This window comes from Mustela putorius, unplaced genomic scaffold (assembly GCF_011764305.1).
Source record: "Mustela putorius furo isolate JIRA1106 unplaced genomic scaffold, ASM1176430v1.1 tig00003853_pilon_pilon_pilon, whole genome shotgun sequence".
NCBI classification, from domain to species: domain Eukaryota; kingdom Metazoa; phylum Chordata; class Mammalia; order Carnivora; family Mustelidae; genus Mustela; species Mustela putorius.
The window spans coordinates 36150071-36218743 of record NW_025422005.1 but is presented as its reverse complement, the minus strand read 5'-3'; the positions used below and the strand labels follow the sequence as shown (position 1 = coordinate 36218743).

The following is a 68673-nucleotide window of genomic DNA, read 5'->3' as shown; positions in this document are numbered from 1 at the left end:
GGCGGGGGGTGCGGAAGGTGATTTTTGAGGACTGAGATCTCCTCACAGCCATCTGTTGGAGGCAACAGAAACCCAAGCTATAGGAATTATAGGAGTGAGTCCCTGAATCCCCACCCCTGAAGAGGGAAGCTGCAAAATCTTGATGCCTTCCTTACACTAGGGGAGGGGGGCCCACTCTGCTCCCACTGCAGCCCATCAGCTTTCCCCAGGAAGCATAGAGGAAAAACGGTGATGTTAGCAGCTCAGACTCAGATATAACTTCCTTTCTCTCCAAGAATGGCCCAGCCCAGCATGCTCACCAGTCTGGCTGCCTACCTGATGTCCTGCATCCTGGAGAAGCTTGGAGGTGAGCCTCATGGCCCTGGCCATGCTAGGAGTTGGCTGAGTGAAGCCATCGGATTCACAGTAACCAATTCGAAGGAGCTGGTTACTGGAGTACACCTGTGGGCAAGAGGGGCTGGGTGGGGCTCTCAGAGGAGAGTGGGTCTCTTCAAGAGCCAGACCAGGACCTTGGGCCACAGCTGTGGCCTACACCTTGGGCCCGGGGGAATCTACAGAAACTCCCCAAGACCCCCTTGGAGCCTCTCTATATACTTTCCATGCTCTGGGTCCTCTGGAGAAACCCCTGGAAGGACTAATGGATAGGCAAATGATTGGGTGGATGACGTGGATAGGTAGATAGATATAGATTCATGAATGAGTAGGTGGCCATATGTATGACATGATGAATGGGTAGGTGGGCAGAGGGTTGAATGGATAGATGGGTGGGTGGAAGAATGGATGGTTGGAATTGAGTTGGGGTGGGGGGACAGGTAAGGAAGTAAGTAGATGAATAGACACAAAGACCTTTAAGCTAAAAAACAGCCAGGAGAGGATGGAGATGGAGAAATTAGTAGAGGCAAATAATGGATGACAGAAAATGATCACAGGTTGATTGTATTTGGACATGTGTAGAGATCAGATGAGTAGCATCAACAGAATGGTAGACAGAGACTCTCCCTATGGAGAGGGTTCTAGAGCAGATAGGGCTGGATTCAAAGCCCAACTCTGCCAGTTTCCAGCTTTGTGATCATAGGCAAGTCACTTCATTTCCCCTCAGTTTCCTTCCCTGTAAATGAGAAGCACAATGCTCATTCTATAGAGCGAGTATTAGGATGAACTACCAAGAGCCTGAACATAGTAGATTCCAATAATTGTCACTGAATAAACTAATGCATAAATGAAGCCTGCCAAAGCTGGCAGGGCCTGGAGCAATCTTCCGGTCCAACCTCTTTACCACACCACTGGGGAGCCTGGGGCCTAGGAAGAGATGGGACTTGGCCAAGGTTACCTAGAGGACCGGAAGCCCAGCTTAACCAGATACCAGACATGCTGAGTATCATGTCTGTGTCATGTCTGGAGCCCATCTCTGGGGGGCAGTGTTAGCTACAGTGCCAAGCAGCTGAGAGGCCAAAGCAGCTGGTGTCCAGCAGGGAGGGGAGGTGAATATGACTGATCATGTGGGCTTCTAGGTCATTGTACCTTGGGCTGGGGGAGAGAATCTTCACAGAAGATAGTCAGATGGTAGACAGGTCAATGAGGAAGGAAAGGAGGGGAGAGGTGGGAGCCCTCCAGACCCAGCTTACCTCCTCCCTGAAGGGCATAAAAGGCACGGTGGGGTCCAGCCGGTGCATGTCTTCACTTAGCAGTGCTCGCAAACACAGCGCCAGGCTCTCCACATCCCGGGCCATGGGGCCAGCCACGGTAGTCACTGAACAGAAACAAGGCAGATTCCTCTCATCCTTTCTGCTCCCGGGGATCCCCATTGCCTGGCATCAGAGGGTGGGGCCTGGGGCCATGATCAGGTCACAGGGTCCTGGGGCCGGGGACAGGGAGAGTCGGCACACTGCGAAAGCAGCTCAGGTGCCTGACAGGAGAATCTCAGCTGGGGCAGAGCGTCAAGAGACAAGTAGGAAAGATTAAAGCTGGGTTGTAAGAAGCACTTCTCACGGAGGGGTTTGGGGGGTGGGGGGGCGCTTGGGAAACATGCTGTTCCTTCAGATTTTTTTATCACCAGTGGGGCAAGTCTGGGTGAGATAGGGCTGAGTGAAATGTCCTTGGGAGAGAGGAAGGCTTACGGGGTTGTCTCTGGGTGGGTGTGGCCACAGGCACAGCGGGTTGCTTACCAGATTTCTCGCCCTTGACAGCACCTGCAACTCCGGAGTAGCTGCAAAACCCCACCCCCACCCAGAGCCCAGCTCAGCGCTTGAAGGAAGGAACAGGCCAGCCAAGCACTCCCCCAGGCCCCAGCACCAGCAAGAGGAGTTGCTTCAACCTTGCTGTGACCCCTAGTACCCACAGCATCAAGTCTAGCCTCTATGATGGCCTTCAAGGCTCTGCAGTATCAACTCCTTCCACAGCATCCTCTTCTAGCCCTTCCACACACACATACTGCTCCCGGCAAAGAACGCTGCTCGCAGGTTACAGCCTTCTAGACTCTACACCATCTCTGCAAACCCATCCTTCAAAGCCACCTTCAGATTCTGCCTCTTCCAGGAAGCCTTCCCTTCCCTTGCCCCGCCTCTGAAAGTATAAGGTCTAGGCTTTTAAGAAATCTCTGTTGGAGAAAAGATCAGCATCATCCTGTGAATTTCCACAAGCTTTGACCCTCTCCTAGAGCCCCATCACTTTCTGACTCAGCCATTTGCATGTCTAATAGCACAACAGGGGCAGGGACCGGGTCTGAGACTGTTCTGTGTCTCCAGCACACGGGCTACCACAGTGCAGGTATTTGGGGAGGAGGACCTGAAAGATGGGTGGATGAAGGATCAGAGGCGGATACGGATGGACAGATAGATGGCTCGATGAACAGATGGATGGGGAGATGGATGAGTGAATGAACTAATGAATGGAAGGAGGAATGTATATGAATTTGCCAAGGGCTGGGATGTTTGTCCTTTTTTTTTTAATCGATATATCCCCAGTTCCTAGTACGGTACTAGTCACAGAGTAAACACTCAATAAATATCTGTTAGATAAATTAAATGGTGGATAAATAGTGAAATTAACTGATGGCTAGAGACTGGGATGATGACTGCAAAAATGGATGAATGGACAAAGGATGGATAGATGGAAAAATGGATAGACCAATGAGCGACTAAGGGAACAGGTAGGTCAATGGGTAGATGTAAAGATGAATGAAATCATGAACAAATAATTTAATGAGCGTATGGAAAGCCTTTTCTCCTGCCACCTATACCAGACATGGTGTGCTGATCTGGGACTGAAGCAGGAGCTATTTGAAGCCCACCTACATTTAGCCGCTTCCCCGAGTACTGAGGTGAGTGGATAAGAGTTGATGTACCAGGCAGGCCTCTGTTCCCCTAGGCTGGGCTGAGTCTCCCCCTCCCCCCAGCACCAGCACCAAGTACCTGAGGCGGTATCCGGTGGTCCTCAAGCCACAGACACCACAAAAGCTGGCTGGTACGCGGATGCTGCCCCCACTGTCGGTCCCCATGCCCAGGATGGAACCCCGTTGTGCCAGCATGACTCCCTCACCCCCTGAGGAGCCCCCAGGTGTCTTCTTCAAGTTCAGAGGGTGCAGGGTCTGTCCGTAGATGGGGTTGCTGCAATACAAGCTGACAGAAGCAGAAGAAAAAGAGCTGGGAGGTGAAAGTCTCCCCGAAGAGACTGACCCCCTCAGGAGTCAACCCCAGGCCCACTTTGGCTCCCCAGCTCCTCCCCAGGGCTGAGCCCTCCCAGTCTCCCTTACGGCTGAGGTGAGGGCCCAACTGCAGCAGGGAACACCAAGAGGGGACACCAACCACAGCTCCTAACTTAAGGACAGGAGCCCCCAGCCCTGCTGTCAGAATTGGCAACAGGTTCCTCACAAAAGTAGGTACACTAAATGCCAAGGGAGAGGAGAGAAAAGCTGGGATAAACACAGAGATGAAACTCTTCAGAATCTCAGAGCCTGAGGGCCTGTAGAGACTATGAAGTCCACCCACACATTACAAGATGAGGAGGCCAAGGCTCAGAGGGCAGAAAAGACATGCCCAAGAACCTCGATCCTCACAGCATGCGTGACTGGTCCGCACCTCACCCCTCCACCCTGAGCCCGGACTTTAAGTTGCTGTCAGTCCTGGGCCCGGCCCCAAACCCAGCCCCGCCTACCCACTTCAGAGACCTGAACAGCGTCTGTGGGATGTTGGTCTTAACAAAGGGAATAGCTCCCTGAGCCTTGAGCACTTCCACAATGACCCCATCCTTGGCTGCTGGCTTCTCCAGGAACTGGGCCAGGCCGCACGTAGAGTCATGGCCCTGCAAGGAAGTGACATTAAGGCCAGGCCCTAGGGATCAGAATGCAACTTCCCAGGGAACAGGCTCTCCTCACTCTGCTCCCATTCCACACATCGTCATGGCCTCTGAGATGTGTGGACACTGCGCCCTTAGGAGGATTCATGAGCGGCGGGAGAACGTGGTGGGCCAGAGCCAGACGCCTGGGTTCAGATCCCAGCTGGCCACTTTCTAATTGTGGACCTTCAATTACGGAACTCACCCAATGTCCCACACTCAGATGCTCATGGGCTCAGTGACGTAGGGTCACACACACATACATGGACACGTGTGAACATACACCTCATAGCCTACCTTGTAGTCATAGGTGTCCTTCAGGCTGATGGGGACCCCATAGAGGAGGCCCCTCTCAGTCTTCTGGAGCTTCTTCAATGCCTGCAGTTGCTCCTCACACTCGCCCAGGAAATCCGTGAGGCAGTTTGCCTCCTTATGTACCTTCAGTGCCTGAGCGACATTGAGGGAGACCAGACATGGGGCACTCAGTCACCCACCATCCTGACCCAGAGCAGAATAGAAATGGTGGGTGACTGTGGCATGTGCTCCCTCCCATGTCAGCCATAGTGCTGCAATGTTATATCCGTATCCCACCTCCTGTGAGGAGGACAATGGGTGAGAACCCCCACCCCCCTCCAGAGCCAACCGCCACCTCCTCTAAGTAGCTACAGAGGACACTCTCCAGACTGAGCTCGTCATTCTGCAGCTTCTGGGCCAGCCTCTCCAGGGGCAGTTCCAGGATGGCTTTGGGGTCCAGGGAGGGCTCCTGTGGAGAGGAAGGGCAGAGGTCAATGACTGATTCACTCCAGTTCACTCGCACATGCTCAACATCACATCCCCACACAGTTGCTCACCCATCCATGTGCCCAGCCCGTGCCCCTGGACTCGCCCTTAGCATGAAGAACATTTCCAGAACGGGCTCCAGATTGGCATGAGAGTCCCACAGGGCAGATGTTCCCTCTGTGTCTGCCTCCCCAGTGCCCAGACCGAGGCCTGGCACAGAGGAAGGCCTGCTCCCTCGTGTTGCTACCCAGAAGGGGCACAATGGCAGTGGGAGTGACTCTAGCTGCACGTTTGGAACCCAGGGGTTATGGAAGTGGGCTTCATCTCTGTATGGTTTGCCTTCGGGGGGGCACCTTTCCTTCCTATCCAGCCTTCTCACTCCTGGTGATCTGACTTGGGTATGGGATGATCCAGCCTGAGGGGCAGGAGAGCCGGGACCCAGCCTTGACTACACTCTCTGCTGGTCAGCGGGTTCCCTTCCCTCCCGTGGCCAGCGTTCCTCCAAAGAACAAAGGACTAGAAGCCAATCAGGAGTTACCCAGCTGCTCTGAGCCCATTTCTTCAGGGTATGAGGTGAGGCCTGACACCAGCCCCTCAGGACTCTTGTCAGAGGCAAGCGGTGGCATGACAAGGGCCTAGCACACAGCAAGCACTCAGGAAGGTAAAGTTGTCTTCCTTTGTCCTGCCGCGCCCCAGCTGAGACTCTGATGCCTGCAAGCCGGAGTGGGGGGCTGGATGGGAAGACAGCACGATGGTCCTTCCTTGGTCTGGAGAGTGAGGTGCCAGACAAGGTGAAATTTTCCTGGGAGATTTGGGACTCCCAGTCTCCTTGGTTGTTAAATCTCCTGGACTCTTCTTAAATCCCCATCTTGCAGTCCTCGGTAGCATCTGACTCTCAGACACTTTCCTGCTGCAAACTCTCTGTGCCCTCAACTCTCCTGGCTTCCTTCTCTCCCGGGCGGCTCCTTCTCAACCTCTCCTCTCTTTTATTCTATAAATAAATGTTGCTGCTCCTCAGAACTTGGTCTCCTTTCTGCCTACTGCCCGCCCTCCCTGGGTGACCTCAGCCACCAGATGTGTCCCAAGGATACCCAGATTTCCCTGTGTCTACAGCCCAGGCCTATTTCCTGCCATGCCTCAGACCCATTTACTGACCCACATATCCACAGATACCCCAGGACTGACTGTTTGTCAAACCCGTTCTTCTTCATGAAATTCCCAATCGATGATACTCACATCACCACAGCAATAATCCTCAGAATCATCCTGGATCACTTCCTCACGTCTGAGCTCCGAAGACAGTCATGATAGCTTATCTCAATCATACGGAACATGTGTTCTAACCCTTACTGAGTTGCAGGCTATATTCCAAGCATTTTACGTATATGAACTCATGGCACTCCTTACTCCCTACCTGAGGAGGTAGGGCGTATTGCTTTCTCTTTTTTTACGGTAGGAAAAGACACTGTGGCCCAGAAAGCTCTTTGCCCAAAGACACTTGGCTCATTAAGTGGCAGAGCCTGGATCTACATGCGGTACTCTGGCCCCAGTGACCATTCTCTTACCCACATGTGTCACTGTTAGGTGGTTCTGCCTCCTTCATATCTCCCATCTCTGACTCTCCAGACTCCTTCTTGCCTAGAACCTTCTCTTGTCTCTCAGTGTTCTCAGCAGCCTCCACACTGGCCTCCCTGCCTCTGGTATCTACCGCTCCAGCCCAACCTCTTCACTACAGCCTAGGTGATCCTATTCAGATAAAACCCATAGGTCCCAAGTGCCCTCAGAATAAAGTTGCAAAACCATTGTCCTCAGAGTGGTTTTCAGGGCTTTCGCCGTAAACATGTAAAGTGCATTTGCGTAGAGATACACCAAGATACACGTTTACCAAGTACGTCCTGTGGGGCCAGGAGCTTTGTTAAGCAAATCTGCCTGCACATTAAATCCTCATGAAAACCTTTGGATAGGAGCTTTTATTATCATTTTCTCCACTTCACCGATAAGGGCAACTGGGACGCAGAGAGGCTAACTCTCTAGCCCGAAGTCATAAAAATGGAGAGACTTAAACCTAAGTTGTCTCTCCCCTCACCACTACTCTCAAATGGCTCTTGGGGAGGGAGGCCTTTTCCGATGAAGCACTTCCTGGGTGCCCAGCACTGTTCTAGGCCCTTTCCCTGCTGGGTGCTGGGAGGCCCATTTCACCAGCCTTCTCTCTCTCTGCCCCATTCCCATATTCTGCTGTTCTAGCCATACTTCCCAGTCCCTTGACTTGTTGTGCCATTTTGCCACCTTAGTGCCCGAGCAAGGAACTCCCCTCCTGTACGCCACAAGGACTTTCAGAAGGGCCCAGACATGGATCCTTCTAGAATACGGTGGGCATTTGGCTAGAAGGCACCACAATGGTTGTGTTGTGGCTAAAATGAAATCCTTCTGAGTCACTTACCAAAAAGCCACTCCCACAAGCGCCCCACCACCCCCAGCGGCCCTAGCCCCTGCCATGGGACTCTGCCCTCTCTTCACAGTCCAGCAGGTAAAAGATTAATGCTCTGCCCAGCAGGGACACTCTAGGCACAGCCCCTGATTTGCTCAAGGACTGTGAAGAGCCATTCTGTGCTCATCCCTCACCCTGCTCACCCAGCCCTAAGGAGCCCCAGCAAGCCCCACCAGGGACCATCCCAGCACATGCTGACCCACAGGTGCCCACCAAGCCTGCATGTCAGCCCCTGATTCCTACATGTCTACCTGGAGAGATGACATCCCTGTGGGCAAGTGTCCACTGTTCAGCTGGACCCCTGAGGCTACCACTCCGCTGCAGTTGTCTTCACATGGCTGCTTGTAAAAATGGAAGCCTCTCAGGGAGCTGGGGAGTGGTGGGGAGAACGGGCAGAGGGAGCTACTGGGGGCCACTGGAGGTGGCCGCTGGGACCACTCCTCTGCCAACACGGCCGGCACTCCAGGGACTTGGCGGGATGGATGGGGCTTCCGAGGGCCTGGCAATACATTCACCCACCCAGCTGAGTGTCCCTTGCACCTAATAGAACAAATTCATGGAAACTCACTAAACAGCTGCCCAGCAAGAACAACATTCGTTCTGTTATTACTGAAGTCAGACCTCTGGCATAGATAGTACTTGCTGTGTACACCACCGTAAACATTAGGAACTCACATGAGTACTATAGTTCTAATCATCACACCCAATTGTAGAGATAAGGATGTTAAGGCATGGAGGAGTTTGTTTGTTTTTTTTTGTTTGTTTGTTTTTAAGTAGAGGAGTCAGGGGTCCCTGAGTGGCACAGTCGTTTGGACGACTGACTTGATTTCGGCTCATGCGGTGATCTCAAGGTCATGAGATCCAGTGTCAGGCTCTGTGCTCAGCACGGAGTCTCCTTGTGACCCTCTCCCCTCTCCCCTCTCCCTCTGCCTCTTGCCCCCTGTGTGCACTCTCTCTCTCTTTCTCTCAAATAAATCAATCCTTAAAATAAATAAAATAATATGTACAGATCGGAGTTAGGATTCAAACACAGTCCCGCCTCCTCTCAACTACCACACTCCTATTTGTCCTGTTACACAATTTCTCAGGAGGCTCATAAGACTGAGAGAGCTGTAATTTTTTTTTTAAAGATTTATTTATTTATGGGGCGCCTGAGTGGCTCAGTTGTTAAACGTCTGCCTTCCACTCAGGTCATGATCCCAGGGTCCTGGAATGGAGTTCCACATCAGGCTCCCTGCTCGGCAGGAGGTCTGCTTCTCCCTCTCCCACTCCCCCTGCTTGTGTTCCCTCTCTCACTGTGTCTCTCTCTGTCAAATAAATAAATAAAATCTTTAAAAATATATTTATTTATTTGAGACAGAGAGAGAGCAAGGGGAAGGGGCAGAGGGAGAAACCGTCTCAGGCAGACTCTGGGTTGAGTGCAGAGCCCGACACGGGGCTCAATCTCACAAACCCTGAGGTTTCATGACCTGAACCCAAACCAAGAGTTGGAGACTTAATCAACTGAGTCACCCAGTTGCCCCGAGATTGCTGTAATTTATTTTGACATTCTAAAGATTTTATTTATTTGACAGAGATAGAGAGAGAGCAGGGGCGGCGGCAGACAGAGGCAGAGGGAGAAACAGAGAAGAGGCAGACTCCCCCTTGAGCAGGGAGCCCGATGATGTGGGACTCAATCCCATGATCCCTGAGATCATGACCTGAGCTGAAGGCTCAACCGACTGAGCCACCCAGGCTCCCCTTATGACGACATTCTAAAAACAATGTTTATGACTTAGTTGACAATAGAGATGTTTGATTATATAGAATCTCGGCATTAGAATGGCTGGAGGATTGTGAGTACAATTGCTACATGTTTGGCAGAAGTCAAGAAAGGACTCAATACCAAGAAGTGCCCTCCCCCTCTTGCCACGTCCCACGGCTCTATGGGCCCATCTGGCCTTTTCCACACTCACGGGTGCTGCCTCCTATGATGGTTTAAAAGTCAAAGAAAATATATCTTAGAGTTTTAGTTAATTGATGTACTACCAGTATTTTCAAAGCAATTGTGAAATATGTTTAATATTGTCGAAACTTCCAACGGTCAGGAGGCTAATGTCCCCCTGAGGTGACCAGAGCTTCCTAGTTAGCAGCCTGCTGCCATGAGTGGCTTGTCCATTTACCCCAGTGGACTACGAGTATTATTTTCTACATGCTCTACAGAAACACTGCCTTATCTCAGGCTTTTCTCTCTACGGTATTGCCTTTCCTCTTCCTTCCTCCTTTTGGAAAACTCCTGCACATCCTGTAAGGCTCAGCTCCAACACTACCTCTCCGTGAAGACTTCCCCACCCCACCCTCTGCAGATGGCCCAAAGCCCTTCCTCCCGGGTCCTATAGCTCCACAAGCATTTGGCCTTCACCACACTCAGCTGAGCTGCCTCCCGTCGCAGTTTGCATAGCTCTGTTCCCACCATGATACGATACATTCAGACCAGAAGCATCTTTAAGGCAGGTCAAAGTCAGGTGTCAGATTCATTTTGATTACGAATCTGTCCCCAGGGTCCACCAAAAGGCAAGACCCAGAGGAAACCTCCGTCAGATTTTGCTAAGCTGAACTGAACTGGATTTGTTTGAATCCTGCCAGGGTTTGGCCTATGTCTCAGCCTCCTACCTCCCTGGGAGGTAAAGCTGGACACCTGAGGCCTTGAGGGTATCCTTGGCAGGGGGAAGGTGCCCGTGAGGACCTGTGTAGCTTTGTTGGGGAAAGAGTAAGGTACTGAAAGCCAAGAGGTCTGTAGCCTTGGGGGGAAGCTGGAGGCACCAGGGGTGACCTCCCCCCAAAACCCTTCCACTCCTCCAGCCAACCAGACCCACACACCCGCACCAGGTACTCAGCCCAAGAGCTCTACATACTAGCCACCCACACATACACTAAGCATGCCCAGACCAACACAGAAGCAGATGTCCTCACACATCAGACACCCAACCACACAGGTACATGCTCAACCAAAATTCAGACCCAAACCTCAGACCCAAACCAGCCACCCATAGCTAGATGTACACATTCCCATCAGTAACACATTCCCACCCAGGCACACGTACCACAAGCCCATAACCAAACACAGGCAGCACGCACCCAGGCACACCACTCAACCAGCACACCATCAAAGCCAGCAGGAGACACCCACAAGCAGGTTCTGGTGTGTGCGGTAAGGGAACCCAAATCTGCCACAGTGCACGCACACGTACATGCATGTTCACATGCACACGTGCATATGAACACACACACACAGGAGTCTTCTCCATCACACTGATTCACCACAGCAACCCCATTAGCCCAGACTTCTTGCTCACCAACCAGGGAGGGGCAGCTGCTCTCGGGGGGCAGATTGATTTATCCAACTAATTAGCCCCAATTAATATTAATACACATTCTCAGGAACTGCAGCAGCTCGGGCAGAGAAGCTGCCCCTTGGGGCCATCAATCACCATCCAGGGGACGGCAGAGGACACTCAGGAACTCCAGAGCATGGGGATAGCTCCTCAGGCACTGTCCCCAACCCCCACTCCCAGGGCTCCCAGGGAGTCCACCACCATCAGCCACAGTTGGGGACCCTAAGATGCCATGAGCTCACCCCTCATAGGGTAGTTGGGGAGCCCAGGAAGGGGCTGTCACGTCTTCCAGACCTCACAGTGGACCCCAAGCACAAGGAAAGGTGGGCTGCCTCTCCTTCCCACCTTACTCTCTGCTACTCGAGGCAGGTTCTGCGGCGACACCCATGGCTCAGTCCCTTCACCTTCAAGTCCCAGCCCAGCCACGGTGATTGTTCCAGTGCCTTGAAATATCCCTACCTAAGCTGTCAAAAGTCCCTTTTAAGACACAGAGCTTCCTGGAAGGACCGTATCTCCAGTGACCGCCCTGTGCTTTGCATCTATGAGCTGTTCTCCAACATTTGCAGAACCCGGGGGCAGGGGGATGGGACGGAGAACGTGTAGTCCAGGGTTCCTGTGTCAGTGGGGTGTGGAGGTACTCAGGGGCTGGAAAGAGACCTGAAGGAAGACCATCTGCCTCCAACTGCTTCCATCAGTTTATCTTATTTCAACAAAAAGCTCACCCACCACATTACTGACTCACGTGCGGGGCTGGGAGGACAAAGAAAATGCACGGCCCCCAAACCCAACGGGTTCCAAGTACACAGATGGAGGAGGAACTGACAGTACCACAAAGAGCCAGCATGGGGAGAGCTGGGGATGGGGGACTGCCCCCCTCCTGCCCCAGGCTCCTTGTCTTCTGGAGGGGACGGGACAATAGTCCTGAGGTGGGATCCTCCCCAGCCCTCCTCTTGAGATGGAGGGCTGGGGAGCCTCCGGGATAGGTGTCCACTCACTTGCTGCCGGAGACGCTGGGCCAGAGCCTCCATCTGCTGCAGGGCCACTGCCCTACGCTTCTGCGCCCTGGAGATCTTGTTCCGTGCGGGAGCACGCAGCCAGCAGAGCCGGGTGGCCCCCAGCAGGGCCAACAGGAGGAGCATCATCAGCCAAGCTATGACAGGCATTATGGAACCTGTGCGGGTAGAGCCCCCTGCTTCCTTGAGAGCCCTGCTGGCTCGTCCACCGGCAGCTATATGCTCCAGCACCCTCCCACTGTGGGCTCATCAAGGGGCAAAAGCCACACATGACCCTGCACGCAGCAGAATCCAAGCTCCTCCCACCTAGTGCTTAGCCCTAGGTGGAATTCCTGGAGCCAAAAGCCATTGGACCTCAGGCCACGCAGAGGAAGAGGCTCAGGCAGAGACAAGCATGGAGAGGAGCCCAAGCTTGCAGCTGGGGAGGTGACCAGGCTCTGATCAGACCTCCCCACACCCTTCTCCCCGATCCCACCCTCAAACACCCCACTAGCTCCCCTGATCTGACCCACAGCAGTTCTTAATGGAGCTGTCCCTGGGGTTTCCCGTTCCTTCCAGAGTAATTGCCCACCCCCTGAACACAGTTCACAGGCTGTATTGAGGTGGACTGAATAGGTTCACTCTGGAGGGCATCTGGTGTCCAGGCAGAGAAGCAAGCAGAGACCCCTGGGAGGCTCTGAAGGCATCAGCCTCTGGGGAGATGATGCCAGGAAGTGAGAATCGAGGTGGGCAGGCAGAGTCCTAACCCCGGCCTCTGTTACCCTCGCTAGGCTCTCATTCCTGACTGTAACACAAGGCCACATCCATGATCTTGGGAGTCCAGACTCCCCAGCCGACTGGTTCTCCCTTCCAGACTCATTTCCCATCGTCTCCTTGTTCCAGGAGCTCCTGGTAGGTTGGGCGGGGGGCAGTGGAGAGAAATATAGGGCTGTGGAGGTAAGGGGGCACCAGTGGTTTCCCAGAGGAGGAGCAGAAATAATGGGAAGTTATAGGGCTGCAGAGCAGGAGGGACTCGTTTGGGAGCCCTCTGGCTCTTGCTGGATCTTCTGGCCCAGCCAGGAGGGGAGAGAGGAGTGGCTGCCCGGGAGAGTGATGGCCCCACCCTTAAGACTGTGAAGTTAGAAGCAGAATTGGTGGGAAGGAGGTGTTTGTGGTTGGTAATATTGAGTCCGAGCTCTGGAGGGTTGCCCAGGGCCAGGGTGGCATTTGGCCTATTAGTCACCTGGGTAACCCCAGGTAATGAACGGGTCTCAGGGACTAGCCCCTGACATTGGCAAACTCCCCAGGTCCTTCTTCCTCCTTTCAGACTATTTCCCTCCCCCGTACCAAGGCCTCCCTCGATGAACCCTGGCTCTCCCTGATGGCTCAGCTCTCCTAGGCCATCCGGCACCCACACCCTTGACAGCACCTTAATCGTGATCCCTCCTCAAGTTGCACCCCTCCATTAGCACATCACCCCATTTTATTTCTTCATCGCACTTATTAGCTGAAATCACCTTGTTTACTTATTCCTTACCTCCCTCTCTAGAAATTAAGTTCGATAAGCAAGGACATTGTCAGCCCTTTTCAAAAATGCCTGGCACAGAGCAGGTGCTTGGTAGGACTCCTTAAATGGAGGAACGATGGGCAGACTGAGTTCTTCATTCCCACCTTTTCTTCTGTGTGTTTCTGCTGCCTTCTTCCTAACATGCTTAAGTCTCTCTCATTAATTAAAAAAAAAAAAGAAAAAAAGAAGAGGGAGCACCTGGGCAGCTCAATTAGTTAAGTATCGAAGGGCTTGATTTCAGCTCAGCTCATGATCTCAGGATGGTGATCTCAGGATTGTGAGATTAAATCCCATGTCTGGCTCTGCACTGGGCCTGGAGTCAGACTGGGATTCTCTCTCTCCCTCTCCTCCCCCAATCCCCCCATTCAATCTCTCAAAAAAAATAAAAACAAAACCACAAGTCTTCACTAGGTACCTAGTGAGTACCAGGCACTGTGGTGAGTGCTGGACACACAAGAGCAAACCCCACACACCCCGACCCCAAATGGCCTCCCCTACCGAAGGCACCCAGGGTCAGCGCTCCCAAACCAGGGGGTGGGAAACTTGGGGAGGCAGCAGCCCAGGAGGGCTGGCAGACTCAGGACGTGGTATTGCGGGAGTCTGTTAGAGGTGTGGCAGGTCAGATTGCTCCAGTGGGTGGCCTGGAATGACACACCCCAGGGTCTTTCCTTGGCCCCGATCCGATCAATACATTTATTAGTGAGTTAGATGAAGTTAAAGGGGTCTAGTGCTCAGACTTATGGATGCATGAGCTGAGAGGCAGAGCAGGAGTGGCCCACAGAGCCAGGATCCCAAAGGTTCTCAATAGGCTGAAGCCCTGGGATGATCCCAGAAGATGTGGCTCAACAGGGACAAAGAGAAGCTATTTTCACAGTGTCCTAAATTCCAATGATCACAACCCCAGGGAGAGGAAGGGAGGATAGACAGGGACATGACAGAACCTCCTAGAGAAACACACTAGCAGAGCGGCACCATGAATGGAACTTGCTTCTGTGGAATGGAACAGTATTTGTGGTCCCGAGCCCAGAACCTGGTTAACCTGGGATGTTGAGGGTGTGTTCTTGGGATGACTTGCAAAAGAGAAAAGCAGATACTAAAGTTTGGCTTCGTGGCTTCAAATCTCCATGCAAGTCTTTGGCCTTGAACAAATTAGCAACCGTTTTTGAACTTGTTTCCCCACCTATAAAATGGAAGTAATAAGGCCCATTTTTTCCCCCATGGGATAATGGGCTAGCAACTCCAGAGGCTAACAGACGTTGGACTTTATTATGAAGACATGGCCCCAGGTCTGGAGTATGGACAGAAACACAAAGAAGCCCTTTTCACACAGCCTGCCGGAGGGCAGACTACCTTCTCCTTGGATAAGTGGGAGGTCTGTAGGTGCAGATGTGAGGAAGAGCAAGTACAGTGAGCAAAAGCAAACTGTGTGGGGGTGGGAGCTGTGCACACTGTCCCAAGCACCCCCAAGGGCCACACTAGGATGTGGGCACTCAGGAAGGGGTGGAGACCAGAGTGCTCAGCCGCCTGGTTGGGAAAGGCATGGCCTCAGGGTCAGAACCAGGAGTCTGACAGAACACAAATGATCCTAAAGGTTTCAGGCATGATCAGAATGGCTTTTAGAAAGGTCACCCAACTCCGATTGAAAGGACAGTTGGAGAAGAGCAGTCTGGAGTGGAGTGTTCCAAGTAGTGGGGCACCAGTGTGACACAAAGGCTCTGGAGCAGGGACCACCAGCTGGCGAAAATCCAGAAACGGAAAGGTGCTCATGTGGCTGGAGTACAAGGAATAAGAGGAAGAGACACGCTAGAGGAGGCTGGAGAGGTAAGCTAGGGCCATGACCCACAGAGCCTTGCAAGATACAGGAGGAGACTGGACTTTATTCTGGGTGGGATGGGAAACCATTAGGTCTTGAGACAAGTGACTCTATCTGATTTACACTTTCAAAGCATCCCTCTGGCAACTGCACAGGAAATGGGCTAGGGAACAGGTGTGGAGGGAGGCAGAGAAGCCCAGTTAGGTTACTGTGTTGTCCAGGGGACAGTCACGTGGCGTGGACTAGAATGCTAGCATAGCAATGGAAACAGGACTCAGTGGCTGCTTCCTGGCCACAGCAACCACCTCCCCCACCCCTTGGCAGCATTTGTCCCTTTGTATAACCTTTCCCCAAGCCCTGATCTCCCAGGGAGCAGATGCGTTCGTGTTAATGGCTAACCATCCCCATAAGTCCCCGAGCCTCTCAAGGTTGGGAGTCAGTCTTGGTAGAGCTCCAGCACCCACTGAGCCCAGGGTTAGGTGAGGCCACACTGGGGCTCAAAGGGTGAAGCAGTGAAGCAGTGAAGGGAAGAGCACAGGCACCCCCATCTTACAGCCTTGTGTCTAAGAGCACAAGGATACTGGAGCACCTGGGTGGTTCAGTCAGTTAAGCAGCTGACCCTTGATTTCAGCTCATGTCATGATATCAAGGTCTTGAGATCCGGCCCTCTGCACCACCCTCCACCCCACCCCTGTGGTTGGGCTCCCTGCCTGGTGGGGAGCCTACCTGAGGATTCTCTCTCTCTCCCTCTGCCCAACACCCCCCCCCCACCCCACTCATGCATGTGTACTCTCTACAATAAGTAATCTTTTTAAGATTTTATTTCTTTATGGGGTGGGAGGAAGCATGAGTGGGAGGGAAGGGACAGAGGGAGAGGGAGAAGCAGACTCCTTGCTGAGCAAGGAGCCAGACTCTGGGATCATGACCTGAGCCAAAGGCAGATGTTTAACTGACTGAGCCACTCAGCTGCTCCCATCACCAATAAATAAATCTTTTTAAAACTAAAAAAAAAAAAAGCACAAGGATATCAAAAAGAGAGAAATGGGGCAGGAGTAAGAGGCTTGGTGGAGGGGAGGTGGGTACAGATGATTCTAGGGAATGATATGAGGCAAAATGACACAGTAGTTACAAGGAATCTGGGCAGGGCCCAACAACCTGGCCATCCCGATCTAGGTGCCCGTGTAAGTTAGGCCCTCTGATCAGCCCTTGCGTCTACCCTGAAACCGGTCCTACTGAGGCAGGGACACCACTGTCAGACAGTGCAGTGGCCACTGGGCACATAACCTGGTAGAAAAAGCCCCTCTGAAGGAGTAGGAAAGTCAGGAAGGAGAAGGAAGCCTTGGGAAAGCAAGGTGCCCTGAAAAGAATCTGAAAAGAGCCAGATAGAACCGGGCACGTGCCTGACCCGAGGGCTCAGGCTCAGAAACATCTTCTGCAGTAAACAGGGGAGATAGGGCTGGGGCCAGGCGAGAGTAAGTTCTGGCTTAAGGGGGCCAAGAAGTTCCCAGATTAGTCACAGATTAGCCACCCTCCCACCCGCCAGTCAACGCAGTCGTGTAGGAGGGAGGTTGACAGATAGGGCAGAGGTGAGACTCTGAGCAGAGACCACTCACTTCCATCCCAACTGTCAATTCCCAAACCACTTCTTTCCCTACCCCTGGGCCATGGCCTAGCTCAGGCTCCATGCCCCCTTCCCCAGACTAGGATCATGGACATGGAGCAGCCTCCTCGTCCCTCTCCAGGCTCTGGTTGCCCAATCTACTCTCCTCACTGCAGCTGTGGGATCCTTTAAAAACTCCCTGTTGCCCTTGAGACACGATTCAAGTTCCTGAACTGACCCCCAAAGTTGACCTTGGTTTGGCCTCCACCTACATCTCTGCTGCTCCTCCTTTGCCCATTCAACACTACCGTCTACTGAACTCTTCATGAGCTCTGGGTGTATGGCTCCTTCACCCTGGGATGTCCTTACTCCCATCTCAGCTTCTGGGAACCTTCCACACTCAACACAGGTCCTTCAGGAAGCCTAGCTAGAACAATCCAGTCCTTAGCCAGCCCTGTGAGCACTCTGTACCAGATCACCTTGTCTCGTGCTCTCTTCCCAAGGCCTTTGGGCCTTCTCCGAGGGGGGGGGGGGGGACGGCGCCACCTCCTGGCCAGAACTCCAGACTCCCTGGTCACTAAGAACAAAGACATAACATTAGGGTCCCTGCAGTCAAGGAGAGCCAGTGTCCTAAGAAAAGCAAACCTGCCCACAGAGGCCCACTACACAGGATAGACTGGGAAGAAACAGCCCACCTATTTCAGGACCCAGAGGAATGGGGGAAGGCCTTCTCAAGAAAGAGGGATCTGAGCAGGGCCTCAGAGGATTTAATGGCAGAGGAGCAGAAAGGAGAGGGAAGGAGCAGAGGGAAGGAGCAAAGAGAGAAGGGCAATGCCTTCTAAACCAGCAAAGTAGGGTTTAGTCTAAGTGTGGGGGGAGTGGGAGAGGGGAAAGTGCTGGGGCCACAAGAAGCCAGTGTCTCTCCTGTGGGGGGCTGGGAACCAGGAGACTGACAAGGCCCAAGGCCCGAGTATGGCTCAACCCCCAGTGCTCTAACAATGACAGCCACAAAGTACAGAGACTAGAAACATTTCTTGATTGTTAGTGGGCTTCTGCCCAAGTCATACCCACTGCCTGCCACAAGGAGGGGTGTCAGGGAAGAGGGAGGGGACCAGAATGGGGAGCAAGGTCCAGACTCAGGGGGTCTGTGCTTCTTGTTGGGGGAGAGGGACAGGGAAGCCTCTGCCCCAAGCCAAATTTCTCCTCCCAGGGCAGCAGCTGTGCCCAGACAAGGCTGGGCGAAGACCAAGAGGGTCTCAGGTCCTCCGGAGCCAGACGGATGGGCAGGCCGAAGTCAGGATGGCTGCTTTTCAGGGGTCATCAGTCGCTCCACCTCCCGCATGAACCGCAGACACAACTCTTCCTGCCAGGGCAGAGCCACGCACTGCACGGCCACGGGCATCCCCACGCTTTTCTTCATGGCCTGCAGGGGACACAGGTACCGGGATGGAAGGCGATGGAGACAGGACCCCACCAGGGACCAGGGAGCACCCCAGCTGGAGAGGAGGGGCAGCACAGCAGAGTCAGGCCGCAGTCTTTCTGGGAACTGCCAGGGGTAGCCTGGCTGGCTCACCCAGTAGAGCCTGCAACTCCTGATCTTGGAGTTGTGAGGTTGAGCCCCACATTGGGTGTAGAGCTTACTTAATGGGAAGGGGAGGGGAGGAGGGAGGAGGGGAGGGGAGGAGGGGAGAGAGGCAAGGACTGCACGTGCTTATGCTGCATCCCTCCCAGCAGCCAGAGTTGGGGTATGGGTGGGAGTCCAGGGGAAGGGGGTGCACAGGGGCTAGGCCAGGCCCCGTGGCCTCACCTTCTGTACCACATTGTCCCAGATATCCCCAAAGTAGCCCCTGTAATGTTCCATCTGGGCCTCATCGTCTTCGGTCACCGAGGTGACAGGCACCACCCCCGCAGGGAAGTCCAGGCAGTTGTAGAGCAGAGTGTAGCTGACTGCGCCTGAAAGGGACCACAGGGAGCTGGAGCCCTGCCCCCACCAAGTGAGACAGGCTATCTCCCAGAGCCCAGACTTGAGTGAATGACAAAGCCCAGGGATCCAGATTCAGGGCAGGCTGGAGAGCCTGCTGAGTCCTGTCCTGTGCCTTTGCCCAGGAAGTTTCCCCACCTGGACCCTTGTTCCTATTTTTCCTGGCTTTTCTAAATCCCATCTGGACTTTAAACTGCACCTCCCCAAACCACAGGCTCTGGATCTCAAGATCTCCAACTTCAGCATGCAGAGCTCCCAGATGACTCCCATCTCTCCAGCCAGTCGGACTGTGAGCTCCTTAAGGGCAGGGACCTCCTGGAGGGGTGCAACCCTCCCCAAGGCTCCGCTCGTACTTCCCAGCAGCCTGTTGGGCATTGGGCTGAATTCACAGAAGAGGGAAGGCGGGTGGGAATGTCCGAGATATGTGCTGGGGCAGCTGACCTCACCTGTGGCCTTGCCTGGGGCGTTCAGGTCCAGAGCAGGGCCCAGCATGGGAGTGAGCAGCACATCCAGGTCCAGCGCTCTCCACTGGGCAATCACAGAGTTGCGGAATACCTGGGAGGAGGCCAGCACACCAGGGGAAGCCCTCAGACCCAGCCCATTGCATGGACTCCTCAATGGAAGGACAGTGATGGGGCTGGCTGGGGGCCCAGCACCTGCCCCTTCTCTGGATTAAGCCACACTGGGATGGAGGTCCTCAGGGCATCTAGCACAGCTGCTTCCAGGAGGCCTCCACTGCTCTACCTCCCATGTGAACTGTAGACATCATTTTTCCTGCCAGAGCAGGGCCACTAGTTCTGGACAGTACTGGGGGTGGAGGGGGGAAGGGGGCAGTGAAGGGGGCATCCAGGACAGATGCTGCAGACTGAGCCAGCACCCACGGATGAGCACCCAGGCGAGTGAGGACCAGAGAGCAGGGCCAGAACAGACCAGTCCAGGGAGTGGAAGGGGAAATGACAGACCACTCCAGGGGTCCAGAGGGAACCATGGCTAAGAGATCCCACTGGCAGGTGCTCTTTCCAATCCCACCCCATACCCTGCCTGACTCTAGTCAGTAGGGGGTCTGGCCTCACCTCGATCTCATGCTGCAGTTCCCAGAGCTTGCCAGCCGACCTGGGCAGAAGAAAGGAGGTCACTGGCCCTCAAGGTCACAGCCATGGGGAGTAGCAACATCAGACCCCTACTCTTAACACCACCTCCCAGATCTCACTCCTCCATGGACCGTTCTCAACTAGGGGAGCTCTGAGAGGAAGGTAGCACAGGAAAGAAGTTCAAATCCCTAAGTTCACATCCTGTGGAGAAAAACAGGCCCCACGAGGGATGTAGACTGTGTCACTTGGTGACTTTACAGCAGAGCCAGGCCAGATCAGGCCCAATTCCCAATGACCCTTAGGATACCAGAGACCAGAGTTGTCAAAGGTCCTGAATGCCTGGCAGTGAGAGAAGGGGCAAGTCCGCAGGATGTCAGGGCCTGAAAATGAGGCCATTCGTAGCCTGCTTTTCCCACCCGAGCCACTAAGGGGACAGCAGGACCCAGTGCAGCTCAGCTCCTGTCAGACCTCTAAGAGCAGGTCTCTCACAGTTTCCTCAGTAGCCCCCTCTACCTTGAGCCTCCCCAATGCTTCCTTTCCTGGTCCTTACTACCCTCATCTAGCCAGGTCTCCTCTCCACCTGGTCTCTTTCTGTGATCTCCTTCAGGCCCCTCCTCTCTAGCTGGACCTAGACTCTGCGAAGACAAACATCAAGGTCCCATCTGAAAGCTACAGAGGTTGCCACCCTGGCTGGGCCACTTCCAGCCTCAGCACCCACTTCCCTAGGCTCTTCCCATCAGAAACCACTTAACCCCAAGTCAGGAGAAGAGGGGGGCAGGAACTAGGCACAGGAAATGTCCTTACCGGGGCTTCATGCTGTTAAGAAAAGCTGCCATCCTTGGAAGCTGCGAAGGACAAAACAGTGTCAGTGACTCAGTTCTGGGCTGAGAGTGGACAACAACCTTCTTCAGGCCAAGCTACCTGTGTCTCTTCCCTCTGTCCCTTCCCCCAGGTCCCAGGTCAGCCCCTCTTTCAGCATGTGACTGGCTGAAGATTGCAGGGCATGGGGAGAGGAGAAGAGTCTGGGTGGGGGGTAGAGAGAAGAGGAGGCTGTGCTTGCCGCTAAGGCGAGAGGGGAAGAGCCCCAGAGGCTCCCTCCCAGCGCCCCCCAGCCCTTTGCTCCTGTGCCCTCACCAGAGGCTTCAGCAGGAAAGCCAGCAGTCCTTTCAACCACCTTGGTATCTTCAGAATGGGGATCAGGTCCCCCAGGCAGGGGTCCACGAAATCACCTTTGCTGGGAGACAAAGGGTCCAGTCCAGCACTCCCTCCGGTCCTCCCTCCTGCCCTGCCCCTGCCCACAGCACCCCCAGCTCAATGTCATCTACTCTATGAAACCCCCACCTCCACGAGACTCGTAACCGCTGGTCTCCAACCCCTTCATCTGCCTTCGTTCCTTTTTTTTTCTTTTTTTTTAAGATTTTCTTTTTTTTCTTTAAGTAATCTCTACACCCAACATGGGATTCAAATTCACAACCCCGAGATCAAGAGTCCCATGTTGTATGGACTGAGCTAGCCAGGTACCCCTATCTGCCTCCTTTTATTTATTTATTATTTATGTATTTTTAAAAATTAACATATAATATATTATCTGTTTCAGGGGTATTTTTTATTTTTTAAAAAGATTGTATTTGTGTATTTGAGACAGAGAGTGCCCCTGGGGTGGGGGGCAGAGGCAGAGGGAGAAGCAAGCTCCCCATTGAGCAGGAAGCCTGACATGGGACTTGATCCCAGGACCCCAGGATCCTGACCTGAGCCGAAGGTAGACGCTTAACTGTCTAAGCCACCCCGGTGCCCCCTACCTGCCTCCGTTTAGACATATGACTTGTTTCTGCTTATCCTTTGGGACACCCGGACTCCACTCCATATCCCTGGAGCTTCTTGAGGCAGGACTCTGCATCTCCCTCCCTGGCTCACTCAGCTCAAAGTGATAAGGACTCCACGAGGGCAACATTTCCCCGGCCAGGACCTGACACTGAGGGCATCCACTACTGATGCAGATGCGGGCTTAGAGAGACAAGTGGAGCCGCAATGACTCTTATTTCTGAGGCTGTCTCTAGCTCTAGAGCTTGGGGAAAGGTCTCAGGAGGCCGACCCTAGGGCTTTATCCCCAGAGCCAGAGTGAGGGGCAGCCCCTCGTGCTGAGGCCTGGGCCCTACTCAGCCACAAGCAGAGGTCTCGTCAGCTGAGCCCACATCAGCAGGAGGTATCGTCACAGGTCTTTCTTGCACCTCTGTCAACCCTTAAGGACTGGAAGCTTCTAAATGGAACCAGCTTCTCTAATGAGCTCTGGGATGCCTGGCTGACTCAGTTGGTTAAGTGTCTGCCTTTGGCTCAGGTCGTGATCCCAGGGTCCTGCGATTGAGTCCCGTATGAGGAGTCCTGTCTGGGGCTCTTCTCCCTCTCCTTCTGCCTCTCCTCCTGCTTGTGATCTCTCTCTCTCTGTGTGTGTGTCTGTGTGTGTGTCAAACAAATAAATAAAATCTTTTTTTTTTTTTTTTTAAAGAGCTATAGGGGTGCCTGGGTGGCTCAGTGGGTTAAAGCCTCTGTCTTCAGCTCAGGTCATGATCTCAGGGTCCTGTGATCCAGCTCCGAATCAGGCTTTCTGCTCAGCAGGGAGCCTGCTTCCTCCTCTCTCTTTCTGCCTGCCTCTCTGCCTACTTGTGATCTCACTCTCTGTCAAATAAATAAATAAAATCTTTTTTAAAAAGGGCTATAAAAAAAATAAACATGAGCTCTGCAAAGTTCCTTAAAGTAGGTCTGATCCAACCCACCCACTCTACAGAAGAGAAAAGTACTCAAAAGACAGGCTTGGCTCAAGTCAGAGGAGCCTGAAGTCACAGCATGATGTGTAGACCTCTCTCTTCTTGCTTCACCCTTTGCTTATCTCTCAATCTTTCCCCAGTAGACAAGCAACTCCCCTGCCCACCCCCTTCTCCCAGTGAGTTTTCATCACTCGGGCTCTGCTCAGTTCAGCCTCCCCTCGAGCTGGTGCCTTTCTAAAGTCTCCCTGGCCAGGGATCTCCAGGCTCCACCTGCACAGTTAGAGGGGCAGTGAGGTCCCTGCCCAGAACTCTCGGACCTTCTTTGTGTTCAGTGGAGGCCTGGCCCCCATCTTCCACCAGAGCAGCCCATCCAGGGAGTAACAGGACCCAGCTGATCTCCCTGGGTCTACCCATGTCCTGACCCCTCCCCAGAGCCCAAAGGCCAACATCACTCACAAGTTCTGCAGGAAGCTGTGGCCGCCATCACTGAATAGCCCACCGGTTGACAGGGTCTCCAGAGCATGGGGTATGTTGCTTGGCAGGAAGGGAACCAGCTGCAAGATTGAGGGGTATAAGGGCCCCTGAGAAACGCTTGACTCCCATGCCCCACCCCCCATGCTGCCCAGGCAGCCCTGAGGATGGGTTGGACCAGCCCTGCTGCCGTGGGAGCCCTCCCTGGAGCCACAAAGGCAGGTGTCCTGACCCATGCAAACTCCCTAAAAATTCACATCATGAGAGGAGTCAAGCTACCCATAAACTTGTCTCAGATGAACAGGCGAAAACCACAAGCACACTGTCCTCAGATGGCAGGAACCCCTGGGCAGTATGCACCACTGCTTATGGTGGACGGGAGCTTCCCAGTGCGATGCTCCCTCATCTCCGGCACAGAGCTGAGCTCCCCAGCCACCACGTAACCTCACACTTCTGATCAGCCCTCTATCTGCGGGTCCTGCAGGGACATCGTTCCCATCCCAACCACAAAACCATCCCTTGGGTGATGGGTGAAAGGACACTAGGGACAGGTGACAGTCACGGGTACCAGGAATGTTTCCCTGAAGGAGGGGCCATACCAGGACTTCCGGGTCCCCACAGCCATACCGTGTGGCCAGCAGCCTCAAGGCTCTGCTTCGTCTCCAGCACGGCCCGCTTCATGGCCGGGGTGGGCATGGTATATTTGTCGGTCTCATAATACCCCACACGCAGTGGCCGAGAGCTTGTGTAGACCTGGACCAAAACCTCGGAATCAGAATCGAGTCAAGAGGGTGGCCCAGTGTAGGGCTCCCAGAGATCAGAGATGCTACTCAGCCCCAAACACAGCTGCAAGGTTGCAGCCCGGATCCCCAGAAAACTGGGTGCCAAAGAGGCTGCCCCTTTCTGCATCTGACCCTTTCACAAAACTGTTTCACAACGACTCTGCATTCTCACTGGCCATATGATGAAACTGAGGCTTCGGGTCTAGATAAGGAGATAGGCAAACGGGCTGGAGTCGGGCTGGGACTCGCCCAAGTCCACCCAGCGCAGACTGATAAGACTAAGTCCAGGAACCAGGTAACCTGTCTCCTGAGTCGAGGAGTCTACTGCCTATTTCAGGATTGCAAGTCTTGGCTCCCATGATAATTCTTTCCAGACCACATCACAAGGACCGCATTTCCTCCTTCCCTTCCTCTCAGGAAGGAGTTTTTTTTGTTGTTTTTGTGTGTGTGTGTGTGTGTGTGTTTTTAAGATTATTTATTTACTTGACACAGAGACAGAGAGAGAGATCACAAGTAGGCAGAGGCAGGCAGAGAGAGAAGGGGAAGCAGGCTGCCCGCAGAGCAGAAAGCCTGATGCAGGGCTCTATCCCAGGACCCTGAGACCATGACCTGAGCTGAAGGCAGAGGCTTAACCCTCTGAGCCACCCAGGCGCCCCAGGAAGGGGTTCTTAAACCACTGAGTGGTTAGAATAACCTCTGCTAGGGAGGGGGAGCTCACCCCACCCAGCCCAGATTTTCTGCCTGCCAAGAAACACCCTAGTTCTCCTACAAATGGTTCTTGGGCTGAGAAGTGACTCCTATCTCTCAGGGTCAGCAGGTGAGGCTGAGGCCAGAAGCGGGGCATCTTTCCTCCAAGGAAGCCTCCCAGCCCAGCCTCAGAAGTCCTAGGGTTGCCATAGGTGGGCAAGGGCTCCATCTGGCGGCTCTCTGGAGCAGCAGCTGAGCCCAACTTCAGACCCTTGGGTGCTTTTCAAGAGACAGAGCCTCCAAGACCTGCCCACAGTGCCTGGGGCTGCTCTCTGGGCTCCGGAGCACCAGCAATAGCCAAACTCAACCCCACACCCAACCCCACCCCCTGCTCACCTCCTCCCTGAAGGGCAGCGGGGGCACTGTGGGGTCCAGACGGAACATGTCTTCACACAGCAGTGCTCGAAGGCACAGTGCTAGGCTTTCCACATCTCGGGCCATGGGGCCGACTGAGATCTGCACTGTGAGGGCAGGGAGGGGAAGGAAGAAAGATCACCCTGCCCTAATGGGCTCTGGGGCTGGGTCCAAGCAAGGGTTGGGCCATGGCCCAGGAGTGTGAGCGGAGACAAGGAGGTAGGAACTCAGACCTAGACTAGCCTGGGAGCCAAACACTGCCCCCAGGAGAGGCAGGAGCAGAGGTGGATCAGGCAGACCCCCCCTCCTCCAGGGCACTGAGGGAACCCCAGACCTCACCTGCTACCTGTCCATAGACACAGCCCTTCAGGCCACTTTTGCTGGATAAGAAACACAAGATGTCGGAAACAGGAAATGGTCACCCTCTGCCCAACCCCAAACCCACACAGCAGCTTAGAACTCTCACCACTTTGGAAACTAGGAACCAAGGCCAATGGCACTGACATTCCCTCCCAGCAAAACCCCAGCAAGGGACTCCCTGCCTGGGGCCTAAAGAGTTTGGAAGCTAGACTAAGACCACACAGCAAGAGATCCAGAAGCTCCTTCCACCCACCACCCACACCATACCTGATACGGTTCGCCGTGGGCTTGAGGCCACAGATGCCACAGAAGGAGGAGGGAAAGCGGATGCTGCCTCCAATGTCAGTGCCTAAGCCCAGCGGGGAGCCTCCAGCCCCAATAAGGGCCCCTTCACCCCCGGAGGAGCCTCCTGGGCTTTTGGAGGGCTTCCACGGATTCAAGGTCTGGCCAAAGAGGGGGTTACTGCAGTCATAGCTGGGGGAAGCAGGAACAGGTCAGCCCGGGTGCACTGGGGCCAGAGTCCCTGGCCCCGCCCATGCACGAGCCCACCTGAACATGGACTGAGGGACGTTGGTGTGCACAAAGGGCACGGCGCCTTGTAGCTTCAGGACCTGCACCACCACACTGTCACACTCTGCAGGCACGCTCTCGTTCAGACTCAAGCCCAGCGTGGAGTCATGGCCCTGGAGGGAGGGACCAGCACCAGAGGGCTGTGGCTGACACCTCAGGGGCCCTTCAGCGGCCCAGGACCCACTGCCACCGCCATCCTGCGGGCCAAGGCTAAGCCTTGGAGGGCCCCAGGTAAGCCAGGAGGCAGAGCCAGCTGACAGGGACAGGGGTGCAGGAGTGGGGTGGGGGTCAGAGCCAGACAGGAGGTGGGGCACACCTTGCAGCTGAAGCACTCCTTGAGGCTCACAGGAACGCCATAGAGCAGGCCCCGCCGTGGGGCCTGGGACAGCTGAGTCTCACAGTCTGCCAGGTAGGTAGTCACACAGTTGGTTCCTTTGTTTACTTCCCAGGCCTGGAGGAGGGAGAAATAGACACAGGGCAGAGTGACTCTGGCTTTTGTTTTTAGCTGTGGTCAAATATACATTATATAAAATTGGCCTCTTTAAGTCTACACAGGGAAAGGGTGACCAGCAACAAAGCCCAGAGCCAGGAGCATGGAGAATAATTGAGAGCCCAGCACCCACCTCATCCGGGACATCTAGCCCCAGCGTCACCCTGGCAGCATCTGGCCTCAACCCCCAAGATGGAGAGAGCACCTCCAGGGCCAGGGCCCAACCCAGGCACCCAAAGGAGCAACAAGCACTGGCCTCAGACACTCCCCAGAGGGGATGAGCTGGGAGGGAGATGACCTTTGACCTCTAAGCCACATCTCTGTCAGTGAAGCAGACAAGGGCAGGTCCCCACCTCAGGTCACACTGGGAGTCAGCACAGAGCACGGATAGACCCAGCTGCCAGCCTCCCAGAGGCCAGCAGTTTCTCTCCTGCACTAGGCCTGGCCCACACCAGCCCCAGCTAAGCCTCCCCACCCCCGGAAACTCTTGAATCTGATAATCAAGGCACACAGAGCAACTGGCTGATACCTATCAGTTAAAGGAGTGGAAGCTTGCCTAAAAGGAAATGATACTGCTGTCCCTGTGAGACATCTGAGGAAAATGGGTGTGGACTGCACTGCCACACCTCAGCCCGTGAGATCTGTGGGTGAAAAGGTAGGGCAGCCGCTTTTCAGGGACACTGAAAGAGGAGACACATTGGTCTGCTGAGCCTGCCTGTGTCCCCTCGGAGCATCCAGGGCAGGGGTCCAGGGTCCTCCCTCCATTGTCAGCCTCCCTCCCCCTCGCTCAGTAGCTGTCATTCACCCAGCTGTCACTCACGCCCATGGATCGGCTTAGTGGTCATACTCACTGCCACACACTCTGCTTCGAGAAACCACAAGCAAAGAACTCACAAAGCACAGAGAAACCACAAGCAAGGAACTCACAAAGCCCAACTCTTTCTTTCCTTCCCTTCGTTTCAAACAGATGCCTGGAACACTTACTACGTGAAAAGACAGAGGGCCCAGCACTAAGTATAAAGACAAGTAAGACAAGCTCTATCCACAAGGGACCCATGTTGACCCAGAAAGAGGCCAAGGCAAGTACAAAAACACCCAGAGAAATGTGTTAAAAAGTGAGCACTGAAGAGGGAACCCTAATTCGGGTTAGGAGGGGAGGAGGGTCAGATCCCTGAAAGAGGATCTCCTTCTCTGAGCCCCAAAGGTTCAACTGGCAGTGCCTGTTGCCTCAGATGGGGCAAAGAAGAGGGAGAAGAGCCTTCCAGGTAAAGGGAGTCCCGCACAAGGCAGGGCTCCGTATGGCAACCTCTGGGTGCCAGGAAACCCCCGACAGTAGAGCTACTGAGGCCCACCCTCCAGAAGGCCTTGGCCAGACAGGATGCTGGAGTCAGCAAGGAGCCGAAGAGCAGAGTTTGAAGAACTGGAAACCTGAGAGGGCATCCAGCCAGGAGGCTGGTGCTCCATCATGGAGGGAGATGGCTGCTGGTGGCATGGGGACCAGGGATTGGACTGGAGAGAGCTATAGAAAGAGAACAGACCACACTTGGTGACCGATGGGGTGGAGGCGGGCGGGAGAGGGAAGTCTGGGCTGAACGCCAGGCTCTTAAGCTAAGACAACATGCTCTGTGTCGCCCCCACAGAAGCACACACACAGAGTCAGCGCTTCTCTCTCTTTCTCCTCTCTTTCTATTTCTCTCTCCCTCATGCAGCTCCTGGTAGCCCCTGGCACTGTCCCACCCTGGCCCTCAGAGAGATGAACTCCAGGCCAGGTTTTCCCCACAGCCTTTGCAGAGAGAGGGAGGATCCCTGGGGTCCAGGCCTTACCTTTCCAACATAGGTGAAGAGTGCAGCCTCAGGGGACAGCTCCCCACTGTGTAACTTCTGCACCAGCTGGTTCAGGGGCAGGGCCAGCAAGGCCTCTGAGTCCAGGTCAGGGTTCTGAAAAGACACCCCAGGTAAGTAACCCCTCTCCACATATGCCCCAAGTGCTAACAGCAGACACATGTGGCCCAGTGCCCCTAAGTCCCCACACCTGGCAAAGCAGATGCTCACTGTCATGTGGGAATCTACGATAGACACGCCCACCTGCTGCTCTGACACCAGACATGTGGCCCAGCCTAGGCAGGTCCTTGCCACCTACAGACAGTACAGATATATCTCTTCCAGAAGGTTATGGGAGAGGCTGCCCTGGGAAAGGCCACGCCCAGGCTGAAATGTTATGTTATGAAAATGTTATAAAATCATTACAAACCCCCACCACTAACAACTGCCTATAGCCTCCATGCTGGTACACTCTGGGTGTTGATTAAATCTTGTTACCATTCCTATTGCACAGGTAAAGAAACCAAAGCCCTGAGAGGCTAAATGTGTCACCTAGGCCCATACAGGTAAACTACGGTTCTCTGCCCACTCAGCATAGCCCGTCTACTGGCTATCCACCTGCATCTAGCCACCCACATCTAACCCCTGGCAGGGGAAGCAAAAAAAAAAAAAAAGGGGGGGGGGGAAGAAGAAAAAGAAGACACTGTGCAAAAAAAAAAAAAAAAAAAGAAGAAAAAAGAAGACATTGTACAAAAAAAAAAAAAAAGAAGAAGAAGAAGAAAAAGAAGACACCCAACACCCCTGGGTGGTTGGGGCTATAGCTAGAGGTTATCCCTAAAGAGGGATTTTTTTTTCCCCTTCTTTCCAGATATGTATTAGGTGTCTGCTCTGTACCAAGCACCAAACTAGGCCTGGGGATACAACTGAACAAAAAAGACAAGAAGTTCATGCTTTGGGAAGTGAGCAGGTAATGAAAAAGTAAACAAGAGTCTGAGTCAGTGAGAAATAACTTGAAGAAAATAAAACCCATTGTGGTGCGTGGGGTGGGGGTGCAGGACACACAGGTACGTGCGGTGAGAGAAGAGCTCTCAGAAGGAGGGGGGACAATTTTTCAGACACATGACTGCCAGGTCTGGAAGGCTCCCAGAGTCTCTGAGGTCAGTCCCTGCCTGCAAACCCAGCTCACTCCCTCCTCAATGGTACAGAGCCAGTTAGCAAAAACAGCTAGAGGAGGATCTCTGAATCACAGCCACCACTTCCCAGCCCCACTCCGGCCTGGGCTCTCCTCTTGCCAAATCCAAGAGATACTTGATTCTGTTCTTCACTCCATGTCCCACTTGCGGGATTCAAACGTATTGAGACCACACACTGGCTCCCTTCGACTTCCTCTGGTTTTCTCCTGTTTCTCTGCTACTTCTGTCATCCCTTTATTCAGTCAGTCAACAGACATGTTCTGAGCACTTACTGTGTGCCCAGGACTAAGTTAAGGGTTATGCATTTGGAGGTAACCAAGACAGACAAGTCCCCGCTTTCAGAGAACCCACACTCAAGAAAAGAAACAAGTTAATAAATGATGGACAGCTCATGGAAAGTGCAAGAAGGCAAGTACACACTGCTGTGACGGACACAGCAGAGGACTGGCTCAGACGGGATGGTCAGGCCTGGCAGGTGACGTTTCTTTCGGCTGTGACCTGAAGGATGAGAAGGAGCCAGATGTGGGAAGAGACAGTTTCCTCTTGTTTCCTCCCTGATGCTGGGAGAAGTGAATCCTCTTGTGGCTTCCAGTCAGGCTCTCCACCTACCCCATGGCCTCTGGACCCTCCATCCAGCCTGACCCAATCGAGCTGTGGTGTTCAGGGGCCATTCCCATTGCCACCCACCCCTGTGTCCTTCCCCCGGAGCTCACTGCCCCCCCGCTTTCCACCGGCTCCTGCTCCATGCACCCTTGCTCGGGGAAGGGCTGCCATCTCTCTAGGTGGTGCATGAGGACAAAGGAGTCATCCCAGACCGCACTTTCTCCCTCCCACCCACAGCCAAATCCAGTCAGTCACTGTGCCCACTAAGTAGCTCTGGAACACGGCCACTTCTCCATCCTCTCTACCAAGACCCTTGAGAGTGACCAGCCTTTTTCTCTTCGCTCACACAGGGGCCACCTAACTGCCTGCCTTGCCCAAGGCTTGCCCCACCCATCACCCTTCCTGCCAAGCCAAAGTGCAAAGCCAATCAATCCCTGCCCCTACCCTGCAGGTCCCTGTCACAGCACAAGCCCAGGGCTTGCCAGGAGGTGCTTTCAGGCACCGGTCAGACCCCTCCGCACCCCTCCCTGAGACATCGCCTACTCATGCCCTCCACAAGTCCTTGGCACCTGAGCCTTAACAGCAAGAACACTCTACCCCCAGCCTTCACTTGTTAAACAGATATATTACTTACTTGGGATATATATATATATATATATATAGTACAGGGTGCCACAAAGAAGAAAAAAAATGAATCTGTGATCTCTCCCCACACACTTGATAATCCCTGGTGATATATTTCTTTTTTTTTTTTTTAATATTTCATTTATTTATTTGAGTGAGAGAGAGATAGAAAGCACAAGCAGAGGGAGCATCAGGCAGAGGGAGAAGCAGGCTCTCTGCCGAGAAAGGAGCCTGACAAGGGGCTCAATCCCAGGACCTCGGGATCATGACCTGAGCTGAAGGCAGACATTCAACCAACTGAGCCACCCAGGTGTGTCCCTGCTGGTGATATATTTCTTAAAAGGAGACACAAAATGAAAAATGAACACTTTCCCCACCCACCCCGAGGACCACCCTGACCAGTCCCTCTACTGAAAAAGGAAACCAGAGTTAATGGTTTCTAATGAAAACTTAGAGAAAAAAAAATGTTTATGAAAAACCCAGCATGTATGTAATTATTTATATATGTAGGCACAAAGGAGTCATGCTATATGCACAATACTTACTAACTACACCTTGCCTTGCTCACTTGATGACGGAAATAGCAAAATGGCTCTTTTTTTCCTGATTATATAAATGTGCTCACTGTAGAAAAGAATGCCTAACAGTATGGCGAAGAAAGTAAAAGCCAGCGAAGAGCTCCCCGCCCCACCACTAGGGTAATTACCACCAACAGTCTGGTCACCACCATTTCCCACCTTGCGACAAGACACCAAGAGCCCCTATGTGCCTCAATTCGAAGCTGTCAGCAAGCTCTCTCCATTCTCAGCACAAATTTTAACTCTGTCCTTTGTTCTTGAATGCAGATGGCTGATGACACAGTTGCTAACGCTTGTTTTTTTTTAAGTCTTCAGCTAGTTATCAGGCAGCTGAGACATTCCCTGTTTCACAAGACACCCAGGAAAGTCTGCGCCTCCAAGAGGCCAGTCCACAAACACGGGGGCAGTGACATTTGAATGGAGAATGCAGAGATGTGTACAAATGAATTCTAACAGAGAACAGCAGACACCTGTAGCGTTCTTTTTCCAGGGACGGATACTAGAGCTATCGCTGAACGGCTGCCCCCCACTAGCTGTTTTTCTCCTTGAGGTCTCTACTGCTCTAATTTCTGGGATCCTCCGTGGTCCTCCACGTCTTTTTCTTTTTCCCTCATGGTTTTTATCATGTCTGTTCTATTTCAAGATATCTTTTCCCTTTGGTTACGGAGGCCACGGATCCTGGTCTCAACGAATAATTCATCTACTGAATCATTTCCCTTTAAAGTTAGGTTCGAGTGGGGCTTGGAGAAGCCCAGGAGATGGAACTACAGGTCAGATCCAATGGAAAGACGTGGTGCTTGTTAAGACCAGTGGGGTTCTGACAAAACGGGTTGTAAGTGATGAGGGCAAAGGCACAGAGGCGTGAGCCAGTGCTCTGGTATGTCTCTCCCAGCCATCATATTCCATGCGTGCTAGTCCCTCTCTTCGGCCTAGAAAGGATATTAAAAAATTCATTCAGGGGGCAGGGTGGGTGGGGAAAGGTGGCCAAAGGGTTGTTACAGATTAAGCCTCACAGGGTCAACAGAGAGTTACCAGAAACAGGCCTGACTGTAAAGTTGCTCAAGGTCGAGAGAGGTGAACCGTTTTGTGATGATTTAGGAGAAGCTTAGGATTCGCCCTCCTCCAGCGATGCCTGGGAGTGAACTTCGAGCTTCCAGTCAGCCAAGCTTTATCAGCAGTCCATCAGGCCAGACCTGTACTACCAGCTCCTGTAATCCCCCCAGGGCCTGCGCAGGGCCCTGCTGAACTTCCTGCCCCTTGCTATTTGGGGCTGGGCTGAAAAAGCCCCAAAAGAAAGGCTGCTGAAACAGCCTCAAATCCCAAACTCCTCAAATCCCACTCCAGAGCCAAGCAGAAAGGCATCCGGGCGGGCGCAGGAAGGAGAAAGGAGCTAGACCCAAAGTCCCAAGGGACTGAGTTCAGCTAAACCACCTCCCTCTTAACTGCCCTCAGCGCCTTCAGAGCTACTGTCATCAAGACCCCATGCCTTTGGGGCACCTGGGTGGCTCAGTGGATTAAAGCCTCTGCCTTCGGCTGGGTCATGAACCCAGGGTCCTGGGATCGAGCCCCACATCGGGCTCTCTGCTCAACAGGGAGCCTGCTTTCCTTCCTCTCTCTCTGCCCACCTCTCTGCCTAATTGTGATCTCTCTGTCAAATAAATAAAAAAATAAAATATTAAAAAAAAAAAAAGATCCCATCCCTTTGAGAATTGTTCACACCACTGAGACTACTGAGACACTGCTATCTCCCCCACAGTCACTGGAAAATCAAAAGGTAAATTTCACTGTTTACCTGCCTGGAAAAGCCAAGCATTGATGTTCTGAGGCCAGGCTTTCTTGCCTGGTGCAAAAACAGCATTTTCTATTTCAGAGCCAAATCTTCTACCCTGGAAGGTTTTGTTCTTGAAAATAATGAAGGGCAGGGGTGCCTGGGTGGCTCAGTGGGTTAGAGCCTCTGCCTTCGGCTCAAGTCATGATCTCAGGGTCCTGGGATCGAACCCCGCATCGGGCTCTCTGCTCAGCGGGGAGGCGGCTTCCCTCTTTCTCTGCCTGCCTCTCTGTCTACTTGTGATCTCTCTCTGTGTCAAATAAATAAATAAATAAATAATCTTTTTAAAAAAGTAATAAAATAAAATAAAATAAAAAATGAAGGGCAGTTGCTCCAGAGGGAAACTGTAGATGCTGGCGCCTGGAGCTGAAGTGAAGGAAGGCCTATCCTTCTACCACCTCACTCTCCTGCTAGCAGGTGGGTTTCTTGTGACGAGGAGGCAAGTTCAGCAGGTGGGAACCGTGGGCTGATCCCTGAAGCTGCCCCCACACAGTTCTTGCTAGGAGAACCGGCTGGCAGTATTCTGGCTTTTGTTGCAGAACGGGGGCCTGGGGAGCATCGGAGGGTACCAGGCCGAGCCAGGCAGCACTGCAAGGATCCGCGAGTGGGGCACCGTAGAGTTCAGCCAGAAGAGGAGGACTAGACAGTGAAGAACTTGGGCTCAGTTAGGGTCAGTGGCCTGTCTGGGCTGAAGCTCTAAGAACTGACTGATGGCTTTTCAGCCAGCTTGATGAATAGAGGCTGGAACCAGATACATATTTATATCAGCAAATAAATAAATATGACATATCCTGGCCCGGGAGCAGTATGGAGTAAATTCATACCATCTAAAACCTCACTGTGATCAAGGCTGCGCCCTGGGCCTGGCATACTTTTTTTTCTTTTTTCTTTTTTTTTTTTTTTTTAAGATTTTATTTGTTTATTTGACACAGAGAGAGAAGCAATACAAGCAGGGGGAGTGGGAGAGGGAGACGCAGGCTTCTCGCTGAGCAGGGAGCTCGATGTTGGGCCCAGTCGGAGCTTGATCCCAGGACTCTGAGATCATGACCTGAGCTGAAGGCAGATGCTTAATGACTGAGCCACCCAGGTGACCCTGAGCCTGGCATCCCAAGGCCGGGTCTCCCTACCTATTATTCCCCCCCTCAATTCTCCCAGGCTGGAATGAGGCTAGAGAGTCCCACTGGGCGTCTAGGTTCTAGTTCCAGCTCTGCCCCAACTCTAAAATCACTTGCCGCAGCAGAGCATCTGCTAAGCGCAATTTTCTGTGACTCCATCCTCCTGATTCCTATTGTGTCCCCAGTCACCTGGAATGCTTTCCCACCTGTCAGATCTGAATCCTCTCAAACACAAACCCTCACAAATGATCGTGGCAAGTTTTTCCTCTCTCCGTACATAAGAACATCTCTTGGAACTTATCATTTTGACTTCTACCTGGGTCCTGTGCCTCAAACACCTGGAGAGAAAGTCCCCTCCTCTAGGCCCCTCCCTGGGGCCTAAACACACACTGAGCTGATCCGGAAGGAGAAAAGCTTGTTGACAGATCATCCAGGGAAGGGCTAGAATTACACCAGCTCAAGGAAAGGGGCCTATCAGGGGTTAGAACAACACCTGGGCGGCAGGAGCTGGGGAAACTGTTCCAGCCTGGTCCCCTTTGCACTTAGGCAAGTCCTTCCCTGGCTGGCTTTCAGGATCATCATGCACAATTAACCACTTCGAACTGTGAGTGCTCCACATTTTGTTGGCCATCACCCTCTGATTCCCAAGTCTTTCTGTTATTTTTGTTTTTGTTGTTAAGATTTTATGTATTTGACAGAGAGAGAGAGAGAACACAAGCAGGGGGAGTGGGAGAGGGAGAAGCAGGCTTCCCCCTGAGCAACGAGCCCCAATGTGGGGGCCCAAGAGGGGGTTCAATCCCAGGATCCTGGGATCATGACCTGAGCCGAAGACAGACCCTTAACGACTGAGTCAGTCACCCAGGCGTCCCATGATTCTGAAGTCCTAAACCCGAGCATCCTAATGGTTCTCAGGCTTGCATTTTAGTGTCCCAACAATCTTGAGATTCTTTGGTACTGAGCAAAGCTCCTCTTGACTCCGTGCAGTGATGTCCTTTCATGACCTGCCCTGTCCCTTTCGTTTTCCTGACTCTCCCCACGGCTGGCTCTACCTGACTCGGAAAGAGTATGGAATGCATTAGGGCGTGGAGGGGTACCGAAAGTAAAACCTGCGCTGCTCGCCATCTGCTCCCCCGCCCCGCGCCAGTGCGCCTGAAAATGCGGCTAGGGATACCCCCGCCCTGTGCCTCCCCACACACACCGGACTCGAGCGGTCACCTGGAGGCGGAAGCGCTGAGCCGCCTTATCCATGGTCTCCAGGGCTGCCTGCTGCCTCTGTCGCGCTCGGGCCGCAGCGCGCCGCGCGGGCCGGCGGCTTGACCAGCGCAGGGCCACGGCCGCTGCCACGAAGCAGCAGGCCAGGGCAGCCCCGGAGGCGCCAGACAGCGCGGCCCACAGTTCGTCCAGTACCATGATCTCCTGCGGCCGACCGATGCCAGGAGCGACAGACGAGGAATCAGCACGCGCGCGTGCCGCCTCAAAACCCGGCCTGGATCTGCCCAGGATCCCGCGCCCGCCTGCGCGGAAGGGGCGGGAGGAGCGCAGCGCTGCCTCCAGCCCGCGGGGAAGCGCGCTGTTGCTTGGCAGCGGGCCGAGGCCGCACGCGCGCAACGGTCAAGGGCAAGCCCGCACCCGGGCGGGAGGGCCAACCGCTTCCCCCAGCCGCCCCACGACCCCAGCTCCCGAAGACGTGACTAGCCGGAGCCCCCCGCAGCAAAGGACTGCCAAGAGGACAGGGAGCAGCGATCGACTGATGGGGTTCGCTGACCTGATTAATCCCTGCAAACAATTCAGAAGCATCTTTCCAGGAGACCTTCCCCAGGTGCCCACCTCTCCCATGCTCGGGGCTCCCAGGGGCACCAGGAGGGAGGGGCCCAGGAAGTCCCGTGGGGAGCCCACCTGCTGCCCCTTCCGTTTTCCCAACCCTGGAACCCCATCTCTCTCTCCCAGGGCTCTTCATGTCCAGACTACCCATCATTTGTTTTGCCCAGCCACCTCCTGCAGACTGGCTTTCCCAGAGTCACCCTTCTCCAGTCATGGGCCCTCCTGGATTATACATCCAGAGAGCAGTGAGAGGACTCCCGACCCGGAGTCTGGGGACCCAGCACTCTTCATTGGGCGGGGTGGGGTGGGGGTGTTACATACACAAACAAAATACTCCCACCCAGGCATGTCTCATAGGACTTTATGCGCTTTATCTCGTCCTCCCACGGACCTACGAGGAAGGCGTTTTTATTATCCTTATTTTATAGCTGAGGTAACTGAAGACAGGAGGGGTTCAATGACTTCTGTGGGCCACACACGTGGCTGAGTGGGGACTGAAAACTCAGCTCCAATCTCAAACCATTGCTCTTAACCATCATGCTTTACCACCATTACTGCTCCTGGAAGAGAAACTCTGTGGGGTGCGAGGTGGGAATGTGCTTTGTGGTTGGAAATGCTGTCTGCTGGTTAAATGCTCTGCTGGTACTCCAGTTCTAGGTTTATTTCTCTGAATCTGTGCCTTAACATGTAAAAGGGGGATGGTGAAAATGCCTACCTCACGGGATTGTGAGCAGTCTACGAGGTCCTTTAGGATTGGCTCCTGGAACATAGTAGGCCCTCCTACTTTATTGACCGAATGAAAGGCCCGCCTGTGAAGAGCCTAAAAACTATCAGTGGGTTGCCTGGATGGCTCAGTGGGTGAGTCCGCTGACTCCTGATTTTTGGCTCAGGTGGGGATCTCACTGTTGAGGGGGATGAGCCCCACCACCACTGCCACACTCAGCTCGGAGTCTACTTGAGATTCTCTTCCTCTCCCTCTGCGCCTCTCCTCCCTCTCTCTCTAAGATAATAAAATAAATGTTTAAAAATAAATAAAACTTGGGGCACCTGGGTGGCTCCGCGGGTTAAAGCCTCTGCCTTCAGCTCAGGTCATGATCCCAGGGTCCTGGGCTCCAACCAGAGGTCAGGCTCTCTGCTCAGCAGGGAGCCTGCTTCCCCCTCTCCTTCTGCCTGCCTTTCTGCCTACTTGTGATCTCTGTCTGTCAAATAAATAAATAAAATCTTTTTTAAAATAAATAAATAAAATCATCAGTTATTTTAACAGCAAAATGGTTTATTCCAGAATAGCAGAGAGTTGCAACTCCTGACAACCTAGTCAGGCCAAAAGCCACAGGCAAGTCCAGGGAACAAAGGAGAGGACAGCTCTTTTACAGGGAGAAGGGGAAAATTAGGAGGCGCTATTAGAAACAAGAAGTCCACTGGAAATTTGAAGTATAGTGGCTTTTCATTGGCTGAGTTATGATATTCTCTCATTGGCTGAGGTGTTGCTGGGGGAGGAGAAAATCTTTTTTTCCTCCAGCTATGTATTAAAATAGTGTGAATTGGTAAGGTATGTCACTTCTGGTTGGGTCTGCCATTGAGGAGAGAGAAGGTGTGACAGTTCTTCCCTCTGGCCTGGTGATTCCACTTTAAATGAGATTTCCTGGGGCACCTGGCTGGCTCAGTTGCTAGAGCATCCAACTCTTGATCTTGCGGTGGTGAGTTTGAGCCCCATATTGGGGTGTAGAGTTTCCTTTAAAAATATAATAACAGGGGCGCCTGGGTGGCTCAGTGGGTTAAGCCGCTGCCTTCGGCTCAGGTCATGATCTCAGGGTCCTGGGATCGAGTCCCGCATTGGGCTCTCTGCTCAGCAGGGAGCCTGCTTCCTTCTCTCTCTCTCTCTGCCTGCCTCTCAGTGTACTTGTAATTTCTCTCTGTCAAATAAATAAATAAAATCTTTAAAATATATATATAATAACAAAAAATGAAGTTTCCTTTTATGGGTTTTCACACATGCATTGGAAGAATCTGGACCTCGGGGTCCAGTAAGTTGCTGTCAGGCTCTTGAGTGTATTCTGGAGGGGTCCAAAGCCTTGTGTTTCTAAGTCTTCAACCCCAGTTGAATGCTGCTGAGTTCCTACTAGCACTCATAGCCCTTTGTAAGTTTGCCTAGGAAAGCTGACAATGCAGGATGATGGAAACTCCAATCTGAAGTAGGTCTTGCAAGGTCATCCCACCCCATTTCCTGATAGAATAAAGGGATTACAGCCCTCAACGCTTCAATTTCTGGGTGACCTGAGGTGATTCAATTTCCCCCCAACCTTTTTTAAAAGATTGTATTTATTTATTTGTCAGATAGAGCACAAGCACAGGGAGTGGCAGACAGAGGAAGGAGCAGGCTGAGCAGGACCCTGGGATCCTGGGACCCTGGGATCACAACCTAAGCCTAAGGCAGACATTTAAGCAACTGAGCCACCCAGGTGTCCCTCAGATTTCCCTTTTGCAAAATAAGCATTCTTCCTGACACACACTCCCTCTCAAGAAAGAGAAACTAAGATTATAGTTATAGGAACACTTTGGCCATTCTAAGGCTTAATCACCCAAATTTGTAACCTGCTGTGAATTGGGCAACAATTTGTTAATTTAGGAACACTGTTCACAAAATATTCACTTGTATTTCTTGGCTATGATGATGTCTGCTCAGTAGTAGCTTCCTGGAGGCATATTAAACAGGATTTAATTTATAAAACAGATCTGGGGGTATCTGGGTGGCGTCTGGAAGCCAGGGCAGCAAGTCCCGGACCAATTCTAATGTACAGGTCATGGAGCGGGGCCACGTCATTCCTCTGAGAGAGGATCCCTTCACCTTCTGACATTCTGTGATTTCATTCAGCAGGCTGTCACTGACCCCTGCTACTATTTGATAGGCCTCTTGCTGTGAGCTGGGGAAACTGAGGCAAGTACCAAACTTCAGATCTGGCCTTGTGGAGCTCAAGGTCTGGTTGGGAAGGAAAAAATGTGCATAGATCAAGAGACAAAAGAGATCCTTTGGTGGAAATGCAGAGATCATACTTCAGAAACCCAGAGAGCCTTTGTTTGGATCCTGGGCCCTTGGGCTTGGGGCAGCAGATAGTACAGATGTATAAAGCTTGGCTCTGAGGTTAAAGTGTCTGGCAACCCATCCCTGTTGTGTAACTGTGTCTGTTTCTTTACCAGGAAAAGGAGAACAATAATGGCTCTCCCCCTCCCCCAGTTCGCTAGTACTATTATAAGAATCAAATGAGTTAATGCACCTAATACAGCCAGAACAGGACCCAACATACAGTAAGAATTCCATGTATCTTGATCATTATATTATTATTGTTATTACTTATTATTAAAAAAAAAAAAATAGAGACCCACAAAGAGGGGTTTTCTAGCCTGAGGAGCTCAAGCTCAGGAACCAGACTGCCTGAGTTCAAATCTGAAGTTTGCTACTTGCTTACAAAGTAACTTACAAATTACTTACAAGTAACCTTGAATAAGTCACTTTGGCCTCTTGTGCCTCAGTTTCTTTATCTGGAAAATGGGGGATAATGCCAGCAACTACCTCACAGAATTGGGAAGATTGAGTTAAATCAAGGGAAGAGGTTAGAATAGCACCCTGCCCTTTGTCAGAGCTCAGTAAACATCAGCTCATGAGAAAGCAGGAATGTGATGCAATCTTACCAGTGTTTGGGGAAGGTAACTTGGAAGAGGAGTGGGAGCAGAGGCCATAGAATGGAAGAGCAGGCAGATCCGAGGATGGGGGTGGGGTGGGGTAGATTTCCAGGGCTCTGCCTCTGTTATCCAAAAAGCATCTGTCAATACCATACCATTCTGGGAGTCACACAGCAGGGGATATGGTGTCAGGTGAGTTGCTCTTATGGACAGCCCCTCAGGCAGGTGCTGGTGGGTTCCCTGAGCAGGTTTGGGGGTCCTCCATTAGTTGGTCACCTTCAGTAAGTCATCCTTGTGTGTCCTCAGTTGTGGGGAAGACTGGTAATACCCTGCCAAGTCCCCTTGGAGGTGGGAGCAGGGTTGCAAGAAGGGGAAGGAGAGCTTGCAGAAGGGAAGGGAGATTCTCAGATTCCAGAGGCTTTAAAGTCTGTCTTTGTTCTGAGGGTGAGAACACAGATTGTGCCCCGGTTGCCAGTAACTGCTCAGCTTCTGCATTTCCTTTCACGTAGGTGAGACTTTCAGTCCCAAAGAGGAGAGCCAGAGAGGGACACAGCCCTACTTCAAGGAACTCACCATCCCCCCACCAGTTGATGTGGGACACCACGCTCAGAAGCACTAATTGTGGGGCGCTTTATCATTTCCCAAGCACTATCAAGCCTTTGACCTCAGCCTTTGACCTCTGAGCCTCCTTAGCACCTTAAAGGCCCTCACTACCCCAACACTGTGCTCTGGGTTAGGGGAGTCTATCTCCTGCAGTAAGTGGATTACATAAATGATCCCAAGACTCCACCCATTTCTAGATCTGTGCTTTTTGCAGAATCACTTCGTAGCTCCTCCCTTCAGGAGGTGGAATCTATTTCCTCACCCTTGGAAACCTGGGTCGACCTTTGTGGCTTGCTTTAACTAACAGAAAGTGTGTGCAAGGAATGTTGTCCTAGTTCTGAGCTGAGGCTGCAAGAGAATTTTCCCTCCCTTTCCTGAAACCCTACCACTACCATGAGAACAAGTCACAAGCTAGATTGCCAGATGATGAGACCACATGTGGTGGAACCTACTCGCCCAGTCGTCCCTGCTCAGGCCCTTACACAACGGGCAGTACCCTGCCAAGATAACCAGAGCCACTTGCGAGCTGATACATGAGTGAGCCTAGCCAAGCCCAGCCCCCAGGTAGACTCAGAAAATAAAAAATAGTGTTGAAACCACTAATTTTGAGGTGAATCTGTCACAAAGCAACAGCTAACGGATCTACCTCCTGATCCCTATTGCCCACACGAATAACCGAGGACCACAGACAACTAGCGACTTGCTCAGTGCTACATAGCCAGCGCAGGGAGCGGGGGGCAAGGGGATAACCTTTAGGCAAACCTGGATCTTTGAGAACTGCTGCCTCTGGAATATGGACACAGACATTAGACTTTTTAAAAGTTCCTTTTGGTTAGCTTGGAAACACATCAACCTCATCTCCCCTTAAATTTGTTTTTCTTAACCCACTTGGACATTCACACAATGCTACACTCTCTCTCCTAAAAGTATTTGAAACCGTGGGGTAAGTTTCCTCGCCATTCTGTCCCTGAGTTGCCTTATCTGTAACCTGGGGATACTGCACTACCTCATTGGTTATGAGAATTATTAAATGAGTTAATATTTGGAAAGTGTCTAAAACAGGGCCCGACATCTAGCAAAGGTTGTAGAAGACAATAAAACGTGACTAGTAATAAACTATAGCAGTAGCAATTTTACTAGGGGCAACATTTTTATTTTGATCCCGAAAGCTGCATGTTTTTCACTTGGATCTGGTGACATCAGTATGAGCGTTGAGTCAGCTCCTGTGCCATAAGCTCTTCTCTCCAAGATGGCGTGGGAGACAACACCTCGTGGGTGGCAAACCAGTTTCTGAAAGCCAGACGTGCAGAAAAGCACATGCCTCCCTTCCTGAGAAGCACTTGTAGTTAGGCCATTATCACACATTTACCTCTTATCTCACGGACAGCATATTCTTGGTAGGTTGCATGTAGATAAAATCCTATAATAAATTTGTGTTAGAGCTCAACTGGGGATTCATTTTGCAAAGTGAAGAGGGCTTTTGTAAAGCAGATCGGTATCCCTTTGAGGGACATTCAAAATTTGGGCCAGAGATGGATCGAATTTCTTTGTGTCTAAAACAAATCTGCCACCCAGGGTTCCCTCAGGGGATTCTGGTCCTTCTCTCTTTCCAGCATCCCCCCCATAAGTTCCAGGGCTGCCTGCTGATGAGCCACAGTACAACCCCAAGAGTCCTCCTCTCACTTGGCTTCTTGCCCTTGGCTCTCCAGGGCTGGGACCTGTGCGATTCCCGGCTCCACCAACGACGTGAATCCCCTTGAAACCAGCAGGGGCAGAGCTGTTGTCTGTGGGGACTCTGATGTCACCCTGCTGGCAGTCTGGACATGCAGCCATGAAGCCCTCTGGCTTCTTCCCTAGTGGGTAACCACCTGCTTAGAATTTCCATCACCAAAAGGGACATCTAGGACAGCCCACGGTTCTAGCAGATGCCCACATTTGGTTCTGTGGGTTGGGTAAACATACAGAGGGGGTTAAAACTCAGTAGCTGATGATTCTGGCAAGCTGATGGAATGAGCATGAGTATGAAGAAAGGTTAACTTCTCAGCCTTCCTCAAACACTTGGCCCCAGTGTTGTCCTCTCCTTTGAACACACTATTCCCTTGACCTCTAATGCCCAGTGTTCCTCAGTACTCTTCTTCCAACTACCCCTACTCTGCAACACACAATGCCTGGTTAACTTCTATTCATCCTTTAAGACCCATTTCAGAGGTCTCGGTTCCACATGGCAGATAAAGCACACAATTACCTTCTCCATTAAAATAACAGAAAAAAAACTATTTTTAAAAGAAAAATAGGTTTTTATTGGCAAACTGGGAAAAAAAAAAAGTAAAATTCTTAGAATATCAAAAGCAGGTGATATCAAACAATAAAAGGGAGAAACAGTTCAAGATACCAGGGGGAGCCCAGGGCTTCTCCTGGGGAGCTCTGGGGGAAGATCCAAACAGGAATGGGCCATGAGGACAGTCATGGGAATACAGACAGCACTGCTTGGAACTGTGGAGACTTTGGGGTCTATCCTTGCCATCCTCAATAAATAATAGTCCAGGTTCAAGTCTGGAAAAATACTCTGGAAATAAAGTGCCCCAATCTGGGAAGGGCAACCACTAAAGGCATCAGGGCTTGAAAGGAACAGAAAAGAAAGGAGCTGAGTGACTCCGGTCCACTAGAACAGACAAAGAGCGGGGGACGGGGGGAGAGAAAAGGACATTGATATTCTGGAATCCCAAATTACCTGCCCACTTCCTGGTCACACTCCCTCTCCTGACCAGTCAGCCCTCAGGATCAGGGGAAAGGATTCCTAGGAGGCCATCTGACTCCACTTCCTAGGAAACACACACCACCAGCACCTTTACTAAGGTTTGTTCATTGTTCCATCCTGTACCCTCAGATACAGATGACTGAGTTCCTCACATTCCTCAGTTTCCAGTACATAATCATCATGGATCCATCCAAGTCCCTCTCATATTTTATCTGCCCATTCTTTTATCTTTGCTCCCCAATCTTATCCTCCCCCAGCCCACCCAGTCACTCACTGATCTGCTGACTGTCACTACACATTGGGGTACTTCTGGTATCTTCTAATCTCTTTCACTAAAAATGAGAAGCTGGTCTGTGCCCGCTGCAGGATAGGCTGAGATCTACTTCAGTCACAACACAAATTCTCAGTGGCTTCACACAACCCCAGCTGTTTTTCACTCTCACCACATGCCTCATGCAGGTCCATGGGGGCTCCGCTTAACACAGTCTGATACCCAAGCTGATGCAGCTTCCATCTCAACCAATGTTCCCGTGGTGGGAAGGACATGGCAAATCTGAGGCTCGCGCTCAAAGGTTCCATCCAGAAATGTGGAAGAAAAATACCGTTTCTGCTAATATTTCATAAAACAAGTCACATGGCCGTGCCTAACCGCACAGGGAATGTGGAAGGCAGATCTGCTGAGGACCCAGGCAGATGAGTAACTAGGTGTCTGTGAAAAGTCCTACTGTCCTCCATACCCACAGAACGGATTTCATAGCCACTGATGAATCATGGTTGTGAACCACAGCTCAGAAAACACTAGCTTGGGGGCACCTGGCTGGCTCAGTCCATGGCGTGTGTGACAGTGGAATTCCTTGCGGAATACAAGGTTAGAGAAGCAGACAGAAGCCAACTGTACCAGGAGCCCTATGTTGGGTGTAAAGATTACTTAAAAATAAAATCTAGGAACGGGACGCCTGGGTGGCTCAGTCGGGTAAGCATCTGCCTTTGGCTCAGGTCATGATCCCAGGGTCCTGGGATCAAGCCCCACATCTGGCTCCTTGCTCAGCGGGGAGCCTGGTTCTCCCTCTTCCTCTGCTGCTCCCCTTGCTTGTGCTCTCTCGCTCTTTGTCAAGTTAATAAATAAAACCTACATAAATAAATAAAATCTGGGATAGGGGAGGGGGAGAAAACACTAGTTTAAAGATTTCTTGAGGCGCCTGGGTGGCTCAGTGGGTTAAGCTGCTGCCTTCGGCTCAGGTCATGATCTCAGGGTCCTGGGATCGAGTTCCGCATCGGGCTCTCTGCTCAGCAGGGAGCCTGCTTCCTCCTCTCTCTCTCTCTCTCTCTGCCTGCCTCTCTGCCTACTTGTGATCTCTCTCTCTGTCAAATAAATAATCTTTAAAAAAAAAAAATTTCTTACGGTGACCAGCAATCTGGCCCTCTACACCTTCTCTCCACTGCCCCCAGCTCTGCCCCTGGGGACACTTAAAACACCTCTGCCCACTCTGCCTCAGAACATTCGTACTGAGAGATGGCATCTCCCTTGCCCAGGTGTTCCCCTATCCTGGCGTAATACTCTCAATTCCCTCAACTCCTCTTCCCAGGCTGAGACTTTCAGTTTCCTCTCCAACCTGGTCACTCTCCTCAGGCTCCACCCATTTGGCAATGTACCTTCTAATATGTCGCCTCAAAATGCAGTCTGAGCTGCTTGGCATTCAGCAATTCCCACTTACTCAGAGAAAAGAAGGCTGAGTCAGCTGAAGGAGAGGACTGACCATCAGAAGTATGCTTCGTTCAGCCAGTTATCTAATTTCCTCGTTCAGCAAATACTATTGATAATTATATTCCCAGTGGGAGGCCAAATGGAAATCCGATCAGATTATTTTCTAGCTTAAAAATCCTAGGATGGCTTCCCATCCTAGGGGATTGTTAAGGGGATTACTGAAAATTAGTATAAAATAAGTAAATTAGCAGGACACCTGGGTGGCTCAGTTAAGCATCTGCTTTTGGCTCAGGTTATGATCCCAGGGCCCTGGGATCAAGCCCCACATTGGGCTCCCTGTTTGGCAGGGAGTCTGCTTCTGCCTCTCCTCCCCATTTGTGCTCTCTCTTGCTATCTCTATCTCTCTGTCTCTCTCTCTCTCTCAAATAAATAAAATCTTTTTAAAAAATGAGTAAATTATCTATGGAAGAAAGTTACCTTAGGAAAACCATTGGTGAGATAAGGACATCCCCATATTTTACCTAAAAGCTGAAATGTACACAAGGTCATATCCACAATTAGACAATCATTGCTTCCCTAACAAATTATGTATCAAAATATGTGTTGTGAAAGTTGTTTTTTGACTAAAAGAATAAAAGACCAAAAAAAAAAAAAGAAGAATTACTTTAGTGGTCTAAGCTTGTTTCTTGATCTATAAAATGGAACTATAAAGAGTACCTACCTATCCCTCAGGGGTTTTGTGAGGGTAAGAAACAATGATGCCTATAAAGCAATGCTTAGCATCGGTCTGGGACAGACACCTGCTCAACACGCAAGACCCATTACTGCCACTGCTATTACGAATAAGGCGGCAAGAGTAGCCACAGTCCAGCCTGGGCAGCAGGGCCCATGGCAGCGATGTGTTGGGAGGTGAAGAACGCCCATAGGGACAAAAAGGAGGTTGGCAGAAGACAGAGTGGTGATTTGAGTTAGCCATCGGGGTTCTGCCTGCCCCCCTTGCCCTCCTCTAAAGACCCTCAAATCCTGAGCCCTTCTAATCCAAAGTTTTTGGTGGGGTTTTTTTTTCTAAAGGTTTTTAACTTGGGGTTTGCGGATGATCTTTAGGGAGTGCCCAAACCCCTGAGACTGTGTGTAAAAAGCATTTTTCCCAAGAATGCCAAAGCTTTTACCAGTCTCTCAGACAGATTTATGACTCCTGCCCCTCACAAGGTGAAAACCACAGACTCAAGCCATCTCTCCAATGTGACCCTACAGCTGCCCCAACACTTGGTCCTCTGTGAAGGATGGGCTAGTGGAGGCCACACAGAAAGGGGAAGCCACAGGAAGACTGAGGCAACACTGCTAAGCTACCAGGTCTCCAGATAGAGCCCCTCCCACAGCCCATATTAAGCCACATTTGGCACTCTTTTTTTTTTAGATTATTTATTTATTTATTTATTTGACAGAGAGAAATCACAAGTAGATGGAGAGGCAGGCAGAGAGAGAAAGAGGGAAGCAGGCTCCCTACTGAGCAGAGAGCCCGATGCGGAACTCGATCCCAGGACCCTGAGATCATGACCTGAGCCGAAGGCAGCGGCTTAACCCACTGAGCCACCCAGGCGCCCCACACATTTGGCACTCTTATACTTCAGGAGCTGGTTTTCTACCCTCTATTTTTTGGTCATCATGTGCACAAAATTGGATTAATCATAATCCTTTTTTTATGACACATTTTAATCATTTTTATCATGTGCAACATACTTTTATAAATAGCTTTTTACTAATTTAATTGACAATAACCTAATCTAACTATGTTTTCTCCAGCTCCATCCTGTCCCCCTACCTGTGGGAACCATTATCCTGAATGCAACAGTGAGAACCCTTCCGTCCTTTTTACACAGTTTCATGGCGTATGTGTTCATTAAAAATGTTTTTAAATTCTTAGTTGCGTTTAATTCTAAAACATGAGATAAATACAAATTAAAACCACAATGAGATACTCAGACACACCCCCTGGAATATAGTTTTAAAAACTTACAATACCAAGTATTAGCAAGGATGTGGAACAAAGCATTCTTTTGTTTGAATCACCATGATCTTTGTAAGGAATCTTGGCTTTGAGAGAGCTCAAATTCTAGGTTTTAGGCTACTCTGGCCATGAAATCAAACCAGACACAGGTAACCACTTAGGCCAGTTATAGACCATTAGTAAAGCAGTAGGTTTACTTATTCACCATAAGTAAACAGTAAAGAAAGTGACCTTGGGAGCCATCAGGGGAGCTTCAGACTTTAAATGGCACATTAGGACTTCTAGAATAGGCTAAATTATAGTGATAGGAAGCAGTGATTTCCTGGGACCAAGGATGGGGGAAGGGGGAAGTTCAAAGGAATATAAGGAATCTTTTTTTTTTAAAGACTTTATTTATTTATTTGACAGAGAGAGAGACACAGCAGAGAGAGGGAACACAGCAGAGGGAGTGGGAGAGGGAGAAGCAGGCTCCCCAAGAAACAGGGAGCCCAACACAGGACTTGATCCCATGACTCTGGGATCATGACCTGAGCTGAAAGCACACACAACTGACTGAGCTACCCAGGTGTCCCAGGGAAGTTTTTTAGAAGACAGAATTATTTTCTATATTTTGATAGTGATGGTGATTATATTATTTTCAGATTTTATTTATTTATTTATTTGACAGGCAGAGAGAGGGGGAAGAAGGCTCCCTGTTGAGCAGAGATCCCCATGAGGGACTCTATCCCAGGACCCTGGGATCATGACCTGAGCCTAAGGCAGAGACTTTAACCCACTGAGCCACCCAGGTGTCCTGGTGATATTTTAATTGTCAAAATTCATTAAACAGTACATTTAAAATTGATTATATTGTATGTAAATAATAACAAATTCTTATAAGTTTTTCTTTTTTTTTTTTTAGGGGCATCATGCTACATTTAATCTTTTAGGACTGAACTTTTTTTCATTTAATATTATAAAGATTTATCCATATTGTTATGTGTCACTGGGTCTCATCTGACAGTCATATAATCTCCCATTGTGTGAATATTCCAGTTAATTTGTCCACTCTGCTGCTCATGGCCATTTGCATTTCCTTTTGGGATTGCTATGAACACTCTTGTACAGATCTTCTGGTGTCCTTCTGGATTTATCCCCAGTATTGGAATAACTGGGCTGTAGGGTAAGTAAATGTTCAATCATAGGAGATAATTAACTATTTTCAAAACTAGTTCTTTGCTTTTCCAACCTGAGTCAGTCTGTCCCCAGATGGACTGGGACCCCAGGGGCAGGAGACCCAATCTCTTCTTGAATTAGCACTGCTTAGCATTCTGTCAGCACCAGGCTGGATACCCGGGAGGCCAAGGGCAGAAACCCAGGGACCCGACGCCTCCCAGCCTCAGCCAGTACTGCGAGTAAACAGCGGGCAGGGGCCACACACCACAGATGGAGGCTAATTAGAGTCCTACTCCCTGGAGCTCCATCTTCCTAGTTCCACTTGACTTTGAGTCTGAAAGATCTTTCAGGGCCCTCAGTTACAATGCAAGTCCCAAGAGGAGAAAAGGCTTAACCTTATCCAAAATCCTTCTCAGCTGACACCTCTAATACCAAAACAACGATCAGCAGGAAAGGCATAAAGAACAAAATGAGTGACAGAAAGAGGAAGAGGAGGGATAAAGAAAGTGGGAGGCACCAAGAACATGAGTATTCTAAAATTATGCTCCCTTTTCTGCCAAAAGACCAGTTTTTCAGAAAAAAAAATTTTAATTAAAAAAAGCAGTATTTTGCAAGTGATCATAAGCAATTTTTAATATCCCTGCCATTGAGGGATTACCTTCCTTATGCTGAGTTACAAAGACAACATAATTAGCATGCAGTCAGCAATGAAGTAATATTGCTGACCTTTAATATAACCTTCACATCCGTGAATATAACCTTCACATCCGTGAGGAAGGGCGGCCCTGTGCTGCTGGGGAAGAGCTCTGAGGGATTTGGGGCTGGGCCAAACCACTGGAAGCAGAGCTCAGCCACAGATCAGGAATTTAAAAAAAAAAAAAAAAGCATAACATAACAGAAAAAGATATCAAGAGATGCCTGCCTACGAGCTCAGAAAGCAAAAGGAGGAGAGTTCCTGTGAAGGAGGAAGAGGAGTCTCACGGCCCACAGTCCCATATACCACTCCACCTCTAACAGCTCCCTGGCTATCTGTCAGATGGGAGCTCCAGAAACGCTTGCTACATGAATGAACAGGGCAGAAACACACAGCAGAGGATCACAGCCCTGGGGCGGCAGCAGCTTCCCCAGCCACACAGGGCAGCAGAGCTGTGGACCACAGAAGGAATTGGCAGCTCGGGAGAGCTTTCTTGGTGCATGTAAGCAGATTATCATGATTGGTTTACCATTGAGAGTTTCTAGTTCCTTAAATTAGATCATGGGCCAGCTGTACTATGGAACTACAGAGGTCTGTTTGGGCCCATCGGTTGCTGAAGACTGATCACACACAGAAGTCACTTCCAGTGTGAGAGGTGCTCTGTAACCAGAGGTCTGCCACCAAGCTGAGTTCCTGGGCGTTGGGCCCTAGGAGCGGGTGCTCAGTAACAGGAGCTGGGACAAATGGCACTAAGAGTACTCGCACTGACAGGAGGCCCCAACTACAGCCTCAGCTCAATGGAGCTTCAACAGTTTTATTGGCTAAATGCTTCTTCCCCAGTCTACAGCTGAAAGTGTAGGCCTGCTCACTGCCTCCTCCCCTAAGCTCTTAATGGAGCAGGAACTTTTAGCATAGGCTTAGAAATGGGGGGAGGTATAATAAGGGAGTTAGGAACCTGCTCATGTGCCACAACTGGACAGCAGGACAGAAAAACTCCTATTTTCTAATGCTGAAAACTGTCTATAGAAAGACTTGAACAGGATGGAGACAGGACCCAGAGTGCATCTTTGCCACTGGTCTCAGTTTCTGGTGCCTCCATGGGAGTATACCCTTTACCTTCCTACACCGGGACTTGGGGAACAGGGTGATGCTATGTCAGTCTACACATTTTGCAAAAGTACATGGGCCCAAAATTGGCCAAGAGGTTTGGGATTACCAGCTCCCCAACCTGACAGGATGGGAAGAAAGAAAATGTGTCCATGAAAAGCTTTCGGAAGTGACTCAGGTCTTCCACCTGAACCTTGATGCTGTACTGATTGGCCAGGAACTCAACGGTGCCTTGCACTACATATTCGTTCTGTAAGTGCGAGAGCGAGCAGGTAGAATAGACAACATGGCCTCCTGGCTTGGTGGCAAGCAGTCCAGCCCTGAAACCAGAAACAGAGAAAAGCAGAGACTACTGAGCTTCTCAGAAGCAGAAGGACAACAGGGGGAGCTGGAAGCATGGATAGCGGAGTCTACTGAGGGATGGGCAGCTGTGTTAGCTTCTCAAGTCCCTTCCACAGAGATACCACCAGAAGAGTCTTTCTCAAAGCAGAGAGCAACCCAGCCTTACTCCATGGGCTCTCCTCTGGAAGCAATCCCCTGAACTCTGACTCTGGTTATGGTCCAAACTCCTTCTTTTTTTTTTTTTTTTTTGAGATTTATTTATTTATTTGTTAGAGAGAGCGAGTGAGCACACAAACAAGGGGAGTGGCAGGCAGAGGGAGAAGTAGGCTTCCCGTCAAGCCAGCAGCCTGATGTGGCACTCAATCTCAGGACCCTGGGATCATGCCCTGAGCCAAAGGCAGATGCCCAACTGACTGAGCCACCCAGGTGTCCCTATGGTCCAAACTCTGATGCTAGTTATGCACTGAGCCCTTACCAGCCCTACAGACCCTTGACGTTAGTCACTTTTTCAAGCTTTCAAGCTTGTGCTACTCACTGGGAATGGGACTAGCATGGAGGTAAGGTAACGTAGTGAATTTGTGCAACCAACCCCATGTGTGTCCTACCGCATAGGCTTTTCATGCTCCAAAGGACCCTCCTATCATGTCTGTCTCTTCCAGGTATTCTTCAGTCAGAAGGCCCTTCTGTGGGTGATGGTTGTGGCAAGAACTTCCAATCCCCCAGGTGACCAGCCCCCCGGAGCACTGTGGCACAAAGTCCCGAGTTTCTGTAAATCTGTTACTCACGCGAGCAGCTGCAACTGAAGCATAGGCAACATCTGCCGCTCCTTCTTCCTCGACCGCTGAAAGATATTGTTCTCCTCCTCATGAAGGGAGTGGCGGTCTGTGGTACAGGGCACATCCACCAGCACCTGCCCAGCAGTACAGGGTATAGTATTAGAGTATTAGAGTATTAGTACAGTATTAGAGCTCCTTATAGGCTCCCTCCCCTAGGCCCTGCCCTGAGAGGCTTCCCACAGTGCTCTCTCTGCCCATCCTTCCGTTGCAGAGTAACCGACAAAGCTTCTCATTTTCACCTGGTAGACAGCTGTGAAATAATGAGTGAGAAAACAGTATATTTAGGTCTACTCATGGCTGGTCAAAAAGAAAAACCAATACCCAAATAACTATAATTAAATAACTGATATTGATCTAGAAAGACGGCTTCCATTTTCTTTCCAAGATTTTATTTTTAAGTAACCACTACCACCAACATGGGGCTCGAACCTACAACACTTGAAATCAAGAATCCTGTGTTCCAGGGTGCCTGGGTAGCTCAGAAAGCTTCTGCCTTCAGCTCAGCTCAGGGTCCTGGGATCAAGCCCCACATCAGGCTCCTTGCTCATGGGGGGAAGCCTGCTTCTCCCTCTCCCACTCCCCCCACTTGTGTTCCCTCTCTCTCTCTCTCTCTCTCTGTCAAATAAATAAATAAATAAATAAATAAATAAAAATGCTGTGTTCTATCAACTGAGCCAGCCAGGTGCTCCTAGAAAGAAGTCTTTCATGCTTTAGGGCTCTTTCCTTGCCTCTGTCCTTAGCTATTTGAATGAAACATCCTATTTACAGGTGATAGAATGCCCAGAAGGTAGCTGATAGATTGAATAACAGGATCAGGATTCAAAATTATTTTTTTGCTGAAACATATCCAATGTGGAAAAGCTTTAAAGTAATAAATATAAAATAATTCATGCATTCATTATGAGCCTATACTCTGTGCTAGGCACAAGAGACGAAAACAAAAATTAAGACAAAAGAAAAAGTCCTATATTTACATTTCCAAAAAAATCAGCTATGGAAGACATCTGTGCATTTTAGTAAAGCAGAAACACAGGCAAGAAGCAGGCCTCAGGGTTGCTGGGGGATTGGTGGGGGAGGGATGGGGTGGCTGGGTTATGGACATTGGGGAAGGTATGTGCTATGGTGAGTGCTGTGAAATGTGTAAGCCTGAGGATTCACAAACCCGTACCCCTGGGGCAAATAATTCATTATATGTTAATTTAAAAAAAAAAAAGAAGAAGAAGCAGGACTCTTAAGCCTAGCCAAGATTCTATAAACTTGGTCTTTCAATTTCTTAGAGTGGTTGAACCAGAATGGTGAGAACTGGACAGATTAGATCAACGAGTCAGATGATAACAGAGAGACAATAGCTATATATTTTTTATATTTTTAGAAGTATATGTTTTAATAAATACCTTTAGAATATGCCAATTAAAAGAAAAGGCAAATAACTTTAAAACAGGAAATGAGGGACGCCTGGGTGGCTCAGTGGGTTAAGCCGCTGCTTTCGGCTCAGGTCATGATCTCAGGGTCCTGGGATCGAGTCCCGCATCGGGCTCTCTGCTCAGCAGGGAGCCCGCTTCCTCCTCTCTCTCTCTGCCTGCCTCTCTGCCTACTTGTAATCTCTCTCTGTCAAATAAATAAATAAAATCTTTAAAAAAATAAATAAATAAATAAAAAATAAAACAGGAAATGACTTTCAACATCATTCATAATAAGAGAATGTAAATTAGATGCTTATCAGTTTGGCAAAACCCAAAACATCTAGTAACACGAGTGGTGACAGGATTTGAGAACACGGTACTCTTCCGCATTACCAGTAGAAATGAAGCCGATGTAACCTCCACAGAGAGTTAAGATTTAGTACCCTCTGTCCAATCTTAGATGCATATAAACTTATCTAGCAATGATACTTAAAAAACATAAAACTGAAAAGGATTGAACCCCAGGGTACATTATTAAATGAAAAAACTACAAATACCAAACAGTGAGAATAATATACCACCACTCCTTTTTTCGAAAATACACACACATTGGGGCACCTGGGTGGCTCAGTCAGTTGGGCATCCAACTTTTGATTTTGGCTCAGGCCATGATCTCAAGGTCATGAGATTAAGCCCTACATCAGGTTCTGGGCTGAGTGTGAAATCTGCTTGAGATTCTCTCTCTCCCTCTGCCCCTCGCCCTGCTCACATGCACACATGCATACGCTGTTAAAAAAAAAAAAAGAACCACACAGATTTGTATTTGTGTATCCACAAAGGATACATCTTAAAGGATACAGAAGAAAATATGAATAATGGTCATCTGTAGGGAGAGGAAGAAGACAGCCCTGAGACAGGAGTAAAAGTGAAGGATACCTCTCACTAAATACCCTTTTGTACCTTCTGAATTTTGCACCATGTGCTATATTAATATTCAAAAATAAATTAGCTTATTCATACTCATTTTAATCAGAGTTTCTGAGCAACCAAGTGAGTTGAGAGTCTAATAACTCTTTTCCCAATCAATCAGGTTCAACCTCTTTCCTGCTAATTATCTCTAATGAAGATATTACCAACAACTGTGCAGATAGCTGTGTTCTCCCAATCACCCATGGAGAGCGGGCCAGGTCCAGAAATGGCTCTCCATCCTCAAATATGGAGGACTGGACCCTCCCTGCTGAGGGTCTGGAGCTGGAATGGGGAGACCAGATTTGGCCAGATGGATGTCTCAGGTCAGGAATCACTCACCCGATCATAGGTGTCCCCTTCCAGTTCTCCCCACTTCCTGCCATCCCATGAGGTGACTCGAACTCGATTTCTATCCCTGATATTTTGAGGCACATAGCTGTGAAGGACCCTCTGAAGTCTGCCTGTTCGAGAAGTGGACAGATCATTGGCAGCGAGATTGCCTGTGGGAATATAAATTTTAGCATTGTTTTTCCTAATTCTGGAAAAAAATGTCATTGGAACCTTGATAGGGATTGCACTGAATCTTTAAGTGGTTGTGGGTAGTAGGGATAGTTTATACCTGTGAGAATAAAGAACAAACAAAACATCCTACCAGCAATGGTGCTAATGGAGAGTCAGACCAATTCTTGGGAATAGCCAATCAATGCAGACCCCAGAGGCAGAGGCAAGTGGAGTAGAAATATTTATTATGTATACAGCACAGTACTAGACACTCTTGAGTAGGAGCTGCAAAGGCAATCACAAACCCAGGCCAGAAAGGATATGTAAATAAATAAATAAAGCAGACCAAGTATGAATATTTCTAAGTAAGTATGCCCTCTCCTGCTTTTCTGAAATGTGTCTCTCTCTTCATCTTTGGCAGATACTACACACTTACCAAAATTTATTTTCCTCATTCTTTAGTATTAGAACTCCCAATTTTATCTGAGGGAAAGGGGAGCAATGTGCCCTATTTCTCAGCCTCCTTCTATAACTAAGTTAGGACTAAGTCAATGAATTATAGGCATAATTATGGTGTGGGACTTATGGGAAGATGTTTAAAAGAAGCTAACACTATTTGGTGTGCCCCTTTTACCACATCTTTTCTTCCTGCCTTGAATCTGAATGTGATAACTGGAGTTCTAGCAACCATCCTGGACCATGAAGCAATCCTGAGAAGGGAAGCCAGAAATAAAATAGGCTGCAAAAAGAAAGAGGGAGCCCAAGTCCCTGATGATTGTGGAGACACCATACCACCCCTGGATTGCCTATGTCCCAGCTCTCTAACATAAGAGAGAAAAACTTTTCTTCTTTAAGCCAGTCATTTTCTATTGTATATGACCAAACCTAATCCTAACTGATTCACCATCTATCTTTCACTTTCACTTTCCCTTTTGTGACAAACACAAAGTTCAAGAAATAGTTCAATTTGCTCTTGGCTCTCCTGTAAGAATAAACATTACCACAAGCTTGATGATAAATGGTGATTGATACCTGGCCTCAGAGTCAAGAAGTGAAAGGGAAAAGTCAGAAACAATGATGAAAACCTAGAGTACATACCTTATACCTTATGGGAGCGATCACTACCATGAATGAGCTTAGTGTTCCCACAAAGGCATAGAGTCTCAATTTTTGAGGGCACTTAAAGAGGTAGAAATTGGATTCTCTGCTCAGGAGGAATTTGCAGAAAGACATGAACCAAGAACAGAAAAGCTGGGTTCCAGTTCGGGCTTTATCTCCAACTTGGATAAAAGTTAAATTATTTACTCTCCTCAGGATTCAACTTCCCCTTCCCTAAAATAGGAGGGGGGCTAAACTAGAGAAACTCCAAGTTTCCTTCTTCCACTGGGATGAAGGACTCCCTTGGATAAGGAGTTGGGATGGGAACAAGGTGCTGGTAATTTAGTACACCTTAGAAGAACAACTCTCAATGACTTCTCCTCAGCCCTTCTCCTTCCTCTTAGTGCAAGTTCCTCCTCTTCCAAGTAACCCCACCTTACTCATCCCCTTTCTCAAGGATTCCCGCAGCACTCAGGCAGATCAGCACAGCCTGGCACAGAGGCTGGAACCTCCTGCACTGGACTCATTAAACCGTATCAACACTATTTCTCCTCTCCCTCTGCACTTCCAGAAGGTAAGATCAAATGTGGTACCTTGCAATCACCCACAGGGCTGACCATGAGGCTGGAAGCCAACCCTAACTGTGCAAGTTGGCTGACGAAAACTAGAAGAGAAGGGGTCAGCACCCCCAAAAAAAGCTAGGGCATAAGGCAAGAGGAGCCTGGCTGACCTCCAGCATGAGTGGAAAAACAACAGCCCCTGTCTGGATATTTCTCAGGTCTCCATGGAAAAAACACTGTTTTTTAAAAAATGGGATGTCGGGACGCCTGGGTGGCTCAGTTGGTTGGGCAGCTGCCTTCGGCTCAGGTCATGATCCCAGCGTCCTGGGATCGAGTCCCACATCGGGCTCCTTGCTCCGCAGGGAGCCTGCTTCTCCCTCTGACTCTGCCTTCCACTCTGTCTGCCTGTGCTCGCTCTCGCTCGCTCTCTCTCTGACAAATAAATAAAATCTTTAAAAAAAAATAAATAAATAAAAATTAAAAAATAAAAAAATAAAAAATGGGATGTCAGGGTGCCTGGGTGGCTGAGTGGGTTAAGCCTCTGCCTTCAGCTCAGGCCATGATCTCAGGGTCCTGGGATTGAGCCCCACACCAGGCTCTCTGCTCAGTGGGGAGCCTGCTTCCCCCTCTCTCTCTGCCTGCCTCTCTGCCTACTTGTGATCTCTGTCTGTCAAATAAATAAGTCTTTTTTAAAAAATAAATAAATAAAGGTGGGATGTCAGCCAGTAGATAGCTGAAAAGAACACTTCCAGTGCACATGGCCTGAGCCGGGGGCTGCATTTTGAGATGAATAAGACTTGGGCCTGTCGCCCAGGAGTTCATTCTTGAAGAGGGAGAAGATGCATACCAGGTAAAGTTCTGATGCAAGGCTAACAGTGCTAACAGTTGCAAGGGTGACACCCACTGCACTGGAGCATAAGGAGACAGGCATCACTTTGCAGAGGTCAGGAGGGAAGACTTCCAGGAGGTGGCACACTTGAGCTGAGACTTGAAAGCTCAAAGGCTACAGGCAGGCTAGCTGGGATAGGGTGGAGGGTATTCTAGACAGAAAATGTAACGAACAAAAGATGGAGGCTGATTCAAATCACACCGAGTAGCAGAATGTGGCTGGAGCACATTCTGGGGAAGAATGACCTAACGCTATAAAGGGACGCTGAAGCCAGATCTTACTGCTTTCGTTGACAGATGAAGGAGATGAACTTAATCTTAGAGACCAAAGTAAACAGATACAGAGGAATGAAGGTGTCATGTGTAGATTGATCAGGGCCCTGCTTGAATCTGCCTTCAGAGACCTTGCTCCGCTCAGCAACCTTTCTTGGCCAACTGACAGAGGAAAAGAGGAGAAAACTGCAAACAAAAATACACCACCTTAGCAAGCAAGCACTATACCCTCTTTGACCCTGGGACTAGAGCCCAGCCTATTCGGGAGGTCCCTGGCTGGGTGAGGTAGGGACCCCTCCCACCCCAAGGCACCAGCCCTCTGACTTACGGCAACAGCCAGTCTGAAGCAGTGCTAGTGTCTTTCCCCCGGGCGCTGCACATAGGTCAAGCACAGTGTCGCCGGGCTGGAGGCCAAGGGCCAGGACAGGCAGCAAGGAAGCAGCATCCATCAGATAGTAGTCCATGACACCCAGGCTGCCAAGCCTAGAAGAGAGGAGACCACCTGAGAGTCTAATACCAAGTCAGGAGACCCAGTGGAAGTCAAGGCCACCAAGTCCATGCCCTTAGGGGCTACTGAGTTCTACTCCGCAAAAATTCATTTCTCAGACCCACTCTCTCACTCATTCATCCCCACTGCAGCCAGAGGGACCCTGAAAACACAGATCGAGGGGTGTCTGGCTGGCTCAGGCAGTAGAGCATGCAACTCGATCTCAGGGTTGTGGAGTTTTTTGTTGTTTTAAGTATTTTATTTATTTATTAGAGAGAAATAGAGAGTGCATGGCATGTATTAGGGTGTTGGGGGGAGAAGCAAGGTGGGAGGGAGAGGGACAAGCTGACTGGTGCTGAGTGCAGAGCCAGATGTGGGGCCCAATACCAGGACCCCAAGAAGCCAAGAGCCAGTGGCCCAACCAACTGAGCAACCGAGGTACTTCTGGGGTTGTCGGTTTGAGCCCCGCACTGGGTACAGAGATCACTTAAAAATAAAATCTTTAGGGGCGCCTGGGTGGCTCAGTGGGTTGAGCCTCTGCCTTCCGCTCGGGTCATGATCCCAGGGGCCTGGGATCGAGTCCCGCATGGGGCTCTCTGATCAGCGGGGAGCCTGCTTCTCCTCATCTCTCTCTCTGTCTATCTCTCTGCCTATTTGTGATCTCTCTCTCTGTCAAATAAATAAATAAAATCTTTAAAAAAATAAAATAAAATAAAAAAAATAAAATCTTTAAAAAAACCCCAAAAAACAAAAACCAACCCACAGATCAATTTACTCCAATCCAGCCAAGCTAGCCATCTTGCCCTGCCTTAATTAAGCCAGGCATACTCCAGTCTAAGGCTTTTATAGCTGCTCTACTTTCTGCCCGCAAAACTCTTCCCAAACAGCCCTGATTTGATTCCTCATTTTTTTCAGTCTCTCCTTAAAGTTACTCCACAAAAGTTATCTCATCAGAGAGGCACTGGCATTCCTTGACTACTCTATCTAAAAATAGCACCCCTTACTCCCATTACCTCTCTATGTGACAGTACTTTTCTCTGAAGCACTTGTTGTTCACTTTACCTATACAGATGTGTGTGTGTGTGTGTGTGCACTCTCCTCCCTCTCCCTCTTTAGAATGAAGGCAGAGACTTTGTTCACTATAATAACCCCAGCACATGAAACGCCACCTGGCATATAGGAGGAACTCAGTCTTATTGGATCACATATTAAAACACAAAATGCTTCATGGGTTTAGAGAAGAAGGCCATCAACTGTGCCTCTCACAGTTACCTGAGTCAGGCCTGATGAAGAAATAAGCCCTCATTAGGTAAGAAAGGGGAAGAAGGGAGGAAGGGAGGAAGAAACAAGAGCATTCCAAGAGCAGAAAGAAGAAAAACAAGCAAAGGCATGGAAGGAGGCAAACTCATCAAACTCATCAAAAACGATGAGAAATCTGGTGTAGTAGAAATACAAGGTGAGGGGCGCCTGGGTGGCTCAGTGGGTTAAGCCGCTGCCTTCGGCTCAGGTCATGATCTCAGGGTGCTGGGATCGAGTCCCACATCGGGCTCTCTGCTCAGCGGGGAGCCTGCTTCCCTCTGTCTCTCTCTGTCTGCCTCTCCATCTACTTGTGATTTCTCTCTGTCAAATAAATAAATAAATAAATAAATAAAATCTTTAAAAAAAAAAAAAAGAAAGAAATACAAGGTGAAAGAAATTGAAGTTGAAAAACAGAGGCCAGGTTATAAAATGCCTTAAACCCTATTTTAAGGAGTCTGGACTGTAACAGGCAGGCAATTACCAAAGTCTGTAAAGAAAGGGACATGATCATCTGAATAGAGTTTTAGAAAGCTAGGCAGACTAGAAAGAACAAATTAGAAATAGACACCAGTGAGAAGGCTGTGATAAGAGTCCAAGGCATGAAGACAGGCAGGAACCATATGAGTAGAGACAGAAGGACAACAGATAGCAACCTAATGGTCACAGGACTCCTCACTCCCAGGCGGGTTGTCATAAGTCACTCTCCTGCCTGAGACACAGCTCAGCCACTGGAGACAGATTCAAGGAGACAGAAACCTGCCCTGACAGGAAGGCTCTGGAAGAAAAATGCTACAAGACAAGAGATACAGCACCACTGAGGGTCCACTATAAGAGCTACGTCCCCAGGCTTGAGGTTGTGACACCTTCACAAGTAAGCTCAGACTATGATGGGATATTTTCAAAGTCAAATCACACTTGGATTGTCCCTGAAACTGTGTGCCTCATGCCTCATGGAAGAGAATGATAAGAAATCTGAGAAAAGCACAAAATTCCTGTCATACTAGCACAGGTCTAAGAAACCTATTCTTATTAGTTCCTTCCTTTTGGAAGCATCACTCAACCTTTTTTTGGTTCACAGACAATTTTGAAATCTGCTGAAAGCTAAAGTCCCTCTTTCCAAAAAAAAGGGGGGGGGGCACAACACTTTTTCAGGAAATTCTTGGACTCCCTAAATACATCTTTGACCTCCTAAGAGATTAGGGCTCCCTTGATTTATACGGAGCCTATCAAGACAAGAAGGAAACCCAAACCTCTCTGGGTAAAAGCCAAGCACCTCAGGCAACTTGGTAAACCACAGGTGCTGTGTCCATGGTTCTGCCTAAAATCGATGCCTCCAAACTGATCTCCAATCCTGCCCCAATCTCTCTCCCTCTCACTTCAATTTAGTAACATGATTTTCCTGAAGCATAACTTTGATGAGAATACCAGCAACAAGAGGTACTGTTTTTGAGTGCTATACTGTAGGTGCTGTACTAGTGTCTCAGATCCATCACTTAACTTAGTCCTCACTAGGAACCTGCGAGGCAGAAGAACACAGATTCCAGAGCCAGACCATCTGAATCTCAAATCCAACCCAGCTGCTCAACAACTGTGTGCCTTCAGCAAATTATTCAACTTCTCTGTGCAGCAATGTCCTCATCTGTAATAAGAGTGCCTACCAGGGGCGCCTGGGTGGCTCAGTGGGTTAAAGCCTCTGCCTTCGGCTCAGGTCATGATCTCAGGGTCCTGGGATTGAGCCCCGTGTCGGGCTCTCTGCTCAGTGGGGAGCCTGCTTCCTCCTCTCTCTCTGACTGCCTCTCTGCCTACTTGTGATCTCTCTCTGTTAGATCAATAAATAAAATCTTAAAAAAAAAAAAAAGGGTGCCTACCAGATAAGATTATTGTGAGGTTTAAAGGAATTAATAGAAGTTAAGTGCTTAGAACAGTAGCCAAATATGAGCTAGAGTATCGGTGCCATTATTTTCCAGATGAGTTTCCAGTAAGGAAACCAAGAGTCAGTTATCCAAAGCTACATGTCTAATAAGTGATGAAGGCAAATCCCAAATCTAGGTTTTCCTGACTCCAAAGTCTATGCTTATAACCACTGTACATTATTTCCTTTCCCCTACTCAGAAACCCTTTCTAGTGGTTCTCTAGAACAGATCTTGGCAATTTACCACAACATGGACTATAGGGTACATGGTCTGAAGCCATCCAGCCCTGGAAAGTCCAGCCATTTAGAAGCAACCCTGGGCCATCAAAATCCTCTTCTTCCAGGCATGTGCACCCCAAAGTTTATAGCGGCAATGTCCACAACAGCCAAACTATGGAAAGAGCCTAGATGTCCATCAACAGATGAATGGATATAGAAGATATGGTATATATATACAATGGAATATTATGCAGTCATCAAAAGATTGAAATCTTGTCATTTGCAGTGACATGAATGGAACTAGAGGGTACTACGCTAAGTGAAATAAATCAATCAGAGAAAGAAAATCATCACATGATTTCACTGATTTGTGAAATTTGAGAAAAGAAGCAGAGGATCATGGGGGAAGAGAGGAAAAAATGAAATGGGAAGAAACCAGAGAGGGAGACAGACCACAACAGACTCTTAATTGCAGGAAACAAACTGAAGGTTGCTGGAGTGGAGGAGAGTGGGAGGGATGGGGTGACTGGGTGATGGATTCTGGGGAGGGTATGTGCTACGGTGAGCACTGTGAATTGTGTAAGACTGATGAATTACAGACCTGTACCCCTGAGATAAGTAATTCATTATATGTTAACAATAATAAAAAAATTCCCCTTCTCTCAACCTGTAGCTTCCTAGCATTCAAGATTCCCACACATGCCCCCCCACCACATACTCTTCTACCCTTACCTCCTAGTTTTCCTAAGCATGCAGCCTTCCCTCCAGCCAGTAACTAGAACCATTGCAAAACCTTCCTAATTTACATCCCCATTTCATATGTCATTCACGGACTTGCCCCTCTCCAATCAGTTTTCCACACAGCAGTCAGAATTTTTAAAAAATCCAAATCTGAGCATGTCATTCCCCACCTTAAAACTTTTCATGGCTGGGGCGCCTGGGTGGCTCAGTGGGTTAGAGCCTCTGCCTTTGGCTCAGGTCATGATCCCAGGGTCCTGGGATCGAGCCCCGCATCGGGCTCTCTGCTCAGTGCAGAGCCTGCTTCTCTCTCTCTCTCTCTGCCTGCCTCTCTGCCTACTTGTGTTCTATGTCTGTCAAATAAATGAATAAAATCTTTAAAAAAGAAACCTTTTCATGGCTCCTCCTTTCTTTTAGAGAAAAAGTACGAAATCCCAAATGGCCTAGAAGACCTACAAAGCCTGGCTTTTGCCAGCTTCTATAGCCTCCCATCCCCATCCCCATGCCACCAGCTTTAATGCCTACTCATTCTCAGGTCTTAGCTTAAATTTCATTTCCTCAGAAAAGACTGGGTTAGAGCTCCTAATTATAAAACTTAATAGCATCTTGTACTTTTTCTTTGGAGCACTTATCACAATTATAAATAATTTCTTAATTGTTGTCTTCCTCACTAGGAAGACAAACTGCTCCATGAGAGCTTCAGCTGAGCACGGGATAAGAAGACCAGAAGTCCCCTCACCACCAACCCCTCTGGAACTAACTTTTGTGTCCCTAGGTAAGTCTCACTCGTTGTCTTGTATCAGGAGGTTACTTGTCCTCAACTGGATGGGTGGCTATGAGGGCAAAATGAAAAGGCAGTTGTAAAAAAATACACATTTTAACTGCAGAGGGTACAGTAAGTGTGCAAGTTAGAGATAGCTGTCTTCCATAGGGTGCAGCAGAGCAGGTTCTGGGGTCAAACTGCCTAGATCTAAGCATGAGCCATACCAACCTGCTATCTCAGGGACCTAAAGCAAGCAAGTGCCTTAACTTCTCTGCACCTATCTCCTCAAATGGAAAAGAGAAATAATATTACCTACCTCAGAAGGCTGCTGGCAGAACAAAAGGAGATAATGCACATACAACACTTAAAGAAAACCTAGCATATATAAGCACTCAATAAATATCAGCAATATTATGATCCTTATGAAACAGGACAAGAGCTGGGTCTCTTTCTGTCGACTTCGAGCACACTCAGGACAGCCCCAGATCCTACCTGGCAGGAGGGAACCGACTGACATCCCCTCTGGCAAAAGTGAAGCATCGAAGGTTCGGGCTGTAGGCCCCAGAGGCTGGAGTTGGAGTTTGGTCACCATGAGGCTCCAGTTCCCCGTGGGAGATGGCTTCCTTCACAAAGTCCCTGGCCCTCAGTTGCTCCAGCTCATCACTCACATGATCCCAGGCAGCAAAGTTATTGACCAGTGCACTGTACTTCTGCTCTGAAAGGAGACTGACCCGGATGGATGGCCAGAGATCACCAAATTGCACGCTGTAGGTCATGTCAAAATTCTGCAGAGCCAGTTGAGTGGCAGGAAATTTGGGCTCTGTGGCAGCCTGAAAGAAAAAGAACGGGCTTGTTGATCTTCCAGACTTACCTCTCCCCTACCACCTGACCTCACCAATAGCTCAGAGCCCTGCAGCAAACACGGATCCAGCCACTGCCCACTCCTGTGTTTGCATCCTCCCTCTGCCGTCCAGAAAAGAAGTATGAAAGAGAAAAGTATTAGGGAGCAGGCCTTTCTATCTCAGGCTGTGAGAAAGCAAGCTGCAGCTCTCACAACGGCATATGCAGGTGGGTCACCAAGAAAGGGGGAATCCTTAAGGCCTGGGAGTAAGAACTTAAGAGAATGGGAGCTCAGGATAGGACTCTTGAGGAGAGCCTACAGAAGGCTGGAAGAAACTATGAAGGCCCTGGGGGAAGCCTCAACCTTAAAAACAAAAGATGCTTTCTTTTTGAACAGCCATTTCCATCCTCTAAAGCACTTTCTTGCCTCCTAGCTTATGTGAGCTCCAAAAAAGGCAGACAGCTCAGTGGGATACAAAAGATATCAACCTTCCACATTTGATAGAGAGAGAAAGGTAACTTACCTACAGTCATGCGGTGACTGACACCATAATGCTGAGAATCACAGAGTTGAGGGTCATTTGGGGAGAGTTCCTAGAGCTTAGGAAGGTGGGACAAGGAGGCCTCCTAGAAACCTTGTGGTGTAAACCAAAATGGGGACTTCTATGGGGGGAGCAGAGACGGACAGGATTTGGGCTTGCAGAGCATAAACAGATTAAAAGGAAAATGAAGACATCATCTGAGGGGTCCTCAGTTCTGTCCACGTTGCCACAGCTGGGATCCTCACTTGGGCTATTACTAGTCCTCTTGGGCTAGTCCTATTACTGTCTGTTCATTTCGCTATGGCCCATATTTTGGTTTGGGCAGAAATCTTCCTCTGGCCCTCATTTCTTGTTACGGCGGGGACTCTTGTTCCGACCATGACTTTTGGCAGGGCGAGGACTCTTGCTCCGGCTCCTGCTCTGGTGGGGACTTTTGCTGCGGCCCCGCCTTTTGCCGTGGCGAGGACTCTTATTTCCACTCTGACTTTTGTCATGGAGGGTACTCTTGCCCATGCCCTGGCCTTTGCTCCGTTGAGAACTCTCACTCTGGCCCTGATTTCCACTACATTGAAGACCCTCGCTCTTATCCTGACTTGGGCTTTGGTGGGGACTACTGCTCGGGCTCCGACTTCTCTTGCTACTGGGACTCCCATTCCGGCTCTGACTTCTTTGAGGACGGAGACTCTTGCTTTGACTTCTACTTCTTCTGGGGTGGTGGGTATTCTCAGCCTGGCTCCGATTTCTGCCTTGGTGGGTATTTTTGCTCTGGCTGTCACTACTCTGGCAGCACTCACTGATAACAATAGCTGAACTACAGCTGAGATCAGTGCTACAGCTGGAATTCTTCGTCGAAGGCAAAGGACAGCTATAGGGAACCTTGGGGGGCTCTTTGCAGCAGCCTCGAGGAGCCACAGAGTAGACATGGAGGCCACAGGGCATAGTATCACAGGCCATAGGATGGCCCCGAGCTTGGGGGGCAATGGGTAAACTTTGAGGATCAAAGGGTGTTCGCAATGGGATAAAAGAATAGATGTGGGTGGAACAGGGAGGTGGCACAGGCTGGCGATGAGGTTGGGGTGGGCCCCTGGGAGCGCTAAAGATGCCACAGGGGGGCACCATGGTCAGTTTATGACACTGAGGGGGACCAAGGAGTGGGCAAGGATCAGAGGTCGGGGGAACCACAGAATATATATGAGTACTACACGGGGGTCCTACAGGAATTCCGCAGGAGGTGCTCTGAACGCAACTACTGGGCGGAACGGGACAAAAAGGAAGGCGAAGGGGAAGACAAGTGGGGAGAACAGGTTTAAGAGTTCTAGGGATCACAGTAGGTAAGGGAGTTCCTTGGGGAAGTTCTTTAGGGCAGGGATTTGAGCAAGTGGTAAAGGATGTCACCGTACAAGAAGGACCAGAAGGGTGGGAGGGAGGTGGAGGAGAGGCACAGGCCTTGGGGGGTCTGGGGAGGTCAAGAGTAGTGTGCTGGAGAGGGATGATCAGGGAGCGACATCTGTGGAGAGCACGTGGTTGTTTTAACTCTGCGGATTTGGGGGACTTCACTTGTGGGCCAGCTGGGGTAGGAAGAGGGGGTTCGTTATAGCTTCTGCGGGGGGGTGACTGGGGTGGAGATATAAACTGGTTGCTCAGGGGTGAAGGGAAGGAGAAGACAGAATAAGGACAATGAGAGGTTAGGGAAAGAGGTGGTTCCTTGGGGCAGGGAGGACAAGAAATTGCGGTGCCTGGCTCTACAAAGAGGCAAGAGTTCCCACCAGTCTCCCAGGTGAAAATGGACTCAAAGCAAGGCTTCACGGGAGCCTGGCACTGAGGTGAGCAAGGAGAACAAGTACTCCGAGCAGGCAGGCGGAGGGCACAACACGGGCTCCCAGGGGCAGGTATGTGGGTCTCTTGAGAAATACGGGAATAGTGAAAAGAGCCCTCCTGAGGTGAGCTGGGAGAGCCAGATTTGCCTGCCTGAGAAGAAAGTGGGGAGCCACAGCAATTTTTCCCAAGGGGCAGGTCAAGCTGTGGTTTAGGTTCACAAGGGTCTGGAGGCTTAAGTAAGCTATGGCAAAAGCTGTCAGTGAGTGCGGAAGATGTTGGGGAAGGTGGAGGGTCATTGTAACTTCTGCCTGAAGACCAGGGACAAAGCAGAGGGGAGATCACGGGCCCAGTTTCCAAAACCCTGTGAGAAAGGGGTGGGGAAACTACAGATCTAATTTCCACCGCCCGGTGAGCAAGAGGAGGTGAAATAACCAGGGCAGTTCCCAGGGGCCTATGAGTAAGAGTAGGTGAAGTGATGGGGCAAGTTCCCTGGGACCCAGGAGTAAGGGAAGATGAAATCACGTGTCCAGTTTCCAAAGGCCCATGAGGGAGCATAGGAGAAGTCACGGGACTGGTTCTCAAGGGCCGATGAGCGAGAGAAGGGGAAGTCCCCGGGCTAGTTATCAGGGCTGAAGGGTATCCACCACAATAGCAGAGGTAAGTCTGCTCGTCAATGCAAGGGCTTCGGGGACAGGGACGCGGTACTCTCGGGGGACTGATCCAGCTGCAATAAGGGCTCCGTGGACGAACAGGGGGTGACCCCAGAAGGCTGAACCGATCAAAACAAGGGCTCGAAGGGGGCGAACACGAGAGGATAGGCTCGCGGCAGAAAGGCCTTCCAAGGAGTGGAGAACAGGGTTCAAAAGAACATCTCCCGGGGCGCAGGGGAGGCTGTGGAGGTGGGGAGGGAGGAGGTGGGGGTAGGGAGGGGGGCGTGGCGATTAGGGAAGAAATTCCAGGCCTACAGGTGAGGCCACAGAATGGGTCTCTGGAGAAGTTGGGAGACTCCAGGGGGAGAGGGGAGTCGCTACACACTTTGCCTGGGTTTGGGGAAAGGCCAGGAGCGTGGTCAGGGTGATCACTGTAACCTTTCCTGGGCGCGAGAGGCAGCTCGAGGGTGAGGATGGGGTTGAATCCTTTCCCGGAGGGCGGCGAAGACCCAGCAAGGTAGGGGCTGTCGCTAAAACATTTTTCGAGAGGTGAGGGCGGCCGGGCTGAAAGTTCTAAGACGAAAGGCGGAGAAGAGGTCATGGAGGGAGGGAGATAGAGGGAAAAGGGGTAGGAAGGAAGGGGAGGGAGGGAGGGGAGAGGGAGGAGGGGAAGTGGAAGGGGTAGTGGGGGCCAAGGGGAAGGTAACCGAGAGCCGGGGAACAAGGGGCGGTGACATAACTGAAAGAATGTGGGCGACGGTAATGACGTAACTTAGAGGGGCGGAGTCGGGAGGGCTCAGACTTTACGCGAGCGACCACCCAAACCTTGTGACGAAACAAAAGGGCGGATAGAAGAGAAAACGTAACAGACGTGAAAGGGAGGAGCCTAGTGACGCCTCCTGAGGGGCGGGGAAAAGAGGCCGAAGGCGTTCCAGCGGCGTCGGAGTTGCGAACCAGTCCGGGGGGGTGGAAGTGCGGGGCTGAACAAGTTTCCCGGCAAAAGGCTGCTGTCGCTGTTCCCTCCTGGGCCAACGGCCGGACCTTACCCATTTCTTCTTATGTCGATGTCTCCGCGGGATGGTCGCGAGGTGTGCACGCTTCAGCACGTCCCGAGCGCTTCTCACAACCAGCGCAGCCATATCAGCGTGCGCCGCCGAGTAATTCCGACCGGAACCGCGACGGCGGACTCGCGGGTTCCGGAGAGATGGTGGCGCCCATCGGGGCGAAAAGAGGAGGGAACTGCGGCGGTCTCTCTTCCGGGACTCAGCCCACCTTTGTAAAACAGGTGCAAACCCTGCTCCGCCAGGAATCTGTGGGTGTTGGGAAAGAGCAACCGCTGGCACAGAAAGAGATGCCAATACCTGGAGCATTGGGAGAGACTCCGTAAAGGCCTCTAATCCAGTTGGGGGATAGGAGAGGACTAGGAGCTGGCAGTTGAGTACTGAAAGAGTTAGCCAGGCAAAAAGGGGCGGGAAGGACCTTCCAACCAGAAGTTGCACGGAGAAAGAGTCTAAGGTGGAGAAAAACGAGGACAGATTTGTGGGCTGAGGCGGATTTATAGAGAAGCTAACTAAGCTTGAAGTTTCAGAACCTGTCATTTGCAATGCCCCTTCCAAGGCCCTGTCCTTAATATTGTATTGTTTTTCTTAAAGAGGGCCCTCAAATTGTGTAAGCTGTAGGCGCCACAAAAGTTGACTCCACCATAGGGAGCCAATTAGAAGGGAAGGATATGATCAAATAGGTGTTTTCAAAAATGATCATCTGGGAGGTTACCGGTTGGTGAATATACCGAAGGGCTGGGAGAGCGCATGGAAGCCCCGTGTCCTTTCCCTGACTATACCTTGCACTGTGCATCTCTTCCATCTGACTGCCCTAAGTTATATCCGTTAATAATAAACCAGTGATCTAGTGAGAAACGGGTCTCCTGAGATCTATAACCTCCTCCAGCAATTTGCTAGCAACCAAGGAGGGGGTGGTGGGGACCTCTTATCTCTAGGTACTGAGTCAGAAGTACAGATGTGAGCTTTCAGCCAGTGGAGCTTAAGTATTCAAAAGTAATCAGCCATCTGATTTTTAGACAGCAATCTCTTCGGTGCCATAGAAAATGAGAAGTGTGAAGAACCCTTGTAGCACTTGAGCATTTACAGTATTTTATGGATTGTGAAATGTCAAAGCTACATATGAATGAGGGAATGTTTAACCTTTGCTCAAACTGTATTCTTCTTTTTTTTTTTGAGATTTTATTTATTTGGGGGCACCTGGGTGGCTCACTTGGTTAAGCGACTGTCTTTTAGGCTCAGGTCATGATCCTGGAGTCCTGGGATGGAATCCCCCATTGGGCTTCCTGCTCATCCAGGAGTCTGCTTTTCCCTCTGGCCCTCTCCCTGCTTGTGCTCTCTCTCTCTCTCAAATAAATAAATAAAATCTTTTTTTTTTTTTTAAGATTTATTTATTTGACAGGGAGAGAATAGTGAGAGAGGGAAACACAAGCAGGGAGAGTGGGAGAGGAAGAAAGCAGGCTTCCCTGCGACACGGGAAGGTCCTGAGCAGTACCGTGGAATCATGACCTGAGCCTAAGACAGAGGCTGAACGACTGAGCCTCCCAGGTGCCCCTCAAACTCTATTATTCTTAGTGTGAGTTGTAAAGTTCCAGTGAAAAACATACACCTTTATTTCCACATTTACAGGAG

At 50.4% G+C, this 68673-nt stretch overlaps 4 protein-coding genes and 1 long non-coding RNA gene across 6 annotated transcripts in view; 1 reads left to right on the top strand and 4 right to left on the bottom strand.

Annotated features, from left to right (window-relative positions):
- LOC101678800 (fatty-acid amide hydrolase 1-like) overlaps positions 1–12235 on the bottom strand; it is an 18834-nt gene extending 6599 nt beyond the window's left edge. Inside the window, exons 1-8 of the mRNA XM_013044224.2 lie at positions 11970–12235; positions 4982–5095; positions 4630–4779; positions 4166–4299; positions 3411–3617; positions 2166–2206; positions 1626–1750; positions 316–441 (exon numbers count right to left, since the gene is read on the bottom strand). Coding sequence (XP_012899678.1) covers positions 316–441; positions 1626–1750; positions 2166–2206; positions 3411–3617; positions 4166–4299; positions 4630–4779; positions 4982–5095; positions 11970–12137 — 1065 coding nt within the window. The 5' untranslated portion in view covers positions 12138–12235. The remainder of the gene's footprint in view (positions 1–315; positions 442–1625; positions 1751–2165; positions 2207–3410; positions 3618–4165; positions 4300–4629; positions 4780–4981; positions 5096–11969) is intronic.
- Positions 12236–17959: 5724 nt separating this feature from the next.
- LOC101679700 (fatty-acid amide hydrolase 1) lies at positions 17960–35734 on the bottom strand. Its single transcript, XM_004740397.3, has 15 exons — positions 35532–35734; positions 28379–28492; positions 26381–26515; positions 26044–26177; positions 25762–25968; positions 25474–25514; positions 25117–25241; positions 23879–24004; positions 23237–23334; positions 21153–21252; positions 20823–20863; positions 20001–20040; positions 19374–19482; positions 18754–18899; positions 17960–18369 (listed from the first exon to the last, which is right to left on the bottom strand). Exons 1-15 carry the CDS (start codon positions 35724–35726, stop codon positions 18241–18243), a joined length of 1740 nt encoding a protein of 579 aa, XP_004740454.1. The 5' UTR covers positions 35727–35734; the 3' UTR covers positions 17960–18240.
- Positions 34764–47855, top strand: LOC123387334. Its single transcript, XR_006601745.1, has 3 exons — positions 34764–34920; positions 46685–46770; positions 47791–47855. It is a non-coding gene; the product is annotated as an uncharacterized LOC123387334 (long non-coding RNA).
- Positions 47856–48612: 757 nt separating this feature from the next.
- Positions 48613–67893, bottom strand: NSUN4 (NOP2/Sun RNA methyltransferase 4). 2 transcript variants are annotated; one of them, XM_004740398.3, is made up of 6 exons: positions 67030–67893; positions 62626–62963; positions 57044–57198; positions 53735–53895; positions 50973–51097; positions 48613–50165 (listed from the first exon to the last, which is right to left on the bottom strand). In XM_004740398.3, the coding sequence occupies exons 1-6, from the start codon at positions 67579–67581 to the stop codon at positions 49889–49891; spliced, it is 1608 nt and encodes a 535-aa protein (XP_004740455.2). In that variant the 5' UTR covers positions 67582–67893; the 3' UTR covers positions 48613–49888. The 2 variants fall into 2 exon arrangements, with proteins under 2 accessions (XP_004740455.2, XP_012899726.1); XM_013044272.2 differs by lacking the exon at positions 67030–67893 and adding an exon at positions 63498–63785.
- On the bottom strand, positions 63842–66660 carry LOC106003490 (sperm head and tail associated protein-like). The gene has a single exon (XM_013044230.2). It carries the CDS (start codon positions 66582–66584, stop codon positions 63858–63860), a length of 2727 nt encoding a protein of 908 aa, XP_012899684.1. The 5' UTR covers positions 66585–66660; the 3' UTR covers positions 63842–63857.
- Positions 67894–68673: the final 780 nt, after the last annotated feature.

Excerpts from the sequence above, each read along its gene's own strand:
- LOC101679700 (XM_004740397.3), bottom strand. The coding sequence starts at position 35,726 with ATGGTACTGGACGAACTGTGGGCCGCGCTGTCTGGCGCCTCCGGGGCT. Across the intron at positions 25,969-26,043 it reads GTCCCTCAGTCCATGTTCAG|CTATGACTGCAGTAACCCCC; the intron begins GTGGGCTCGTGC and ends TGCTTCCCCCAG. Across the intron at positions 23,335-23,878 it reads TTGAGGCTGCTGGCCACACG|CTGGTTCCCTTCCTGCCAAG; the intron begins GTATGGCTGTGG and ends TCAATCTTGCAG.
- LOC106003490 (XM_013044230.2), bottom strand. The coding sequence starts at position 66,584 with ATGACCTCTTCTCCGCCTTTCGTCTTAGAACTTTCAGCCCGGCCGCCC.
- NSUN4 (XM_004740398.3), bottom strand. The coding sequence starts at position 67,581 with ATGACAGGTTCTGAAACTTCAAGCTTAGTTAGCTTCTCTATAAATCCG. Across the intron at positions 62,964-67,029 it reads ATCGACATAAGAAGAAATGG|GCTGCCACAGAGCCCAAATT; the intron begins GTAAGGTCCGGC and ends TTTTTCTTTCAG. Across the intron at positions 57,199-62,625 it reads AGTCGGTTCCCTCCTGCCAG|GCTTGGCAGCCTGGGTGTCA; the intron begins GTAGGATCTGGG and ends CCTCTCTTCTAG.